Source organism: Pseudorasbora parva, chromosome 19, assembly GCF_024679245.1.
Source record: "Pseudorasbora parva isolate DD20220531a chromosome 19, ASM2467924v1, whole genome shotgun sequence".
Classification (NCBI taxonomy): domain Eukaryota; kingdom Metazoa; phylum Chordata; class Actinopteri; order Cypriniformes; family Gobionidae; genus Pseudorasbora; species Pseudorasbora parva.
Genome location: NC_090190.1, coordinates 28,853,724 through 28,908,111, shown reverse-complemented (window position 1 = coordinate 28,908,111; position 54,388 = coordinate 28,853,724). Strand labels below are relative to the sequence as shown.

Here is a 54,388-nt window from a genome sequence, read left to right as displayed (position 1 = left end):
TGAGGGATGTTAAAGGCTGAAAATGTGCAAGAAGTATTTTTTTTACAAACATTTGTCGATTTTCAGGATGACAAGATTACGTAGGCTAAATCTAAAATCTCAGATGAAAGATAGTATACAGGAAGATCAGAAGATGGATTTAAAAAGATCCTTTGGAGCTGATCGAGGTCTTTAATTATAATTTAATAGCTAATTATTGTTGTCACTGCCTGCTACTGTCGATGTTATCCTCTTATTGCTAAATTCGCATAGGCCCATATATATATATATATATATATATAATATATATATATATATATATATATATATATATATATATATATATATATATATATATATATATATATATATATATATATATAATCCCTTTATGGAGGGATAAATGACACGAAATGCTCCATAATCTGCATTGCGAATCTTTCACCACCTTAACAATATAGAGTGGTAGACCTATAGCACACCTAAGTAGGCTAACCTAATTATTATTCAGTGCATTTAGAAAACTATTCCGATAGTGTGCACTGCAGTTCCTTGTTTAAAACAGTAGAGGGCGGAGAAGGAAAACTAATTGACTTTAGTTGATTTAGCCAAGTCCTACCTTCATTTTTTCACCCGAAAATATTTTTCGTTGTTAATATCTCTTCGACCAAACACGCCACTTTGATATGGTTTAAAGTATTTTCAACGTGACAAACGGCTCTACCCATATCTTTTTATTTTTTGTAATGCAAAAAAACGTCAACTTTTTGCTGGGTGTTTGCATTGTAGTAGGCAACGTCTGTTGGTGTCGTGCCCTTAAGTGTGGTAATGAATCACCACTCGTTTTCCCCTCGTGTCTGTGGTTCGTTGACAGTTAATTCATGATTGACAGTTAACTCATGACGGAACCGTTGAAAGTATGTGAAGAGTGCACCGGTTTAGTAGGTCAAACAGAAGAGGGAGTAGTAGCAGTATGTTTTGACAGATCAACGCAAAACACTGTTTTTTCATTCTTCATAGAAGAGTATATATTACATAATTTATATATTATATTATTTGAATCAATGATGGATAAAGCTGCCCTATTGAATGTATTTTATTTTTTTATAAAAAATAATTTTGTTCAAGAGCGGAAGAGCTAAAGGAAGCGACGTCAGCATGCTTGCTTGTGATTGGCTCTTTAAATGAACGACAACAGAAATGGCCCAATCAGAGCTTGTTGCGAAGGTAATTCCGTCGCATGTGAGTGGGATTTTATGAATTATGCAAATTTGAGCAGTTGTTCCCCTCCTCGGGTGAGAGGCTCGATTCAGGATAGCCAGGGAGTTTGTTCTTTTAATAATATAAAAAAGTTTCATCTGTTTTCGTTCGCTATAGAATATATAAGATGAGAGTGGCTCGCTGTGTGTTCCGATATTAGAAGAAGGCACCGCATCTCCGCATTATGATGTTATAGGCCAGGAAATTATGAAAAGCCGGTAGTGTGTAAGTGCAGCGAACAGTTTCGCCGGTCGGGGCTGCTCTTTGTCTGACACAGAGAGTAGTCAACGCGTGCTCTTTTGTTTGGGATTTTGTCTTTGTTTAACTGCAAACGGGCGGTTTTTGTTTTCGTCAGGCCTCCCGAGGTTGACATATTTTTTTTAAAACATGCATCATATGAAGAAATATTTCACAGAGGGACTCATTCAGTTTACGATTCTGCTTAGTTTGATAGGTGTTCGCGTGGATGTCGACACTTATTTTAGCGGATACTTCTCGCCGTTGATAGAGACGGACGGAGGGCCGAGCTCGGCTTTTATACAAACCCCGTTTCACCACTATCGGGACACCGCGGCGGGCCATCAAGTGCATCCAAAATGTCCCGAGTTGGACTATTTTTTCACCAGCCGCAGGCTGCTGAATGAAGTGCGTGCGCTCGGGTCCCCGGCCCGCTTCCCCACGCGTGTCAGCGCATGGCTGGTGCACCTTGTGCCTGATGATGGTTCTGATGTCATTGACCCACACGACCTGTCAGGGGACCCTGATAACGAGGACGTAAATACCGAAAATCACCGGGAAGAGGATGATCACAGGACTGCAGAGGGCTTGTCAGTAACATTATCTCAGGACTGCACTGTTTCAAGGCCTTGCTGTGCAGCTGGCGAACTTTCCAAAGAGGTAACAATGCAGTGCCCTATTGAACATTTTCCATACTTAACAGTTGCATTATGTTATTTTCTCCTCGTGGGGCACACAGTAGCCATATGTGGAATGCTTTAACTCTTTGTTTGTTATTTTTGCTGAGTTAGCCAGTTAGCTTCATGGCAAGTGGTGTTTTTGCACTCGTGAGCAACTAAAGGCGAAAGCGAAACAACAATGTCCCATATCCCATCTATAAGCAGTTTAATGTTCTACATTAAATAATGTTCTAACATAATTGTTAAGTATGTAGTCATATTAGATCGACCTCTTTAAGTACTTCTTAAGTACTGTTTATGTACTCCTCTTTAGGCTATGGTTTTTGTGTGTATTTATGTAATTTTGTTCTTTAGCAAATTTAAAGGTAGGGTTTTATAAACAATTTGTATTATACTGTTTGAAACTCTTCACATCCTGCTAACAATCAGTAATTGAACTGGTAAATATTAAAAAACATACACGTCTTCTTTGGAATTCTCAGGACCAAAAATGTTTGTCCAATCATTGCACTCGGTCCGAATACAATGATACGAAGTTTTACCTGCCTGCCAACATGCATTTCCATACCTTTGCGCAGACATCTCGTCATCAACGTCTGGATGTTCAGTTGAAGATGGTCACCAAGTGCTACAAACAAACAGCAGCCACCTTTTACAGTTCCTTCTTAAGGAAAACAACAAGCTTATGCTGCTCACGCCAAGTCGGTGACTATTTTGAGAGGAATCGTAAACGCCTCTGATTGCCCATTGTGCTCATGCGCTCATCAAATATGTCTGTGATTGGCTACAATGATCAGCACTGAAAAAAACCATCTTGTAAATGTACATCAATGACACTATTCACCAAGTGCTTTCGCAGATACACTCCTGCTTTCAAAACCCTTTCAAAATCTCACGTGTGTTGATCATTGTAGCCCATCACAGACATATCCGATAAGCGCGTAAACACAATGGCCAATCAGAGGTGTCTGCAACTCCGCTCAACACCTCAAAGCATCACGTTTTAAAATTTCACTACCAACTTAGTACTGAAATCGGTACTTTTGACAACACTAACCAGGCGCTGTTTACTTTCTCAGACTTGTCAACACTATCAACACCAAAATTAATCTGCAGCAGTCACGTAGTACAAGTATGGAAGCTTGTTTCCACATTGTTTCTGACTTTTTCCCCCTCAGAATTGCGTGATTTAACCTTGCAATTGCGAGTTAAGTCGTCACAGTTGTGTGTTATAAAGTTGTAAACTTTTTCTTTTTCCCCTCAGAATTGGACTTTGTAACTCACAAATTCAGGATGAAAAACGCGCAATTATCCTTGTTAGTCATGGCCGAAACAAGCTTTCATAATTAAGAGCTCTAAGTTGTTTACATTAATTTTTATTGTAATGTTATGTGCTTTGAGGCATGAGGTATTTCACAGCGTCTCTTGACGGTTTGCAGAGTCATGTGTTTTGAAGGAGGCGTAGCTTTGGAGAGCACTCTGAAGGGAGGGTGGGATCTGATGCTTTCAAAGCTAGCTTGCTATTGCTAGCCTCTCTGGAATTGTCTACCCTACCTTTTAATGCATGTTTTTGTAGTAAAAAGTAATAATTATTGTTATAATAAAAAATGAATAATTTAATTTTATACACCTGTTAGTTTAAATGTCAGTTACGATTAGAGATGCACCGATTGATCGGCCAGGGATCGGAATTGGCCGATTTTCTGCATGATCGGCCGATTAGTCGCACGTGTCGCCGATTTTGAGCCAATCCCTACATGATGCGCTCACAGCTGCATGCAAACATGTCCTTGGCATGGAAGTTTTTTACTGTGAGTGAAGAAGACACTAATTATGCAATTATGCCATTTGTGAAACTTGACAAACCTACAAACCTAATTAGACACCTAACTCCATCACCACCTGGAACATGCCCAGTTTGAGGAAGGTCAGTTAGTAAAGGTAAAACTGCTAAAGCTAGCCAGAGCTCAGAGCCAGCCACAGGTCAGCAGCCTGTCCTATCTTTCTTTTGTGTAAGCAGCGAAAAGACCAAAGCATTAATGCATTGAAGAAGAAAATTATGGAATTCATGGCGCTGGATGACCAGCCGAACGCATAAACCGTCACTTCTTAAGAATCAGCCGTTTCATTTGAGAAAATTATTATTATTATTAACACAGACACTCCAAGTTCTTCACGGCAACCCGTCAAAATAAAAGTTCGCGTCAAAAATTTAATTTTTTTTTTAAATTAACAGAATATATTAGGATAGATTGCCTTATGTCGCGACACGCTAGCCTACTACTAATAATAATTATGCCTAGATGGTTGATTATTTTTCTTTTTTTTATAAACAATGTTTACTTTTATACAGCATACAGCCTTTAAATGTTTATGTATTATTTACTTATAATGATTATCATCATAAATAATAAACGTAATACATTTTTTTAAAAATGGTTAAATAAAAAATATAATAAAAAAACATTTAGTACCAAAAAGGTTATATTGGTACCGACTACTGGAATTTTGGTACCATGACATCTCTAGCTGGCAACATTTATTACCCATTTACTGAACTATTATTTGGAAGAGTATTGTACACTTCAGTTTTGTTCGTTTATAGGATCTTTTGACTTTTGTAAGACAAGGAAAAAAGAGAAAAAAGGTCCATTTATAATGTTTTGTTTTATAAAGCATCTAATTTTCACTGATTATCCTGACACAGAACAAATATTTTTTGAGAGTTGTTTAAGTGAGAGAAGATCATATTGTAATGTTTACAAATTTATTTTATAATAAAAATAAAATTTTGCTTTGAAGAAAAAGTGGATTTTTGTTTGTATATGCTGTCAATTATAGTTCTTAGAAAGAAAATCGGTATCGGCAAAAATCGGTATCGGCCGATCTCACTAACAGAAAAATCGGAATCGGCCAAGAAAATTACAATCGGTGCATCTCTAATTACGATGGCAACTAGATGGTGTCTGCCAGGTGCGTCAGGCAAACTTTGAATTTAAGCCATAGGTTTTAACATCAACTCAAGTATGAAAAATTTATCAAAGTAAATGTAAATTTTTGAAATCACAATTTCTTTTTCTCCAGGAGACTTTACTGACGCAGGAGAGTGAGGAGGAGAATGTGAAAGATGAGAGAGGGCAGGAGGAAACCAGCCCTTCTTCGCTGAACCAGCTGACACAAAGCTCAGCCTTAGAGCAGGAGGTAAACAAATGCTAACTTTACTACCTGCCTAACAGGAATGGTGTGTCTGTCAGGTTATATGTAAAATTTAGAGGTACATTTTAACGTTTTTTTGTTTTTTGTGCAATCAAGTCATAGGTTTTAATATGGAGTTGGTCCACCTTTCTGGGAAGGCTTTCCATAAAATTAAGGAGTGTGTTTATGTTAATTTTTTGACCATTCTTCTAGAAGCACATTTTTGAGGTTAGGCACTGATGTTGGACAAGACGGCCTGGCTCACAAGTCTCTGCTCTAATTCATCCAAACGGTGTTCAGTCGGTTTAAGGTCAGGACTCTGGTGTGGAGGAACTTGACTGGCCTGAACAGGTGCACAGTCTTGTTAGAACAGGAAGGGGCCATCCCCGAACTGTTCTCACAAAGTTGGGAGCTGAAATTGTCCAAAATGTCTTGGTATGCTGAAGCATTAAGATTTCCTTTCACTGGAACTAAGGTGCCAAGCCCAACCCCTGAAAAACAACCACACACCATAATCCTCCCCTCCACCAAACTTTACACTTGGCACAATGCAGACTCGTCCATCGGATTTCCAGACAGAGAAGCATGATTGGTCACTCCAGAGAACACGTCTCCACTGCTCTAGACTCCAGTGGCGGCAGGCTTTACACCACTGCATCTGAAGCTTTGCATTGCACTAGGTGATGTGAGGATTGGATACAGCTGCTCTGCCATGGAAACCCATTCCATGAAGCTCTCTACGCACTGTTCTTGAGCTAATTTGTAGGTCACACAAAGTTTGCATGTCTGAAAGTTGGTGATTTCTGCGCACTGTGCACCTCGGCATGCGCTGAGTCCGCTCTTTGATTTTTACATGTCCTACCACTTTGTGGCTGATTTGCTGTCATTCCCAATTGCTTCCACTTTGTTATATTACTACTAACAGTTGACTGTGGAATAATTAATAGTGAGGAAATTTCATGACTGGACTAAGGCCTAATCCCATTTCTACCCCTTAGCACTTCCCTTGCGCATTCACGTCAAGGGGTAGGGGTGTCTCAATTCTCTTTGGTAGGGGTAAGGGAAGGGCCAGATAGCCCTTCAAACAGATTTTTCAGGACCACACTTTGAACAAAGGAGTATGAGGAATTATACTCCGACTACCATGCTGCTAGAATGCGTGTGGGGATGTTGCCACTCCGGACCGATCATTTAGAGGAGCACAATGCCGTTCTTTAATCTAAAAGCTTAACTCCAAGTCTTCCAGAGTCACGGTCAAAGCTGATTCGACAGACCGCCGTTCGCCAGTTTCTGTGTTTACTAGAAGCACACAAACGCAATTCGGCCGTTGTCATTATGGCCCCGGCCACCGACTCTATACACTGTGATTGGTCTGGCAAGAGTTAGGGGAATACAGCTCAGAAGGGTATTGAGAGTTGCTAGACGACACTCACGGGCAGATTAGATTTGCTGCCGCTAGGGTGCTTCTAGATTTCTAGGCTAGTTAAATGTTACACTAATAAAATAAATGGGGTATGATGACGTTTAATGGTACAGTTAGTGGTGTCCCATTTCTTAGGGGAATATTTTCACCCCTATGCCTTGCCACTCTGTTTCAAGGGGCAATGGGAAGGGGTATAAAATAGAATTAGGATTAGGACTTATTGCACTGGTGGCAACCTATACCACGCTTGAATTCACTGAGAGCGACCCATTTTTTCACAAATGTTTGTAGAAGCAGTCTGCATGCCCAGATGCTTGATTTTATACACCTGTGACCATGAAAGTGATTGGAACACCTGAATTCAATGATTTGGAGGAGTGTCCCAATACTTATGGCAATAGAGTGTATATCTCTTTAACAGTAATTTAATTCATATTTGAACAGCTCAATGATGAATGAGAGAAGTCACATTTGGTTATGTTAATTATGTTTCTGATCAAATCAACTCCATATTAACTGTTGTTTTTGTTCCTGCTTCTTTTTTTTACTTTTAGGATTTGCTGGGTAGTACCCTTCCCCCACCTCTTTCTGGCCTTGAGCTTCCTCCACAGTGGCAGGACTTCCTCACTGAATTTGACGTAAGTGTGGATGCTTTCTGCTCCATTCAAGTGGTTCATTATAACTATATCAACATCAGTTATGGTAGAATGATTACCACTTAAAATTAGGGCTGTCAATCGATTATTTTTTTTAAAATCTAATTACATATGTGATTGATTAATTAATCTAAATTAATCACATACATAATTTTTGCTGTGGAAGTATATTAAATATTTAAATTAAAATGAATCTATTAATTATTAGCATTAGTGGCATTAAAGTTCAAAAACTCTTTTATTATTTTCACTGTTCAAATATAACACTGTGAAGATGCTTTTAAAGGTGCCCTAGAATGATTTGAAACAATATGATAAATTGTTCTCTAATATCTAAATAGAGAGTATGTGGATTATTTAAGGTCCAAAATTGTCCAGATACAGTTTTACAGGTCCATTTACAACCCTAGAAATTGCCTCTAGGATGTAATGCTCTGTTTTTGCCTTATTTGGAAGGGTCATGAATATTAATGCAGAGTTCTGCTCTGATTGGCTGTTTCACTCCACTGCTGCTCAATGACAGCTAACACATCTATACCATCCGTCATGGCAATGATTTTACAATGATAGCTTCTCAACTTTGAATCACGAATTGGGTAGCGCGTAAATATGTTGTTTATACAGTAACGTTACAGTTTGACAGTAGAGTACTGATTTAAAAGTCGATTTATTTAGCCAAACAAAGTAATGTAGAAGCCACTCTAAATAGTCAGTGTCATGTTTACTACTCACCCGCTGCAAAATAATCATACTTCACTTCTCAAAAATTTATATTTATTTAACAAATTGACTAGAAGCCTTGTCAAATGACTATCGTTTCTTCTTAGATGGTGAAGGTGACGTTAGCTAACAAGGATCGAGTGAGTGATCTGTAAGCAACTAAACTGTAGTAGTAAACGTAGTTAGATTCTGAGTAATGTTTTAATGATGAAATATAGGGTAATTTAGATTTCAATCCGTCAAAAGGGATCGACATGCGTATCTACTGTTGTATTTCATGACAACACTGGCAGGAAATAATATTAACCTTTGTCATTTGACAAACTGTTATGTGTGCTACTTGGAGTTTCCAATTGTTATTTTACTAGCATCTTGCTTTAGATTTAAACAACACAAGGGATATTATCCTAATATTATCTTACTAAGAAACTTTCAATTTAATCCAAAATGGGTTCGACAGTCAGTACGTGGATAAAATCACTGCTTGCAGGAATACGGTTGAAATCGGCCCTTTCTTCAGTATCAGACGCTGAGCGAATCCTGCTATATTGCCCCAGGTTAGAAAAACTCTCCGTGGTGAAATGGGCCGAGCAAACGGACAACTTTGAATTAAATTGCTGTGATAGCCGATTGTAAATAAACATCAACCATGACTGTTGACATTGTTTATCTGTGGAAAGGCTATGAAAAGTCCTGCACAGCCTGGAACATGACATCTGTGATGATCTGCCGTTTTCGCTATCGTCGCGTGACGCTTGTTTACCTGCAGAACTCCCGATGATTCGGCTGCGCAGTTCCGCCTGAAAATGAACATGGGCTGACATGCAAATGTTGGGGGTGTACATATTAAGGATCTCAGCGATTGCGTCACAGTTGCCATTATGTTGAAAAGAGCCTTTTTTTCCTTGGTGTTTTTCACAAACAAGATTTACATATGAAGGAGGAGCCAATGATTTTTGACACTCACTGTATGGGATGTCCATGTACTGAGCTCTTGTTATTTAACTATGGCAAGGTTAATTCAATTTTTCATTCTAGGGCACCTTTAAACAATCTTCATTGTAAAAGTGCTATTTAAATAAAGTTGATTGATTGGTTGATATTGGCCATAACAATCAACATAACCTAGTATGCTGAGGAAATAAATTCAAAAGTACTTCAGAAAGATGTATGTACCTACAGTTGTATGTATGTCTTTATGTATTTAAAGTTTTTTTCACTGTACAGACAAGGAAACTGGTCTGCAGGACATTGCGATCCATTTAGCAAGGGAAATTGCTCAGTTGGTCACATAGAGATTTGCTAAGTTTGCGTTTCAGTAGGTGTGTTTACATGGAGCACTGTAATTTGTTTAAAAGTCCAATCCGAATGAAAACGCTTCATATAAACACGTTAATCAGAATAAAAATGCTCAAACCAAAATTGTAATTGGTTTGAGACGGGTGGGATGGGATAAACCTTTCTATTAACTGACCAAACGAAATATTCCACCATGTAAGCGACCTGATCCGGTAACTGTGTATAACCTTCTGTGACGTGATCATAGACGTGATATATGCATAGACAGCAATATATAAACTATATACGGCGTAATAGTAATATACTGTAACATCTAGTAATATACGACACTAACAAAGATGTTTTCAGAGAAACGTTTTATTTCGTAACAAGACATAATTTTGGCATAATGACACAGACATCTCATCTTGACAGCGTTTGTCCCAGGCAATTTTTACTTGCAGTGCGGATTGAAGATGACATTGACTGCTAGAGTTATCACGGGACGGGACGTTAGGTCGTACCTCCGGATTAAAGTTAACTCCTGGATGCTTTACATTTGGTACTTTTAACAACACTTCCATCAAGCTGATTATTATTTATTTATATATATATATATATATATATATATATATATATATATATATATAACGTTCTCATCTCCTTCCTTCATTTTACAGTTGAATGGTGGCGAGAACCGCTCTGGGTCAAAGTTCAATAACGAATGGTTTAATCTAATTTTCTTTTACGTGTTTTTTTTTTCTTTTCTCAGATGAATTAATCGAAATTAAAACGTTATTTTGATAGCCCTACTTAAAATAAGACTATTTGTATTTACTATTAAGTGTGTTAGTTACTGTAAGCTTGATTATTGAAAAATGTAATTATTTTCATTGGAAATCTCTTATGCTGCCACTACACTGAACACTAACAACTAACAATACTAAACCAAATAAGTGTCTTTTTTTTCTGAGTTCTTGTTCATTGTGCATATTTGTACCAAATAAGAATTTTGAAAATGTTTACATTGACACTATTTCTATTCCATCTACAGGATTTTGACTCTATGGTCCCCCAACGCATGTCAGATTTAGAAGCCGACCTTCCTAATCCCATCAGCTATGATGTAAGCCTTCAAGATGCCATGGTAACCAGGGGAGATTCAGCAAATTGCAGGCCAGCATCTTCCCGAGCACCCCTCTTCCGTCTGGAATCCACTAACTCTTCTAACTCAGACCCGCCTCAGAGCTCAGCAGGGGCAATCCCTTCATCGCTCTTCTCTTTGTCTGGGAACAGCTCTCGTAATGAAACATCTCCTTCACAGATGGGAGGCTTTTTAGATGAGGCTGTTTTTGAGCACATTAATATGTTAGATCTGGGTAATCTTGGTACGATCGACCCTCAGATGCTGGATGGTGTGCAAAGTGACATGGACACTCCATGGCCTGAGGATTCAGACTCTGGCTTGTCTTTGGAGAGCAGTTCCAGGAGCGCCGCATCTCCGTCTACTTCGTCTGATTCGTTTTGTGAGGATGAGGGTGGGGCTACAGGGTATAGCAGTGAAGTGGAGTCTTTTTCTTCAAAAGGCGGTGCTTGTGCAGCTGCTTACCGTGATTGGTCACCTGTGAACCTTCATGAAAACATCTGGCATGATCATACCTATTCATCCCCACAGGCTCAAAATTCCACATCATCTAGCTGGATCACAACAATCAAACAGGAAATGATGAGCGAAGATGAGTCTGAACCTGAAGAGATGAGTCGTGATGAACGTCGGGTGCAGGCGTTGGGTCTTCCATTTTCAGCCTTTCAGATTGTCAACATGCCTGTAGAAAACTTCCTGGAGCTTCTGGACAGGCAGAATCTGTCAGGAACAGAAGTCACGCTCTTGCGTGATGTGCGCAGAAGAGGTAAAAACAAGCTCGCCGCGCAGAATTGCCGCAAGAGGAAGTTGGATGCGATCATGGGCCTGCAGGGTGAGGTTGAGGGCCTTTCTGTGCAGCGGGATGCTCTCCTGCGCCAGAGAGCCCACACAGCCAAGGCACTTTCTGCTGCCGCAGAACATTTCGAGGCGCTCTCGAGAACGGTGTTGAGCCATATCCTGGATGAATATGGACATCCTATGAACCCTGAGCACTACACGCTGCACTGCAGTGCTAACGGACGGGTGATGGTTCAGCCTCGCACACAAACAACGTCAAGGACAATGTCTGGTAGTAAGACAGTGAAGAGAAAGAAGGTCAAGAAACCCTGAGAAACTTTTTTGAGAGTGTGTGTGTGTGTGTGCATGCGTGTTTGTGTTTACATACAAATATTTTTGTTTTCTGAAAGGTGAGTTTTTATCCTTGAGATAAGATGCTTTGGGGCATTTCTGGCTCTTCTTTGTTCCTAAAAGCCATTCATAACTAAAGTGGAGGGCAAAAATAATACTGTAATAATTACTACACTTACAGGATGGGAGTAGCCTTGTTTGCTTGCAGAAGAGAATGTACCGAAAACACTGGATGTTGTGTATAGAAAGAGTTTGTATAAAGAGTATTTCTAAAGAGCACATTTAAAAAAATAAAATAAAAAAAAGTCATGTTGCTTTTCTTTAACTGTTAATTTAAACGGCAAGTTACTAAGTAAAGAATGTTTGAAGATGGTCACTGGGGGACCATGTTAAAAATTTGCCTCGCTATTTCACTTTTGGGTGAAGGGATAGTTCTCTCATTGACATTGTGTCGGTCCAAATCTGTATGGCTTTTTTTTCTTCTGCAGAACACAAAAGAAAATATTTAGAAAAATGTTTGTATAATGAAAGTCAGTCCAATTTTATGTGTCATTGTCTTTCTACTTTTGTGTTCCACAGAAGAAAGAAAGGTATGCAGGTTTGGAATGACATGAGGGTGAGTTAAAATGTTTGGGTGAACTATCCCTTTTACACAAAGAACCCCACAGCAGTGACCCCAATTCAATATAAACTATTTGCTAACATTAGTAAAATACAACTTTCATCTAAAAAGACACCTGCAGTTACCTTCACACGTCGATTTATGTTTTCTCACCACTGAGTTAAATAAAACTATACACAATTAAAATGTTATTGTATATTCATGACAAACAAGATTACTCTGCTTAAATCATTCCTGTATATTACATTACAGAAAAATTACATTTGCATTTGACATTTATGCACTTGCCAAGAACAAGTATAATGTGTTCTGATAGCTTTTTATAAAAGGCTTTATATGGTTGGAATGCAGTTATGTTTTCAACTTGATCTCCCTTTTTATTTTCACATATTATACATATAGAAGTGGTCATCTTTGAAGTGAAGTCAAACTAAAAACAAATAAAGTTGAACTAATTAAAAGAAAACAACATTGGCAAGTTTTGGTCTACCTCATAGCACAGTTATAATTGGGGAAAGTCAATTACTACATCATCTTAATGACTAATTCATTAGTGAATTAGTTTAAAAAAATAAATAATACTGGGCCCAAGCAAATGATCCTCTTGTTCATTTCCTTTATTGGCAGGGTGGTTTGATTTGTGTTTGTTAGTGGAAGCAGTTTCTCTCTCTTTTTTCCTTCTTTTTTTCTTCATTTTTTTATTTAGTGTGTTTTTGAGCAATTATTTGTGTATGTATGTGTGTGTGTGTAAGAGGGGTTGGAATACCTTTAATTTTTACCAAGGATATTCAAAATCTGGCTTTTATATATTTTAAAGTGAATAAAGGAGGACAATGAAGTTACTGTTGAGTTTATTCTTTTTTGTTTGCATTTTTGCTTTATGGATTCTATATTAGAATATGTTTTATGTATATGTTATTAGAAAACATTCCATGCAATGCTGCATTTGACAAAGCAGCATCATGCTGAATTTCTGTTTTCTAAATTGTGGATTTTATCTACATCGACAAAAAATGAATCATTGTTATATAGTTCAACACAGTCTTGTTGTTTAAATCTTGTTTTCATGATTTACCGCGAATACCATGTTCGTGCAATGCCTTATATTGATCTAGCTTACTGCGGTGTGCAACAAGTGTCTCAGTAGCCGCCGAGTGAACGCACAGAGAAGCATTATAACATAGGCCTAACTTACACTCAAATAATGTATCGAATATGATAAAACCAGAAGCGGGGAAAATAAGTATTTGACACATCAGCATTTTTATCAGTAAGGGGATTTCTAAGTGGGCTATGGACACACAATTTTCACCAGATGTAGCCATCAAGCTAAATATTGAATTCATACAAAGAAATCAGAACATTTAAGTATACAAAAGTTGAGTCATAATAAATAAAGTGAAATTTACACTGGGACACGGGAACACTGGGAATAAGTATTAAGTGCTTATATTGGGACTATTTCAGACCAGTCTGGTAGGTACCGTTGCGGAGGAGAACAGTCCCTGCGTGACTCGCCAGAGAGAAGTAGCTCCGGCTGCAATGTTCTTCCTAGACAACTAGACAACTATGCATTATTATAGAATTTGGCATTACAAATCTTTGCATAGACACCACAGGTAAGCACCCAGATGAATTATTGAAGAATACAAAGTGCCTGGTGTCTTTCAATGTTACGAAATCTTAAATTGTGTTTTAATGTCGTTTCTTTCTGGTAATATTCGGTGGCGGTAGCGTATGTGACCTGCCACAAAAGCAAGAAGTCTTGGGGCGCTTATGTGGAGGCAAATGGTCTGATATTTATCATTTGCTTTTCCCAAAGGTACCTCATCTCGGAGGGAAAAAAGATGTTATATATGGACTTTTAATGAACAATAACAAAGATAACTTCCTGGTTAACAACATCCTTATGTGGGGGGGAATTTTATAAACACAAGGAGGCTTCTTGGTGAAACCAACGTTTTTTTGTTTTGTTTTTTTTTTGCATTTAATGGGTTTATTTCTTATACAAATGCCCTCAAAGTGATGAAAAATAAAAATGCAACCAATATATTTTTTTTCATTATAGAAGAATATGATTTACAAACAAAATAGTTTTTATTTATTTTTGACTAGAGGCCTATTGCACAAAACTAGGATAAGGGAAGCTGGGATATCTTGGTGATCATGTCATCTGTATGCAAAATTTAGTACACTGCTGCCGTGTAAGCATACTCTAAAGGCACACTCTAACCAGGAACAATAACGATAATGAAAGAACTGTTTATTAGCGGATAAATTTAGCCAGGATCACCAAGATATCCCGGCCTAATCCCTAGTTTTGTGCAATAGGCCCCAGGCCTACTATTATTATTATGATTTTTTTCCTGTTGTATTTTGTATTTCTTTTAAGCACCTGTTGTAATGTAAAGGTGTACTGATATTGCCATGTTATTTGTACACGACTAATTGTTTAATAAAAAAAGATTTTATATGGAACAATAAGTGTGACTGAAGACTCCTCCTGTACTCACTAAACCCATGTTACTTTCAGAATAAAGCTCTTCTGCAAAAAGAAGAAAGAGACAAAAAAAAGTATTGGGGCTTACGGTCTCGGTCTAGTCATCAAACTCAAATGCAACTGTTTGAGTGTTAAAAATTACGAGTTCCAAAAAGTTTAAGTTCCTAAAGCGGGAGAATAGCTAAATAAACGAATAATGTCTCTCATCGTGGCATGCTTCCGCTAAATCCGTCCAAAGTTTTCACGGGGTGCGTCTAAATCAGCTCCCTAGTTCAGTAGCCAGGGCACTGATCAGGAAGTCAGCCCATTGACTTGTGTCCTGATCAGTGCCCTGACTACTGAACTAGGGAACTGATTGAGACGCACCCAAGGTTTCCCTACAGATCAGGAAACGCGCAACAAGTGGATTGACAGTAGGCTACTCGGTGTGATAAACTCACCGTCACTTTCATATTGATAATGATATCGAGCAAAAGGAACCCACAAGGACTTAGGTTGCTGAGGAAAAGACTACCACCTTGTTCTTGTCATGTGGAATGCACAGTCTGTTTCATCCCAAATAAATTCTGAGGTATGTTAAAGAAGAGATGGTTCCGCTTTAGGAGATGCAGAAGTTAAAATGTAGTTGGTGTAATTATCTGGAAAAGTCTCATTAAAAGGCTGAAATTCTTGGCAAAAGAGGTTTGTTCGTGAAATATGCTGTGTAAAAATTTGCAACGACATCATTAAACCAAATTTATTTGTATCTAATCCCTTAGGCTAGGCCTACGTGTGTTACAATTTTGCAGATTCAAGATTACATCAGGAGTGCATTATACAGTTTAGATTCAAACGGTTAGCACTGATAGGAATATATCATTCAGTTATGAAAAAGTTATTTAATTATTGCAGTAGGCCTAAGTCTTAAATCACAACTAATCTGTGTGCAGTTGTTCTGGAAATAAAACAGTGCACAGGCTAGCCTAATTTTAATGTTCGGAGGACCTTAAAGCTAATATTAAATTATATAATGTACTGAATTATACATTTTGAATGACCTGCAGCTGAAAATATTTTTTTGAAATCACGGTGGCCCCGCCCTGTGAAAAACACAGGAAAAACCTCATTGGGCACACGTGACTTCTCATAGGCGTGGCTTTACGTCCTCGCGTAAGATTCGGGCTGGCCTTCGTCGAGCCTCAGTCGATTTCTCTTTCATTGATTTATAGTGTACCAAGAGAGTAAAAGTTTTTAAAGTTTGTGCCTCGTTAAAGTGCGATACGTTTTCGCTGCAGTTATTTTGGCCTGGGAGCTTGAAGATTTGTGAATCACTCTTCAATCTTTTTCCATTGTGAGGGTGAGTTTTCGCGCGCATGCAGGGTGAGATCAGCGTCCATTGTAGTTTGCTGTTAGAACTGCAGCCTCTTTGTTGCAATACATATTTTCCTAAATCTTTTGTATACTGTTTTAAATATTTCGCTTTGGAATGTATGTAAGATGCAAACTTGCATTAAGTTGTATAACGCATATTTTGTAACAGTGCTGCGCGCCCGCGCGCATGTGTATTTTCCAACTAGCAATTAAGCTAACTCTGGCTATCTAAAATAAGCGCGTTTTAGCGAATGCTAAGCAAACAGCGATTTTTGTGAAACAATCAAACGTCATTTCGGGCAGCATGATTATTTATATATAATATTTATCTCAAAAAATATGTATCAAAAAATTGTTTAAACTGCGTTCGGGCCTCTGGCCTGTTCATGCATGCGTAGTTAACGTTAGCTCGTTAACATGCTAGCACACATAAAAGGCACCACATAACTAATTCTTTGTGACATTTATCATAAAGGATTCTGTGGATTATTAATACCCCAGCGCATTTATGAACGGACTTAAACTCATTTTCAGTAAATGTGCAAAAAAAGTTATTTTAGCACTATTGTGCAAGTCATAAATGTGGCACTTTTTTTAAAGGAACATGTCTTTAACATTTAATTTTAAATTACTTTAAAGCGCACATCAGGTCCCTGATTCATCATATCAGTCTTTTTGGACGTTTCAGATCGACATGGGTAAGAAGCAGGGAAACAAATCAAAGAAAGAAGTTCAAGAGGTGGAGGAGTTTGTGGTGGAGAAGGTGATGGACCAGCGGGTGGTCAATGGAAAAGTTGAGTTTTTCCTCAAGTGGAAAGGCTTCACAGAGTGAGTACTTTTTTGACATTTTTCTTTTAAAGTTTCTTTGATTTCTTGCATGTATAATGTAAGAGAGAAACGATTGTTTTAGGTTTTTAAATGCATTTTGCCGTACACACAGGGAAGTTTTAAAAACAATTGTACATTTAGTAGTACGATAGCTTGTTGATGGGGCAATACCTTTAAAAAAACATTTGTACCTTGTTGTTTTTTTACTCCTAAAGGTGTATTTTTGTACCTTGAAGTACAAATCCATACCTTAAGGTACTATGCACCTTTTTGGGTACCCCTAAAGGTAGAATTGACACCTTTTTTTTCTTTGTATGTGATGAGAGTAACACTATGCTGTTTTTTTTTTTCTTCAGTGCTGACAATACTTGGGAACCTGAAGAGAATTTAGACTGTCCTGAACTGATCTCTGCATTCCTGGAGTCTCAGAAAGGAGTCGTGGAGAAACCAGAGGCTGTAAAAAGAAAATCATCTACTGATGAACCAGAATCAGAGGAGAGCAAGGCAAAGAGAAAGAAGGAAATGGTAAGATTTTGTTGGTTATCAATTTATTACATTTGTCACTTGAAGCATTTTAAAGGCTCTTATCTAGCTGCTGTGATGGATTTTAACATGGCTTCTTATTGCTAAAACCGTGTTGCTGCAGTCTGACAAGCCAAGAGGGTTTGCAAGAAACCTCGAGCCAGAGAGGATCATTGGGGCGACTGACAGCAGTGGGGAGCTCATGTTCCTCATGAAGTGGTAAGAAACCCATGTGGTTTTCTGAATTCACTGGAAATTAGAACATAACCTTAAATAAATTGGTCATTTCCTCACCTTTGTCTTGCTCCAAACCTGTATTTTTTTCAGTTGAACATAATCTATTTTGAAGAATGTTTCAGCTGTTTTTGTCCCAATAAAGAGTTCAATATACACTGAAACTATATTGGATCTCTCCCTTTTTTTTCTCTTTTCAAAAACATCTTTGTGTTCCACAGAATTAAGTCATACAGGTTTGGAACAACAAGGAAATTTCAGTGTTTTCACTTTTGGGTGAACTATCATATTAAGATACTTATAAAGACCTGTAGGGGGCAGCATGGCCACATGCAAAGCCTTTCTAAAGCACTATTTGGATAATTGTTTCTCATGTGGCTGTCCATAAAAAATACATTTGCATGCCACCTTAGTGATAAAACTCATGCATTTGGATGGCAATTTATTCACACGGTTGAGGTGTGAGTTTTATGAAACGAAACTGGGAATGTGCAGCTCGTGGTCAGTCGAATGATTGTCTCCTGGTAATGTTGGCTTGGAGTAATATTCATATTTAATATGAAATTTAATTTAAATCTCCTGTTTAAAAGTTAGGAAGATAGGATGTAATTTTAAAAGTTTGGAAATTAGTTAATACGGTCTCTAATTTACATGAGGTAAACCTATAACGTTACGGACATAATAAAAGGGTAGAGAAAAGGATATAAACAGGGCACTTTGAAATTCAGAGATGCGGATTCGGGCGGCAATTAGAGTCCCACACGTCCACGGTGTTTGTCTAAAAACAGTAGATAATTCAGCCGGGGATTTTTATGCAGGTGGTGGGAGAAAACACTGACGTTCTGACAGCAATGAAATCAGACTAGCCCCTGTAAATCATGAAACTACCTGACCTCCAAGCGAAAACAGTTAATGTCAGAGTTTAGCCTTAGCCCTAATCAAGCACACCTGAACATGCTAATCAATGTCTTCAGGATCATTAGAAAATGTTTGATCAGGGTTGGAGCTAAACTCTGCGGCACATTGGCCCTCCAGGGCAAGATTTGAGGAACCCTGGAATAGAGCTTTAGTTGAGATATAATCGCTTGTTCAACATCATCTATTCTAATTGTCATCTCAGCTCTAACCAGATGTGTTTTGTTTACAGGAAGGACTCTGATGAGGCAGACCTGGTGCCTGCACGAGAGGCCAACACTCGTTGCCCGCAGATAGTCATTGCCTTTTATGAGGAAAGACTAACTTGGCATTCCTGTCCTGAGGATGAGCAGCAGTAGCACCCCAAATCTCATTGAAGCATACTTTAGTGTCTTCCACCTGTACAGTATTAGCAGAAGTGTTGATAGCCTGACGGTGGAGGAATTTTTAAATGTATTGAGATTTGGCTGGAAGCTATGTGCATGACTGTAGTGAACCAATGAAAGTATGTGCAAATGAGATGAGTGTTTTTAAAAGTTACTATATAGGATGCTTTAACTGTTTCTTTGAACTAGGTGTCACAGCAGTGCTGTTAATCATAAATGCATTGGCTTGATTTTCCTCCACTCATCTCGTCACTCGGAGAGATCTCTATTCATGTTCAGTTTCTTTTGGTTGGCAATGTTGTCATTGTAGTATTTTTTTTTTTATTATTGTTTTCATGAATATTGGAAGTGTCTGTTTATGTAAATGTTTGTGTAAATATTTCTTCTTTTTTAGTTCAATAAAGGTTTATATGCCTGCTTTTAATCTGCTTGCATGGGTCTTGACTATCCAAAGGAGATGTTTTGTCAGATATTTATGGCTATGGAGCCTTTACTATCTGGCTCAAAACATGGTTATAAGTGCTTCTCTTTTTTTTTTTTTTTTTTTTTTTTTAAGACATGTTGGCATGCAATGTGCTTATTTGTGGTTTGCTTTAGTGGTGCAAAACAGCTCACATGTCAGAACTGAATGGCATGACTTGTTTTTGTATTTGACAGACTTTGGACCTGCTATTCCCCAGTTGATCCCATTTTTTTCCCTAGACATGATATCTAAATTATGTAATTAATAACCCCTTTGGAATTATTTTTATGGAAAAGTCTGGAATTGTTTTATGGTTGGTCATAATTGTGACCGGTGGGATGTGTATACTGAATTAACATTTCTGTAGTCATCAAACTTTTTCACAGCCTAACTCACACATTTCAAACAATACTGGTATTTCTATAGTTCGTTGCAAGTATATGTGTAAATACCCTGTATTATCCCAGCGGTCACTATTGTTGCCGTCCAAATGTTTTCTCTTTCCATGACCATATTCAATAAAACTTAATTGTGAATTCATATAGGCTATTAATACTAGATACCTTAGAGATAATGTGTACTAAAATGTTTTATTTTAACGCTTTTTCGTGGTTGCAATAGCTTCGGAAAAACTAAAGACTGAACAGAGAGAAGTAGATCCGGCTACAATGTTCTTACGCAAATCGCATGCAGCTTTCTTTAACCGTTCGCTAGAGCGGTAAAAAGGACAGTGTAGACCTACCCTAAATGAAGATCCTTACCAATTGGTAATACAATGAGGAATAGTGTTTTTTCCATTCTTATTTCACAGTGCATTTGCTTCCACTCTGGGTAGTCTCTCTTCTGTATTGGATTTTTTTTTTTTTTTTTTTTTTTTTTTTTTTTCATAGCTTTATAAATAAGGAGTCTTTTGCAGAAATTTGAGTTTGTACCAGTGTAGCTCATTTCAATAGTCTTCAACAGAATTGTGGGTTGCCTTTTTAAAGCAACGTCTCATTGCCTTTACTGTTTATGTAAGCTAATTTGTGCTCTGTTCAAAGTACAGCATGCTTTTCATCCAGTCATTTGAAAATTTAGGAAGTAGATAAAAAAAATTGCCCACATTTTGTAATCAGAGCGACAAATGACTCATAAATGTTTAATTGCACAATTTAGTTGAGTCATAAATTTTCCAGAGACAGAATCATTAATTTTCTCCCCGTTTTGTCTTTGGGAGGTTTCTTTCCTAAAACTTTTGTCAATCACACAACTCAGAAATTGCTTTCCCTGACATTAGTTGAAATCTGTCAGATACTTATTCTGCATATCTAAAATACACAGAGATAGCATGGAGAAAGCAATTTGACCAATAATGTCATTACAGTACCTGACCTCATTGCTTTCTCACCTTCAGGGTCAGTGTTCATGTTCTGTACACTTTATCATAACTGGGATGCAGATGGTGCCTCCTTGTTGAAAAGAAAAAAACAAAAATACAATAATCTCCTTTTTCTTATACAGGTTTACATCAGAGCAATTTGCCTAAACATGTTATATCTGGGTTGTGAATGTTATTAAATTGAGAAAAAGTATGCACCATGTCTTGAAACAAACAAGAAAAGGAAAAAAGCTGCCCGATGTCTGTAACCTCACTGCCTACGAAGGATTATGACCACAGAAGAGACATTTATTACCATTTGCTTAGCTGGTTGTGGGTCTCATGACCAAGATTAGCAGTATAGAGATGGACTTTGAGTTCTGAAGCATTTTCCTCTTAAGAACCTGTTTTCGTAAAGTCATCCTGAAATAAGCAGGTCAGATGACAAACTGAAAACACCTTTTACAGTTATAATAAAAAAGAAATAACTGCATTGGCTCTTGGCTCATGTATGTTTGTAATGCTACTTAAAAAAATAAGCCCTATATAACATTTTGACAGACAGTGCTGAGTGCTCATATGCTCTATATTCAATAAGGGTACAATCCAATATCTGTACTTCCTTATTGACACAAGTACTTAACTTTATTGATTTCTGAATTAGGAAATAATTTTGGATGTTGTGGTATAGAGGTGATGTCTCGACTGCATTATGTCACTGGGTTTGGTATTGATAGATAAAAGTCCAGCTTCCCAACCGTACTTTTGAGTAAATTATCAATACAAAACAATATATTTTTTTCTATTTTGGAGATCCAGTCAGTCAACAATCGAAAGAGGCCAGTTGTTCAAAAAGTTTAATCTGGATCATAATTATCAGGATTTGGAAATCCTAGGTTTTGCTATCCTGGATCAGGTAATCTATCTTACTTTTGTCCTGGTTTTTTAAAGTAAAATTGGATTGGATCATGCTAATCCAGATACACACTTTTTTTAGACGACTAAATCTGGATTGCTAATGCGCTACAAAGCTACTTAAGGGACACAGTGATTGAAAACATATGATATGGGAGAAATACTTAAATTCTTTTGTGTTCTTTCAGAAAAGTTTCACGTAGCATTACCCGAGAAATTGCGCTTGCGCACAAACAAAAACGTTGTAAAAAATGTAATTTACAAACAGTGATTTAAAAAAAAACACTTTAAATATAATATTTTTGTTTGATATTTACAGCTGTTTGGGGATTATTTTGTGAAAGGCTATTTGCAAATAGCATATTTTCTTAGCGATAAATGCTATTTACTATGTGAAATAGCACAGTGTTTACCAACCCTGTTCCTGCGGAGGCACACCAACACTACACATTTTGAACTCTTTCTAATCAAACAAACCTGATTCAACTCATCAGCTCTTTAGTAGAGACTCCAAGACCTCATGGTCATGGTCAAGAAATATATGGGTCAAATAATGAAGACATGGGAAAAGGGAGAAATGTGAGTTTGGTAAAAGGTGGATTCGAACCCGGGTTGATAGCGTCAAAACCTAGATTCCTGAGTCTTACACTACCACTGAAGATGTTGAAATGTGTCTTTTTTAATCTTATTTGGGCCAAACAGGCATTGTTAAGCAGAGCTATAGTGCACTTTATTTGCACTTGCACTTGTTTTGTTTTTGTTGTTTTTTACTGTAAAGGCTAAACAAATGTCTTAGCATGTCATTTATTATTTTATTTTAACAGTTCAACTATAATCAAGAGCATGTGCTTCTGTGTGTTGTATTCATGATATAATGTTGTATGTTTGGACCAGTTTCAAAGTTGTATTACTTTTTTGTCCCTGAAATACCTGCGATATAATCCAGTATAATCTTTTTATTTATTTATTCAAAGGTCCCAATCAATCTTACAAAAAAAGTATTGAACATAATGATTTTATCCAGATCAAAACGTAGACTAGATTTTACGATATAATCTGATTTCAAAATCCTTTTCCCCCCTTTTGAACAACTGATTTTCAAGATTTGATCCAATCCTATAGCCAACATATGATCAGATTACTTAAATAATAACTGAAATTAACAATGACTTTTTAGGTTAAATATTACACTGGGAAAACAGATTATTGGGGGGGGGGGGGGGGGTCAAAAGCAGCACTCACACACTGACACATTTTAACTCACACACTCCGCCCAATGGGACTGACCACGTATCCCTTCCTCTAACAGTATATAAATCAGAAAACAGTTATGTAAACTGGGCCTGCTGAGTGAATGTGTCCGATGTGCTGAAAATGTATTTTTCCATTTAAAAGTGGATTTCCCAGACAGGGTAAGACAAATACTGCAAAAGTAAAGAACTGAGCAAGATCAAAAAAACTTTTTTATGTTTATTTAGATATTCTTTAAGTATACATAATTATTAATGAAAGTTGAATGGAATTTTAAATTTAAAAAATAAATAAATACATATATATTTTAGAATTTTTTTTTTTTTTTGCATATAGCTTAAGAAGCTGAATGCGATAGACATGTCAGCAAGTGAAGTAGAGAATTCTGGAGAGCAGCAGAGCAGTCAGCTCTTACCAGAGGAGAGGAATATAAGCAGCCAACCACTGAAAAGCAGTCATGCACATCAACACATGGAGGATCAAGACAAGAACCAAGACAAAGAAAGGTAAAAATATGTTAAATATGTGTAGCCTATATGAACTAAATGAACTATGCTAAATCTGATAAACTATAAATATCTTAAATAAACAGGACCTCAGACTTTCAATCTGTTAAATCCCTGATACTGCCCACTGCATCTGCAAATGTGCTATTGTTTATAGATTATATATTTATGATAAATTATCCATTCTATCTATTATCTATTCTATCTAAAATCTACAATGTGCAGATTGCAGGATCCTAGATTTTAATAATACAATAAACAACTTTAAAAGGATTTGTCTTTGATGTGTTTGGAGCATATCTTGACTGACAGTCAGTAAAATATAAAGGTGCAAGATTATGCAGGGTTTTATAAACTAATAAAATAACCTTAAAATCAATTCTTTGATGAACTAGTAACCAAAGGAATTCCATTGGTGTAATATGCTTTCTCCTTTTTAATTTCATTAGTAGGCCTACTCTGGCTGCTGCATTTTATATAAATTGTAGCCTAGCTATATAACCCTTAATGCAAGCCAGTAGCATTACAATAATTAAGGAGGAAACATAAATGCATGAATTAATTTCTTAGCATCATTTAAAGATTTTTTTCTTCTTCACGTAATTAATATGAGAATTAAAAGGGTCTCAGGTCACAGTCCAAAATGACACCCAAGTTCTTTATTTAATTTTTTTAGGTTGTAAACAGTTTCTCTGCACTCAACTGAAATGCATAATTGTATATCATCAGCATAAAAATGGTAGCCTGACGTGGTCATACTCAATTCTAGTCAGAATATGAACTGTCCGACACTAAAAATGTTGTGGGTGGGGCTAAGTTCGGCTGGCATCCAGGCTATAAAAATGGTAATTCATGTCATATTTCTGGATTATGTCGCCCAAAAAGAGCACGTATAATGAAAGTAAAAGTGGCACAATAATTGATCCTTGCACCATATAATATATCATGTCTTTGATGATCACCTATATCCTTCCTGTAATATGCAATGTTTGTGTACATAATACCTAAACCATATAAAAATATTTTTTTAATTATTTTTTTATATTTTATTTTTTGTTGACACTAAATATAAATGATTTTTATTTTTCTTTGGAGAATGGTTTTGTAAAATAGTGAATATTCTGATTTTCTGACTCTTTCATGGATCACCACCAGCCACAGACCACATCTTGTGGTGACTGTCATGTGACCTGCCTTCTGAAATTCTGGGGGGAAAATTTTGATTTTCAAAATGAAACTGAAACGATAAAAAGAGACTTGTATATATCTATTATGCTTGGCATGATTGACTTTGCATGTGAACTAAGTGATAACTGTGGTGGGTTGTGGCTTCATACTGTCAGGTCCCATTTACTTTGTGGGTCATTACATCCTTCCTTAAGGGTCTCTTTTCAAAACGATATTCACAAACATCAGGTCAGTCTGAACTGATCAGGGACCTGGGAAAAAAATAATATGGCCATTTGTGTCTAATGAGAACTCTTGGCAAGAACATCACAATGATTTTCCCCACATCTATACTAACTGATGAAGTAAAAAGTATAAAGTAGGAGGCCTTTTGTTAATAAACTCATATGTTAAAATCAACATAGTATTCCAGTAGGTTCTGGAAGTATTAAGAAGGGAGCATATTATTGTGAATGTTCAGCATGATTATGTTTTATTTAAAAAAGCAAGAAAACCCTGTTTTTCTAGATATGGATTAAAAAAATGATAACCTGGTTCTTTACTATAGTTTTCCAGATTACTACCCCCCTTGTTATTGAGCAATTGGCAGTCATTGTAAAACATTATTTTAAAAAACATTGTATTTATAAAGAGGTTCTCTAAATATCAGTATTTATACCAATTATACCAAGCCCAATGGTTTTGGTATAAGCCACTGATACTGGGTTGTAACTAACCTTAGTTATTCTGAACAATTTATTCAGAAAAATGTCCCAAATTATTAGCAACTCTCATATGATGTAATATTTGTGTTTGTTTTTTTAAATTAATTATTACTTATTACTTATTATTATAATACCCCACTTTATTATGTGTAATAATAACGTTGAATCACCTGCTGATATTATATATAAACAACAAACGTAAGCAGAGAATAAGATTTGAGACCCGCGCATGCGCACATCAAAGCCTGAAAGTCCGAGAAAAAAACTTTATTTCCCCCCACGCGAGCTTGTTGCCACTTTTTGATCACATCAGTCTCAAGAGCAGTAGCACCTGGAGAGTGGCGGAAGAGTTACAAACACGAAGGCGTAAAACAGGACAGAAAGGTGAGAATAACGAAATAATGTAAGCTATCTCCGTTTGATAAACATATGCTTTACCATAATGAATGTTTACGAAACATCAAAGTAGAGAAACGGCAGACAACGTTTGTGTTGGTTGATACAAAGTAGGCTACAGCTGCTGTTCAAGAGTTTCAGTGAAACATTAGCCTTTCAGCGAGATTTTCTAACAGAACTTTAATTTGGTTCTTTTTCACTCTGTAGTTGTTAATTTTCTGTGGCTACAATTTTAAATTTTCTTTTCCATACAATGTCATGTTGCTATGGTTTCAACTTATAAAAATGTGCATCATATGATTAATATTTAATCACAAACAATAAGAAAGATTAGAATATATTGCCATTTGTTTTAAGTGATCACTGTGTGCGTGCGTGCGTGTGTGTGTCATATATAAATAATATGTAAACGTGTGTGTATGTATAGCCTATGTGCGTTTGTATTATTTGCTGTCTGCTGGCCATTTAGTCTGGGATTCATAGTCAACCTAAGTAATTCAGTTATCATAGCGAATTAAAGTAGGAATAAAAATCACAGATGGCATATTTGGACAAATGCTGATGGAACTTACATTTTAGAATGCACAAAAAAGTGCTTTGCTTTATGGTTCACATTAGACATTTCTCTCTGTCCCGGCTTGAAATTACTAAACATGCACTTCAAAACAATGCCTGATTTCACAGAAAGAGTTGCAATTAATATCTAGGTTTACAGCACTGTAAAACGTATTAGTTGTTATTTTTTTAGACCATTTCATATTCAAAGTCTTTTTTTTCTACACTTAGTTCAAGAGAACCCAAACAACTCGAATAGCCTAACTAAATTGTTCCAAAGCTCAAAATCTCTTTCTTTGTTTCCCCAGTCAAATCTCTGAGATGGAAAATTCAAGCCTTGTAAAGAAGGTCAGTGTTTTGTTTTTCTTCATAGTTCATGTTCATCTACACAGTTTTACTTTGTATGACTCTGCAATCCTTATCAAGCTGTTTTTAAATGAAACCACAACTCTCTTAAACAGTCATTTGAAATTAGTCAAAATGAATATATTGCAAACTTATATTAAAATACAAATTAAGTCTACTACAAAAAAAAAAATGTTGCTAAAATTAAAGGGACAGTTCACCCCAAAATATATATTGTTTTGCCATCATTTAGTCACACTCAAGTTGTTCTAAGCCTGTATGAATTTAACGTTTCTGGGGCCTATTGCACACAACTAGGATAAGGGATTAAAACGGGATATCTTTGGGATCATGGCTGAATTTATCCGCTAATATACAGTTATCTTTCATTATTGTTATCGTTCTTGGTGTGAGTGTGCCTTCAGGATACGTTTACACGACAGCTAAATTTGTACTAAATTTTGCATACAAATGACAAGATCATCAAGATAGCCTGGCTTAATCCCTTATCCTAGCTTTGTGCTATAGGCCCCAGCTGAACACAAAGGAAGATATTTGGAAGAATGTTTGTAACCAAGCAGATCTCATCAACCATCAAGTACCATGGTGGAAAAAAATTACTATGGTAGTCAATGGCTGCCGAGATCTTGGTTACAAACGTTCTCCCAGATGTATTCCTTTGTGTTCAGCAGAAGAAATTCATACAGGTTTGGAACAACTTGAGAGTTAGTAAATGATGAGAGAATTTACATTTTTGGGTGAACTTTTAGATCATTGTTCACTTGATCATTTAAAAGAGAAAGAAAAGGAAAGCCTCTTTGGTGGAAACAAGTTTTTAATTACGCTTTGTAACTGAACTGCAATTGCAGCATGTCTGGAATTGGAAACTGGCAGCACATAATTCCCCTAGCAGTGTTTAATTTGTTTATCAAATGTATTTTCACAACCATGCAATACTATACAGGCTTGCTTGCATCAAAATGATTTATAATTGGGGATATGTTTATTCACAAATAATTACAGTTTTTTTTTATTTTTAATAAATTAATGTCCCTAAGTTGCAATGCGGGTTATGTGCAACAAACATCCATATACTACCATAGTTTTGTTTGTTTTATTAAATATAGAGCTGTTTTACTCAAGATGCCTAAACAATCACATATGGACATTGAAACATTCAGATATTAAAATGCCAACAATAAAAATGACTAGGTTAGCTGATTACATTAAAAGTCAATTGATATCACCATCAGTCAAACTGATGTTAACACTTTCTCTGACAAGCAGTTATGATGAGACCTGTTTTCCTGTTTGTTCATGTGACTTTTTTAGTAAGTTCCTGTAAAAAAAAAGCTTAATGTCTGAGGGTATTTTTGGGAAGTGTTCTGTTTGACCGCAAGTGGATTTGTTGGCTGTGATACAATAAAGTGTGTTAATTTGAGAAATTCCAATTGAACATTACAAACAAGTGCCAAATACCCTCCAAAATTCCAGTAGTGTGAAAGGTGGCTGAAAGGGCAGAGTCAACATTTGTCTTGTATAGGGGTAAACCTGTAACTCATAATGGGAAAAAGTACAAGCACACTTTCTGCTGAGTCACTTCCTTGTTTAATATGAAACACTTCAGTGATCATAAACATTTAACACTGACTGTTTCTCTTGTTGCAGGAGTTTATAAGTGTATGGGTACGAGATCCTCAGATACACAAGGAGGATTTCTGGCATGCGTACGTCAGCTATGAGATCTGTCTTCATGTGAGTGCAGTACCCATGTTTACTTTGCATTGTTGGTACTGGGGAATGTTGTTGATCAGATTAAATATATATATATATATATATATATATATATATATATATATATATATATATATATACACACACATATATATACATTTTCTTATTTTTCTATTGCCACATTAACCAATGAGAACATTAGTTTCAATATAGTTTTGTATTTATTTTTTTTAGACCAATAGTATGTGTTTCCGGAAGAAGACCTCTTGTGTGAGGAGGAGGTATAGTGAGTTTGTTTGGCTGCGGCAGAAACTACAGAACAACGCTTTGCTCATGTAAGTATATTTGAGGATACAACATATTCATGGCAATAGAGTATTAAATATATATATTTTTTTTTTTAAAGAAAAAAAAAAGGAATGCAGAAAAAAACTTCTGGGTAGTCATTTGGCCATTATTAAGGATCTTATAAGCCTTCTTTACACCAGGTATTAAGAAGCATTTTGGTCGATCGGATCACAAGTGGACAATGCTAAATAAAGGTGTAAATAGAGTCTAAAGCCGAAAGTATATTTAGTTTTTTTTCACGAACGTATGTGCACAGTCAAACGCACAGCCTTGCAAAGTGTACTTCATTTGACTTGTACACATACACAGGCATTTGACGCATGCTTACAACCCATGTAAATACTGCAACAACCAAAAAAATGCGGGTACAAAGTACAAAAATTCGGCAGTGCACGTTCAGATCCGACTGCTGATCAAATGGATCTCTCAAACTTTTCAAATAGGTGCTCTCTTTATAAATAAACCACAGATTTTAGCTTAAACAACTACATTCTCACCTGAAAAACTCTTAAATACATTTGGTGACATATTAACAACAGTAGTGCTTTTACACAAAATGACATGGGTTCTCTTATCTGCTATTGGCGCTTGCTGGTTGGTACGAGATGCATTCTGGGATGTCTCAAGTCCGCACAAGTCACCTCTCAATGCGTCCTAGAAAGGGTTGGATCAAGAACACATCCAGGAATCTGAACTATACTTGGCTAGATGTGAACTTTGAATTGGAACAGTACTTCGGTAGCGACTGATGATGTTTCACAAGTCTACATAAACACAAGTACAGACAACAATGCATATTGAGAAACGGCCCTAATCTCCACCTACTGACCTAATGCGTAAACATTATGGAAATCCCACTAGCCAGACAGGATTTAAACTATATTGGCTGAAGACCCAAGTGTGGTTTGAGGACAACATTCCAAGCACAATATTCTCTTGCCATTCCTGATTTCTAACATGCACACTTACGGCGTTTGACGTTGAGCTGAAACAAAAGCTGCTGCGGCCTGTTTTTCTGTACTCTCGGGTCACGTTCAAATGTAAATAGAGCGAGCTTATTTTGTCCATTACCTCGAAATATCTGAAAAAGCCCATAGATTTACCCTCCCATAAAAGTCAGGGCAGAAGTGGTTGAAATTGGGTGAAAAAGACATTTTATCTTACTAAGAGCTCCTAAATGGCAGTAAAAGTTATTGGTTAAAAAGTTTCCTCTTAACCTATTTACAAAGCTGCTTAGACCAACTTTTACTAAGGAATAGAGAAGTTTTAGGATAAGAGTAAAGGTGGGGTTGACTATGGATGAAGCTTGTCATCAAGCTTACTAACTATACACCGATCAGGCATAGCATTATGACCTGCCAAAACAGCCCTGACCCGTTGAGGCGTGCACTCCACTAGACCCCTAAAGTGCTGTGGTATATGGCACCAAGATGTTCGCAGCAGATCCTTAATTTCTGTAAGTTGCGAGGTTCGGCCTCCATGGATCGAACTTGTTTGTTCAGCACATCCCACAGATGTTTCCTGATTGAGATCTGAGGAATTTGGAGGCCTCAAACCATTCCTGAAACATTTTTGCTTTGTGGCAGGGTGCATTTCCATGAAAGGGTGTACATAGTCCGCGACAATGCTTAGGTAGTTAAATGAACATCCACATGGATGGCAGGACCCAAGGTTTCCCAGCAGAACATTGCCCAAAGCATCACACTGCTTCTGCTGGCTTGCCTTTTTGACACAATAAGGCACTCTGGTGCCATGTGTTCCCTATGTAAGGGACGTACACGCACCTGGCTGTCCACGTGATGTAAACGAAAACGTAATTCATCTGACCAGGCCCCCTTCTTCCATTGCTCCATAGTTCAGCTCTGCAGCTCACATTTCACTGTTGTCACTTCAGGCATTGGAAAGGGGTCAGCATGGGCACCCTGACTGGTCTGTGGCTATGTAGCCCCATATGCAACAAACTGCTATGCACTGTGTATTCTGAAACCTTTCTATCAGAACCAGCATTAACTTGAACATTTTGAGCTGCAGTAGCTCAGCTGTTTGATCGGACCACACTGATCAGCCTTTGCTCCCCACGTGCATCAAGAAGCCTTGGTCGCCTATGACCCCGTTTCTTTCTTGGACCATTTAAAGATTATTGATACTGACAACTGCAGACCAGGAACACCCCACAAGAGCTGAAGGTTTAGAGATGCTCTGACCTAGTCGTATGGCCATCCCAATTTGACCCTTGTCAACTCTCTCAAATCTTGTGCTTGCCCATTTTACCTGCTTCTAACACGTCGACTTTGACGAAAAATTGTTCACTTGCTGCCTATGATTATCTCTTCATCACGGCACCTGTTAGTAGGTGAGATGAGTTATTCACTTCACCATTCATAATGTTATGTCTGATTGGTGTACACACTGATTGGCTGATGGGAGGGTTCTCTGTCAGTGATTTAGTCATGGAAATATTGTGGAATTGAGGTATCATGTTGCTGTATTCAAATAAAGGTTTTAAAATAAGAATGTTGCCATAATTAAATTAAGATTTTGAAATAATGTTGTCATATTTAAACCTTTATTCGAATAAGTAGTGACAGTGATGTCATTAAGTAAACAAGTATATGTTTAGCTAATTGTCAGCCTTGTACATGTTTGTGTATCGAGCAATCTTCAAGTAAAATCTCCCCTATTAGCCAATCACTGTGGTCATAGTTAGCAAGCCTGTTGACATCATCTATAGCAACGAGGTCAACCCTGCCCTTACTCTTAAGCTGACGATACACAGGGCAACTTTTTGAGCAATGTTGCTGAGCAATGTTGCTGAAAGATGTTGCTTGGGCGCTTTCCCATTGAAAATGGGCAACAAATTTTTCTCTGGATATCCAAATAGAAATTTGTTGCCCATTCCCAATGGGTAAAAGCCCACAGCAACATCTTTCAGCAACATTGCTCAAAAAGTTGCCCTGTGTATCGTCAGCTTTAGCTTTCGTCTTCTCTCTATTCCTAAGTAAAAGTTGGTCTCAGCAGCTTTGTGAATAGATTCTAAGAGATAACTTGTAAATAAGAACTTTTACTGCCATTTAGGAGAACTCTTAGTGGTAAGATAATAATATGTTTTGTGAATACAGCCCCTGATCATTTGTGAACTTGTGAAACAAGTACCACAGGTAATTGAACGTTATTTGCTTTAATTATTTATTAATAAAATATTTTGGCCATTTTTGCTTTTTTTCCTATGATAGGACGGTAAGTAGACAGGAAGCAAAGTTGGAGAGAGAAAGGGGAGAAAGTTCCACAACGCCAATAATGCAACATTATTTTCAACTTGACTGCAATATTTTATTTCCCTATCATTCAATGCATATTGCCTATACCTATATTAACCTTTATGCCATTGCAGATTAAAATTTATAAATCATTATATTTATTTCATTTATGAAGAAAAGGCTCCGCACCTATTGCCAAATGGTGTACCGTTTGCTAAGGCAAATTGCTGGCAACAGCCGTTAGGATTGTTTGTGATTTGGTCTTAATGACTTGAGTCCTCTTGACTACTCCTACTATTTCATGGATTTAGGAGCTAATGCTTTGTGAAATATTCCTAGAACAAAAATGTAGGACTCCTGAAATTAGGACTGAGATGTGCATTATTTTTAAGAGTTTCTCTTAAATCTGCAAGTTTAGAGCTAATTTTAGTTTTAAGATGTTTTGTGAATACAGCCCCTGGTGTAATTGGGGTAATTTTCCTTTGTCTAGGCCGCTACTTGTGATACGACCGACCAAAAACACTTCTTAATGCCAGGCAGCAGGCGTAAACGGGGCCATAAAAACTGCATGTATAAATTTGATTAAGGATATGAGCCTAATCCCTCACTTTATTGTCAATATGTCTTGTTTCTTTAGAGAGTTACCTAAACTCCCTCCCTGGAATCCTTTCTTCAATCTCAATAATGACATTCAGATCATTCAACGGATGCAGGGGCTGCAACAGTTTCTTGAGGCGTGAGTTTCTTCTGTCACTTCTTGACACGTCTCCTTTTTTTTGGTCATCATTTATGATTAACTTAATATAAAAATATTTCTATACATTGAGTAATGAATACATTTCTTTTGTAAATAAGACATGAAGGAAATGCAGTATTTTGCCATCTAGTGGCTGCTTTGAAGAGACCCATTCCCTGTAAACATTTAGATAGTGGATATAAAAGATCTTTATTATATATAAGAATTTTCCCTCCTCAAACATAATGTATATATTTCTCAAATATTTAATAATATAAAACAATATACAAATCGTTATATTGTATAGCAGTATTGTTTTATTGGGAACCTTTTTATTCTTTTCTCTTTTTAAAATGTATTCTTTGTCAAAATTTACAGCTTTTCTTTAAATGTCCTCATCACCAATTTCTAAAACTCATTGTACTCCATGTAGTTTTATTGAATTGTTTGTGTTTATAGAGTTCTACAGGCACCATTACTGCTGTCAGACAGTCGACTGCACCTGTTCTTACAGTCACAACTGAGCATTGCAAAAATGGACGCTTGTGCACAGGGACTGACGCATTACACCGTTGCACAGGCCATACAGCGATGTATCGGCGATGCGCGTTTCCCAGTGGAGGAACAGCATCAAGAAGACAATAAAATGTGCTGCGACTCAGACTGTGAAAGGTGCGTGCCTATGTCTCACAAATATCATAAACATTCTTTAAAAATGTTTTATAACTATGCCAGAATTTTACAACCATAGATGTTAAGAAAGAGACATTTTGCCATTAATAAATAAAAGAAGGCATTTAAATATGTATATTGATTCAAATAATGCATGCATTACATTTAATGCATGTATACAGAAATTGTGGTGCACAACATGAATAATCCTGTCTGATTATTTTTTTTTAATGGTAATTTATTACTTTTTTGCAGTACAACATCCTCTGGGTTAAACTCGTCCTCTGAAGCAGAACTCTTTAGCAGCTTGTCTTCATCTCCTAGCAACCCCCAGCATGTGCAGCCTTGATGTGAACTCAGTTATATGAACTCAAGAGATATGTATGTGCATATACGCGTGCACACATACATATACTCTGTCAAAGAAGGCCCCAGTTGCTGCTTATAGCCTCCAGAGTTATATTTGGATGGATGAGTGAAAAAAGTCTTGATTTAATGTTTTATTAGATGTTGTATTTGTGTCCATGTTGTTGTTGTTTTTTTAATCTATATATATTTTCTTTATTTAAATTCTTTAAATCATCCTCCTTAAGTAAAGTGCTGACATGAGAAAAAAACAACAACAATTGGAGTAAAAAGACTAGAGTCCATTGCATGCGTTTAATGTGTGCCTTAAAAAACTTTTTAAATCGCTTTAGCATTTCCTTTACAGATATACTTTTGTTTAACAGATTTTAAAATATCAGAAAGTTGCATAATATCATTTATAACCAAAATGTTTCTTAAAAAATCTTATTATATTAACATGGCTGAAAATGTGTGAGGGAAAAGTGTTTTAGGTACATTTTATGGTGATTTAGTGTATATTTAGCATTAAACAAATACATGTTTTTTTTATATCTCTAGTTGTGAATGGAATTTGTTGATGAAATGTGGAAATGTTGCCATTATCTAAATAAAAACATAAATGATAAAATAACTATTTAAAAGGTAAGTTTTCAGAAAAAGACTAGTTTCTGCCTGTCGTTCACAACATATGAGCATTAAGTTATATTAAATGCATTTAGTTTGTAAAATTTTAGGATTTGATCATTTTTGGGATAAAGGGCATCATCAGTATATGAGCAGAATAAAAAATTGCGTCAGTCATTGGTGTATGAGAGCTGCATGCAACTGAGTTTTCTCTAACATGGACTGCTTGTTTGAAAGATAAAGGGTAGATGTTGCACTTAACCTGGCCACATGCTAAATGGTTGTCTTTCTCTCGCTCTCGCTCTCTCTCCACGCACAACACAGCACTTTTCCAGTATCTAATCGTTGTTTAAGAGAGAGATTAAATTCTCTATAAATGAGGAATGACGTTTTTGACAGAAATGTTTTGTAGAAACCGGTGGTCTGATTGGGGTTCTGTTCGATCTGCGTAGGTGTAGATTCATCAGCATCTAACAGCAGCCGATAAACACTTTCAGTATTGTCATCCAGGTCACCAGGATCACAAAACCCCACCAATCTCTGTCACTGCCAATGAACGTCACTGTGGTGCCAAAACTAGACTAAAACCCATTATGTTATTATATACAGTATTTATTAGGCCTATATTACATTACACATTATACCAATATTATTAATGCAAAAATATAAGAAATACTATAAAAAAATAGTCATGTGAGAAACTGTTTTTTGAATTATATAATTTAAAGTATCAGCACATAAAAAAAAATCTAATCTGGTCTTAACATGAGGTACAACCTTAAATGTACAACAACACAAAACATATTACGCCATGTCATTATTTAACAAAAATAAAGCAGAAATTTAAAAACCATGTGTGACAAACTACACCCCATGATTTAATTGCTTATAAGTAACCATTTTCTCTATGACTATTTTGTAAGTCTCTCACATCCGTGTTTTGCCCACTCTTCTTTACAATGTTGCTTAAAGGGTTAGTTCACCCCAAAATTAAATTTATGTCATTAATGACTCACCCTAATGTCATTCCACACCTGTAAGACCTCCGTTCATCTTCGGAACACAGTTTAGGATATTTTATATTTAGTCCGAGAGCGTACGGAATACTATACTGTCCATGTCTAGAAAAGTAATAAAAATATCATCAAAGTAGTCCATATGTGACATCATTTGGTTGATTAGAATCTCTTGAAGCATTGAAAATGCATTTTGGTCCAAAAATCACAAAAACTACGACTTTATTCAGCATTGTCTTCTCTTCCCTGTTTGTTTTCAATCCTCAACTAAAGATTTAAATGGTTGTGAATCAGTGTATTGATCAAGCGGCAACCTCCCATGGCAACCTCCCTCGATCTCTCTTGAAGCCAATACGGAAGTAATCTAAACTGCAATTCCTCAACTGGCCACTAGGGACAGGCTCCAGAAGGGAGCAGAATCTTATTGAGCCCCATGTTAAAATTCACAACTTTACAGCTGAAAAAAATGTTTACAGCCTGGTACAAATTGTGTTTTTGGCCTATACGGCTAATTTTGACCTTCATGACAACTATGAGGGGGGTGAATTTTTTTCTAACTAATTCATTTACGTTATATAAAGCCTTAAAGTTCTGCATAATTAAGGGCGTGCTTACAGGTGGATAGCCATTTATCCGATGTCTTTAGTCACTTAAGCTCCACCCACATCCTGCCTTTTTGCACATTTTCAGTTATTATCCGGCGATGACTCGCTCACAAGATGGCAACGCCCAGCTCGACCCTACTTTAAGCTTCAGAACGGCTTATCAGAATCCTATGGGTGACGTCACGGATACTACATCCATATTTTTTTACAGTCTATGGTATTGATTCATGATTCGGATCGCCAATGTCACGTGATTTCAGCAGTTTGACACGCGATCCGAATCATGAATCGATAACGCTGATTCATAACCAATTGAATCTTTATTTGAGGATTGAAAACAAACAAGGAAGAGAAGACAATGTTGAATAAAGTTTTTATTTTTGGACCAAAATGTATTTTTGATGCTTCAAGAGATTCTAATTAACCAACTGATGTCACATACAGACTACTTTGATGTTTTATTCCCTTTCTGGACATGGACAGTATAGTGTGCATACAATTCCATACGCTTACTAAATATAAAATATCTTAAACTGTGTTCCGAAGATGAACAGAGGTCTTACGGGTGTGGAACGACATTAGGGTGAGTCATTAATGACATCAATTTCATTTTTGGGTGAACTAACCCTTTAATTTCTTTGAAATTTGTGGACATTTGACTCTTAATACTTTAGTATGCAGAGGAGTTCATGACCAAAACAAAAAAACATCACCCCTTCACCACCGTGCTTGACAGCTGGTATGAGTTTTGTTTTTTGCTGATATGCTGTTTGCTGTTCTCCAAACGTGGCGCTGCGCATTATGGCCAAACATCTCCACTTTGGTCATAAAGACACACGAGCATCTCTCTCATCCCCCTGTCCATGACCAATGATGACAGGACTGTGTATAATGTATCCAAAAAGCCAAAAAAGTCCTTAAGGGGTTGGTAGGGGGGCAAAACTGGTTACATACTAGCATTAGGAAATAAAACAAAGAGCCACCTCTACCTTCAAGTCATGGGTCACTAATCAGAAGCACTTAGGCTGAGCAGGGGTTGCTGTGGTGATAGTGGGGTTGGGTGAGGGAAGAGACGGTCATTTATCACCGGCTGTTTCATAGTGAGGCTGAGCGGAAAAGACAGCGCAGACTCTGCAGACAAACGACCAACAATAAAGAGAATTAATCAGCACTGATTACCTGACTCCCCACAGCCGATAATGGAGGCTTAGAGAAACAAAGAGAGAGGGAGAGTGAGAAGGGGAAATATGGCCGAAAGGATAGACGGAGCCAGATCTGAGGAGAAGCAATGAATTAGGAGTATCTGATCACTCTGAATGGACTTGCTCTTTCAACTAGACATGTCACTTTTTGTTTCATTTTTCTAATATTCTATAAAATAAACCACTTATACGAGTGCCGTGTCCCAGAGGCCAGTAGCAGAGTCCACTGAGCGGCTGTCATTGCCCTGAGGTCCGTCAATACAGTGATCAGAACTCAGCACAGGCTGATGGATTAAACAACTGAACGAATCGGATTCTTCTTGCTGTGCAACGCCAGCTAATCGTTCCTCACACACAGCAATAAAATGCACCTCCAGTGCGGTCACACGCTCATATTCGCTATTCAGCCCACCAATCACTGCCACGTCTGGTTTTGATATCTGAGATGACAAGGAATTGGCCATTTTTACTGGCTGTCTGGTAAGCTAACCATCAAGTAAAACCGAGACTGTGATAAATCAGCCACATCTGCCCTTTTATACCCAATATCAGAAACTACATGAGGCCTATATTGGCCAAATAAAACATTCATTTTATGAGCATGCCGTTTGTTGCAAATGTGAAGACTTTAATCTGTGTATGTCTGGTGGGGTTTTGAGATACATTTATTTAGGGGTTCTATGAGCTGTGTTTATATAATGATCTGTGTTTCATATTCTAAGGTTACATCAAAACATGCCCCATTGCGACTGTTACCTGTCATTTTAACCATTTGCTTTGAAATAGCATGGCGGTCACTCTATTGGCAAGGGTATTATCACAAATCTCCCATAAAGACTTCCCTGGTGCTCAGTGGTTGAACTGCCATAACCGGTCTAAATGAACACTCCTTAATGGACCCTGATGGGTGAACCTAATCCAAACCCAGTTGCCACTGATCAACTGGGGAGAAGGAACAGATGGATTACTTTGTGTGTGTGCATGTGTGTTATATTGTGCAGTAATTGCTATGTTTCTCTGGTTTATTGGCTCTTAACCTTGGGTTGACAGCTGTGCAGGTGGGGGTTCTGTTGCTATGACAACTGCTCTGAGTTCAGGAGTGTGCTGGCATGTAGGATATACCCAACTGCAGCTTGGGCAAAATCACCCATAAAATAAAAATGAGTGAGGAATTATGTACTTTACTTTTTTAAGGTTTTAATTATATATTTAAGAGCTGGTTTAAAGGGGTGGATGTCTATACAAGTGTTTCCCAACCTTTTTGTCTGATGTATAGGCACGGCTTCACCAACATCAAACTTAAAATTGTTTAATTTTTAAGTGATATGTTGGATATCTATAATTTAACATTAGTAATTTAGCATCATTTGATTTGATTTAGTTGTTTAAAAGTTGAAATCAATGTTGTATGAGGTTGCAAGGTTACTTATTTCTTTAAAGATGTGAATTTAATACGCATTATATAATATTTAAAAATTTCCAAAAATGTTGAAATTGTTTATTTAAAGTTTATTTGGTTAATCAACATTCTTAATATAATTACTGGAATATCAGATATTCACAGAGGTGCAAAGACAAATCAGACGCATTGCTACAACCAAGGTTACTGTGAGGTAGCCTGACAAGCCAGACCCATAGACATCATATAGATAGACGCCCTATCGAGCGCTACTGCCTATTGGCACGGTCGAGCCGTGGAGCCGCCATCTTGAACCGGTCGCCAGCTCCACTCAGTGTAACTTGTTTGCCAGGCGCAGTGAGCTGTCAGCGCATTTAATTAATCACATCTCACTGAATACCTAACCGATTTTAACGCGGGTTTTTTTGCTGCAAAGGTCATTAATGTAGCTATGATACAGGACACGTGGTTCAGCGTATTTTAATATTCTTAAGCCATATTCGGATGGTAATTGTTTCACGTGGGGTCGTAAGGTATTTTTCGGATGCATTTTAAAGATCTAAAGCCTACACTTTTATTACTAAAATGCTGGAAAGTATTTACAAGAATAATCTTTCATCACCACTTAAAAGAGAAAGAGAAAAAAAACACTTAAACATTTGAAATGAGCCGTTATTTCCGCTCATTTTTAAAATTACTTTTTTTTTAAACAAGACATTTAAATAAAATAATGTCTTATTGTTAAATATGATTTTTTAAATTCTTTTTATTCCAAGCATATGACATTTTTACAGCAAATCATTTGAATTACCACGTGACCAGTGTTTCCCAGGTGCGGAGGATCACTCGCTCCTCCACCGGGAATATATCGCCATCCGAATAGACTAGTTTTATCACTGAGGTGGCATGCAAATGTATTTTACAGACGTCCACATGAGAAACAATTAACATTACCATCCGAATAGGGCTATAGTGGGCTTAACAGTTACATAATATTCTGATATAAGATATAAAGTGTCCAGACGTCCAAAATCAAAATATGTGATATAGGATATACGGGGATTTATAAAACCACACAATATATCTATATGATAAAGAAGCAGAAACAGAGAGTTGAAGTAAAATAAGATATTTTAATAAGTTGAAACAATTTATAATGATTTGACACACACACACACACACACACACACGCACACACAAAATATATATAATATTCTGATAAAGTTCCGGCATCAGCCTTTGTGATTGGGATTGTTCTGTTCGCCTTCATCTGCAACACAACGACAGCTATTATGCCCGGTCAGCAATGCATGTATTAACTTCAGATTGGATTGTGTTGGTACTAATAGGCACATAATGTTACCAAACACTAAAAGTAAGTTTCGTGCTTCTAACAAGTGCTTTCTAACATCTTTTTGATCTGAATAGTAACTTAAGTTATGTGGAAAACACTTGAGTTGAGGGAGATACATAGCTTAGCTAACATTAGCTAGCTACGATTTCAGTACAGTACTATCAAAGATCCTTGCTCCTTCTCAATTATCTGGATTTAAGGACAAAATACAACCAATAGTACGATGGCAAAGTTAAATCTTACTTGTGAAAAGTAATCCCGCGAGCCCTACTTAAGATGGTTCGCCGATTAGAACAGGAAAATGCTGCACGGTGCGCATCTTAACTGCTGCTATGCAACGAAACTAGGAGTACGACCGGTTCAAAATGGCCGCCGCAAATCTCGGCGCCCAGCAGCCAATAGGGCGTCTACCTATATGATGTCTATGGCCAGACCCACATCAAGATGTTTGGTCTGGAAACTCACCATTGAGAGCTCAATCCGAGGGGCGGGATAAACGGTTGTCTTTCAAACTCCCTCTGCACGCGATAGGATAGCGCTACACCAACCAGAGCAACGAAGGTGAAGCAGAGCTAGTTGACAGATTAAACGGTCGGCAAAACTCAGAACACATCTTCCCTTCTTAAGAATGACTTCAGTGCCAGTCTTTGTTCTTTTCTCAGAGAAAAGCTTAACTCCAAATCTTCCAGAGTCGCGGTCAAAGCCGATTCGAAAGACTGCAGTTCGCCAGTTTCTGTATTGTAGCACGCAAGCGCAGGTCGGTCAATCTCAGCGGTCATTATGTGAAGCCCTGCCCACCGACTCCATACACGATGTGATTGGCCCGACCACAGTTTGGCTTTTACAGCTCAAGGTGGAGATCCGCTTGTCCGTGCAACACTTCTGTCGCCGCGCTCCACTTTATTTCTTATGGATGACGTCAAGCAACTTCCTGGAAGGCAGTGCTGCATTTGAACCGATTTGAACGCACAAATGAGGGGAATCGTCACAACATCACGCTCAGTCGTGTCGCAAAAGTGGATCTCCACGGTCAGAAGTGTGTTGCGCATTCGTGGCAGATTAGATTTGCTGCCGCTAGGGTGCTTCTAGATTTCTAGGCTAACTGTTATGTGAGGCACCTGTTAACCGTCACGAGGACGCACTGAAGCTCTCTTTACTTAAATTAGCTAAAAATTACTATCAGATAAGTAATTACCTTGACAAACTATACATCATTAAAAAGATCTAAGACTAAAGTTTAATTTTTTTTACCTCTGTTTTATTCTCAAAGTCTTATAGTGACCGTAATGTGTTAATATGTGCCAAGAGTTATGAATATGATCATGGGCGTCGCTACCTTTTGATTGTAATATGCGCGTCATTTGCTCCCATTCATAAAAAACTCCTCTGTGGTCGTCATGAATACACTCGACAAAACAACTTCCCTCAGGGCTTCAAATGTGTGCAGATGTGGAGAAATATTGATAGATTCTCACATGTTTGAGTCAAATTTCTATACAGAAAAGTATTATTTATTAAATATTTATCCAAAATCCGCGGATGTATCAATATGAGCGCAGTATACTGTGATATGCTGTGTTTTCAATCATAGACCGTAAAATTACTGAAATGCTTATTTGGACGAAATGCATTCAATAGAGTCTCAGTGAGGGTAAAGTGAGAGGTTTGATTTAGAAATGAGGTTTGAATGGAACAGTTTGAATAGAGAATCGTTAGTAATTATAATGCAGACAAAAGAATAATAATTAGAGCCCTAACCAGTCCGCAGAAGTGTGAATGTGTGCCGGGGAGACAAACTGAATGGGGCAGTTTGCACCTAAATCACATGGAACGATCTTGTAAAACGTTTAATAAAATTCAGAGTTTTAGACTTATCATCTTCAGATCTGAAATATAACATGGTCAGACTTGTGGCTTTAGCTGAAGTGCATTTCTAGATTTCTCCAAGGCCCACTTCAATTTTATTTTCATAAAGATATTTCATACAAATAAATTTCTAATCACTTTACAAAACTTTGAAGCTTATTATAGCTTTTTTTGATTATAAAAAATATTATAATTTTGACTTTACAGTAAACTGCCAGGTGTCTGCTTTCAAATGAGACCATAATTATGCTTTTAGTGCAAAGGATTCACAAACGGTATTTGTTTTAGTCTGAGTATGCATTTCTTAGGATTTTTTCAAAATTTGGAATTCAGCTTAACAGGGGAATAATTGAACCAAAGCAGAAATGTGGAGCTTGCAATTTTAAAAAAGCAGTTACATTGTTTTCTGTGAAAATTGTGTATCATTTGAGTTGGGGATGTGTATAGTTAAGAAAAGTAGAAAATGAGGGACAAGCCATTTTACATTTCATTTAACACAAGTGCTGTCGATTGAGCTTAAAGCTGCTGTCTGTAACTTTTTTTGATTTTCAAAAATTATATAATGAGAATGTACAACATGAATCAATTTCCAAATTGTGTTTTTCTCTTACCCTGAATCTTTGGTACACACTATAATCCGTTTTTAAATTGAGACTATTTTAGACCGGTATGGTAGGAACCGCTGCGGAGGAGAACAGTCCCTGCGTGACTTGCCATAGATATAAACAGAGAAAATTAGCTCCGGCTGCAATGTTCTTCCGCAAGACGCATCTAGTTCTGTTTATTAACCGCTATAGAGTACAAAAAGTTTCGGACTGCAGCTGCACTTGTATTGAACCTGGGTGCTATAAGCCAGCATGCGTTGCAGCTGTGGTAAAATAAAACAAATTTTAACTGATGGAGTATATTTGTAATTTGTAGGTTTACGCTGATTTCATGTAGGTCTTCAAAATTAATATAACAAACATGTAGACTAGCAGTAAATTAAAGGGTTAGTTCACTCAAAAATGAAAATTATGTTACTTGCCATAATGTCGTTCGACACCCGTGAGAACTCTGTTCATCTTCGGAACACAAATGAAGATATTTTTGTGGAAATCCGATGGCTCAGACAGGCCTTCCTTGACACCAATGTCATTTCATTTCTCAAGACCCATAAAAGGCACTAAAGACGTCATTAATCAGTCCATCTCACAACTTATAGTGATGGGTCGATTTCAAAACAATGTTTTGAACCGTTATGAATCAGTGTATCGAGGTTTCGGATTGCCAATGTCACAGGATTTCAGCAGTTTGGTAGCCTGACAAGCCAGACCCACATCAAGATGTTTGGTCTAGAAACTCACCATTGATAGGGCTCAGTCCGAGGGGCAGGATAAACGGTGTTCTTTCAAACTCCCTCTGCACGGTGAGCACACAATAGGATAGTGCTACAACCAACCAGAGCAACGAAGGGGAAGCAGAGCTTGTTAAAAGATTAAACGTTTGCCATATCCGCCGTTCGCCAGTTTCTGTGTTTACTAGAAGCACACAAGCATAACTCGGCCGTCATTATGTTAACTCTATAGACCGACTCTATAGACAATGTGATTGGCCCGACCAGAGTTTGGCGTTTACCGCTCAGAAGTGTATTGAGAGCATAGACTGTAAAAAAAGATTGAGAGTTGCTAGACGACACTCATGGCAGATTAGATTTGCTGCCGCTTCATAAAATTATTCTTACGGGTGTCGAACGACATATGGGTAAGTAGCCTAATTATTGACACAATTTTCATTTTTGAGTGAACTAACCCTTTAATTTACTGCTAGCCTACATGTTTGTTATATTAATTTTGAAGACCTACATGAAATCAGTGTAAACCTATAAATTACAAATATACTCCATCAGTTATTTATTTAATTTTTTTAACACAGCTGCAACATATTCTGGCTAATAGCACCCAGGTTCAATAAAAGTTAAGTAATTTCATTTTTTAGGTAAACTAACCCTCTAAGTGTAATTTACATGTTTGTTAGTATGCTACTTCTAGTTAATCATTGTGTCATGCCATGGAAGATCTCTTTAGGTGCCTTTTATCACATCTTCAGGACAATGTTTTTGGTTTCCCCCTTGATGATGACACTGGTTTCATTTACTTTTCCTTGCATAAAAATACTGATGAGCATTAGCTTGAAGTGCAACTTCGACTCAGCGCTCATTAAAGAGGTTATAGATTCTATTACAGCTCCTCTTTGGCATGAGCAATCCCTCACACTGCACAACAGTACCCAATAAATACAAGTATATTTACAGCAGCTTTTATTGTGACAAACATTATTCTCATGGTTAGTTAATGATGTAACAAAGTGACTTGTAATGGCTGTTAGTCATGCACAAACATATTAATAAAAGTGCGCATGATGCAGCTGCAGGCTGCAGAATGTAATCGTATTTCCTATTTGATAATGAAAGAGGGATACAGGCAGAGGAAGAGCAAATGTGCATAACCGACTGAGTGACTAATGGCGGAGAGAGGCCGAGGGACGCAGAGAGAAAAGGCGAGGGAGACCATCTGTTCTGCTCTCTCCTTGTTTTACCCCCTCTGCTTTCTAATAACTAACCCTCGCTTCAGTTCAGATTCATGATGGGAGATAGACACACACATAAACATGCCGCAGAACAGCCAGTTCAATTAGAATACATTAAAGAGAATTCATGATTAACATCAAGCTAAATAGAATAAGTATGACAGCCTTGACAAGTTTAGGAAATGACGTTCATTTGAGGGCTGGGCCGCACAGATGGGTCCTGATGGCAGGCATCACTCAGAGATAGACTACCATCGAAGAGAAGAGAAGAGAAGAGAAGAGAAGAGAAGAGAAGAGAAGAGAAGAGAAGAGAAGAGAAGAGAAGAGAAGAGAAGAGAAGAGAAGAGAAGAGAAGAGAAGAGAAGAGAAAAATAAAAAAAAATAAAGGAACAGACGATCTCCTATTACTGAACAGACGAAATCGAGACTGCTTCGCAGAGACCTTATCCTATTAAATTCTCCAATTAGTGTGAAGACATAAATAACTGCTTCCAATTTCAGTGTGTCACTCAAGGGCAGGATCCAGCTCGAGGGAAACAAAACAATTTAAATTACGTTCCTCTCGCTTTGTGTCCGGCCTCTCTTTTAATGCCATAATTACGCTGCCATTCTTTCGCTCGTCCTCGCAACGATACATCACCTCCCGCGACCCCGGTGATAAACGTCCTTCTCAAGAGAAACGTGAGCTAAAAAACAGCCGCTGTCCACTTTCCCTTTTTTTTTTTTTTTTTTTTTTTTTTTGCAAGGGCTCTCTCTCTTTTTCACCCTGACAGTATTTCACCGCGAGCTGCTAAGCCCCCCACATCTATAATTCACGCGTCCCTCGACTGGGTTGCTGTCGGTAAAAATAGGAAATCCATCACGGAGACAAATGGTCGTTAAATGAAGCCCCGCGCAGCAGATAGGCAAAGCGGCAGATGAGGTTTAATTGTCTCTGCGTGCTCATATGAAATCAGTTCATGACCGTGGCGATATGACCGCGGGCCTTTAGGGGTTGTGGGGCATATTCTTTAGGGCTACATAGTGGCAGCGAATAATTAAAAGGCTTTTAATTTCGGCATATAAATGGCAGCAGGCTATGGTTACTATGAGGTCTTTTATGGGATATCGCCGACAAATTTGATACATAAAGATGTAGGCTAGTATTAAAAGGTTAAACTTTGTAAAAGTGGTTCTAGGTTAGATTCGCTTATAACCTGTTTATTTCTCAGTCTTTTCTGTGACGCACGAAGTTGAATGTCTTTAAAATGTGGCCATTATGGACCTGGTGTTTTACTTTTCCTTCAAGTGCAACGTTGCTACAGCGTTTTTTTTTCAGTGTTAAGCTCAAGGGGGTAATCTAATCTAGCGCTCGGAAAGCGTTCCACCCCTAGGTGCTGCCATTGCTAAGCCATCACCTGTTAGCATCCCATTGACTCCCATTCATTTTTGAGTCACTTCGACAGTGAATAACTTTACATCTGAGACGTTTAAAGACTCCATTTGTCCATTGTTTATTTCTAAAGAAACACGACAATTCATAAAAGGCTCTGTTACCTTGTATCTTACACTATCGCCCCGCAGAAGCTGTTTTTGTAAAAATAGGCTAACGATTGCGTCATAACCAACGCGACTCTGCCGCACAGTTGAGAAATTACCGTATAGACCTGAGGAGATGCTCGCAGGCAATCTTTTACTGTCTATGAGACAGTCGGGGGGACGTGGAGTCATAAAGTCTGATAAAGTCAAGGGGGAAGAATGGAGAAGCCCATAGTGAGCCAAAAGCAACGGGAGAAAATATTTAAACAACGTGATTCAGCTTTCACTTTCCACAACTACTAGAAGACTTACAACTGTCAGACAGGAGGCTCACATCACATCTACGTCCTCAAGCTCAGTCTGAGCCTGCGCAGTTCACTCAGCCATCAGGAAGTGAGTGCCCCTAGGTTGACTTCATTATTTCGCCTTTGACGTTAATGGGGTCGCTGTGTCCATTTCTTTTACTGTCTATGGTTAAGCTGCTGCTTTGAGTAGCCTACAACAAAGTGTTTACAGAACTTTTGTGGAAAATAAAAAGGTATGCCATGAAAATGTAGTCACATTAAAGCCACAATGTGTAATTTTTGGCCGCTAGAGGTCGCTTATTCAAAACAAAAGCGTAGCTTGAGCCTTCACTGAGGAACTTTCACTGAGCTTTTTTGTGCTGCAGACAGGAATTGCTGCTTCCACTTCTTTCGGTGTAAAGCAGTTTAACCGGTTTTAACAGATACATTTTTAGAGTGTGCTGAAAGTGGTAAATTTATCCAAACAGTTGATCACCTGTCTAATAGGGGTGAGCCGATGCTATCTCATGACCAATTCGCAAATATTTTACAAGGTGGCTATTCGTAGAGTGACCATATTTACAACCTCACTCGTACAAATTTGTACGTTTTGTCTAAACCCCAGTGACGGGTAGGTTTAGGGGCGGGGTTTGAGGTAGGTAATTCTTACGAATTCATACGAATTTGGCAACTCGTCAAATACATACAATTTAGCTAAAAACGTATGAATTTGTACAACCTCATTCATACAAATGCATACGTTTTTAGCTAAATCGTATGTATTTGACGAATTAGCCACGCCGTAAAATATGTACAAATTGCCGTGAGATCGGGTTGGGGTTACCCCACCTAACGTGGGGTTAGTTGTAACACACGTTTTAAAACTTTCTGCACATGCCAGCCTGATGAAACTTTACACCAAAATTTAAAAAAAAATCTTTGGCAAATATAATATTTTTCATTTAGGCCTGTTTAACATGATATCAAAAAGTTAATTTCCTACTTAAGTACTTTTTTCATCTCTGTTTTTTGTGTTTATTTAAAATCTGATGTTTTTGTAATCCTATATATTATTTAGCCATTTAGTTATTTAATGCTAATCTAACCAGCAGAAGACACAAGCCAGGATTTTGATCCCAGTTGGATATGCGGGCATGTTATAACTGCGTTATAAATGTTCCACTTGTGTTGTTCTACCCTATTATATTCTATACTTTATAAATTCTATTGAGAAACCATGAGAATAAGGTGAGTAAAGCCTGATAGGCGACGCATGGACATGGCCCGTGTCCTGGTTAAAATAGCTTATTTCTCTGGATTTAAACATTCTTGGAAACATTTGGGATGATGTAAATACACAAGTCAACAAAATATATAACATTGTTCTAGTGTTTTTTTGTTGTTGTTGATATTTTAATCCAAAAATCTTACATATTGTGCCTTTAAGTCTAAACCCCTGATGAAAAAATATGTAAAATATAAAGTATAAAGATGGTCAATGATAGTAACATCTAAATTAGGCCTACATTTTTTTTTATTTGTGTCAAAATTAATATGCTATGTAATATTCTAATATTAAAACAATGTAAAGGCATGGATTACTTCAATAGAAAGTAGTCTAATTTTCACCACAGCACACATGCAGTGCATATAGGAATCCCACCCAAGGAAATAAATTTAGACATGTAATTTCTCTAATCGTTGTACCAAAAATACATCCACTGAGACATAAATTACAAGTTTTAAAAATGTTTTAAATATATGATCAGAATATGATAGGCCTGAAAGATGACTAGCGATTAGCGTTATGTTAATTTGAAAGAGTTTAACAAGACAAATTGGACTTTCAGAGGCATGAAGAACATGAAATACGACCAGACCACTAGAGGGCACTGGTGGAGGAAGAGCGAGGGGAGGGGTCAATTTCCTCCAGGGTTATTTATCTATTTATTTTTTAAATTTATTTTATTGAAGAAATAATCATGTGCAAACAGCATGGCAATAACAGAACTTTTTTTTTTTGTATTACAAAATACAGATCAGCTTGAAAGTGCAGCAGAAGGAAGACCCAAAGGTAAGAGTCTCTGCATCTCATCACATATAAATACAAAGTGCCAGAAGGGATTTGTGCAGTGGGGTGGGAGTAGAACCATGCCATTTGCAGGGAGACTATACCTCAAGGAAATATAATTTTTGCAAAAATCTGTTTTTTACATAATAGCATAGCCGCAAATGTGAGCTATATGATAATATACATTCTATAAGATTTAGCCAAGGCTGAAAATTAAAGTGATGCTCCAACAATACAAGCATATATTCCAAACCAAACAGCTTTTGATTAGATGGGCTGTCGCATAAAGTTTGCAACCATTACCAGTCACAGCACAGGCATTATTTTGCACTAAAAGTGTATACAAATATATTGTTGTCATATTGGACAACTACGTTGCTTAATTAAGACAAGACAGAGCTTGTACGTATTTTCTGTCTGTACGTGTTTGTGTGTGTCTGTGAAGGCGAGTGCACATGAATGCATTATTCATGGGTCAGTTTAAATAGGAATTTTAGGCTGTACAGCAGCCTTTTAAATCTCCCATCAATCTGTCATCCTCTGATTCACGGCAACACTTCATCACCTACCTGAGAAGGGAAAAGAGAGGGAAGGAGAGAACAAAAGAAAGAGAGCGAGAGAGACAGAGAGAGATCGTTGTGTCTGTCAAGCTGACAGGCTGCAGTTGCTGTGGCAACTCCGTAACATCTTTCTCTGCCAGTCGGGAGGAAATGAGCTGCCATGTAGCCTGTCGACCATCTATCACTCTACACTTAAATGTGCACACACACAACACACACACACACACACGTTCATTCTCTCTCACATACAAATGCTACATCATGTTGCGGGCTATCAGTGTTTTTTTTCTTTTCAGCAATATTTTGCTCTTGCTTATTAAACCTTTTCAAACTGAAGTTTTCAGAGAGAAAAAGAGAGATAGAGGATGACTGAGATCTGGAGAGTGAAAGACAGAGGGGGGGAGCGGTAACAGAATGAACCTAACTAATAACTTGCTTCCCCCTGCTGTTGTCGAAATAATTACGATGTGCTCTTCTGTAGCTCATTATCATAATACATTTACAATGAGTATGCAATGTCATTCAGAGGTCAGCTTCTCTCAGACACAGCTTCTATGCAGGCATAAAACTGCCCTGTCAGCAGCTGGTAGACTCCCCCAATAGGTGGCAGAACTGTAATAGTGCAGCATTAACTTCTTCTGTGCTGACTGTGCGCTCTCTTTCAGGCACATAAAACACAGAGGAGAAAAAGAGATAGACAAGGTGAGAGTGAGAAAGCTGAGAGAGTGACAGCTAGAGGAGGAGCACATCAGGGAAAGAGTAAGTTAAAGTGAAAAGGAGATAAGACAAAAGAGAAAAAGGAAGGAAAAGTTCAGGACACAGGAATGAGCCCCCTGGCCTAAAAGGCTCCTGGAAGTCTGAAGCCCCTCATGCTACACGTAGAGCTGTCTGTCTTTTACACAAACAAGCTATTTAAAAAAAGAGCACATAGAAGCTTTTATATAAAGGTAAACTCTAAATAATTATATCAAAAAACATTCAAGTAAAACAACTAATGACGTTTGTGTGGTTTTTACATTGAAAAACATCATAACTAATAAGTAGGCTATTTTCTACACTGGTTTTGAGGCTCTCTCCAAAACGCTGGGTTTTGATGGGTGTGACGCACTGGAGACTTGGAAGTAAACGCCCACGGCTAGGATTGGATAAGATTTGCATATTTAATATGTGAACATGTCTTCCCCAGGTGAGCTGGGACTTAATTAAAAAGAAAGTTCAACCCCTCATTCCTAATATTAGGATCAGAAGGAAGCTTATGCAGCGACTGTTTTCTTCCACAACCAGGAATAGCGCAATATCTTAATCTTCCTCGGCATGAAATTGTTCTTGACCAGCTAGCACGAGCCCTCCATGAGTCGGTGGGCGAGGCTACTGAACTACACGTGCTCATTATTCTGTAGAGGCGGTATTTCGTCGCGCACTGACGTCAGTATAAAGCACAGGACGGTTTGCTGAGCCTGGTGTTTTTAGCTCTGAAACTTACAGGATATTCTTATATTACCATGACCTTTTATATATCAAAATCTCAAGGGAAAGTTGATTCCTCAGTTCATCACCCCTTTAAAAAAGTTATTTTGTGATTTGCTAAAGATTACATTTAAAGGGACAGTTCACACCCAAAATAAAAATGTTGTCATCAATTGTTGTTCCAAAAGTTGTTCCAAACCTGTCTGAATTTCTTTCTTCGGCTGAACATAAAAGAAGATATTTTTAAAAATGTCTGCATTGACTTCCATAGTATGGGGGTCAATATTTTAGAAGTCAATAATCCATATTTTGGAGCCTCCCTAGTCCTAGCAGACTCTCGTACATTTCATTTAAACAGGTCTGGCCTCTTGACAGCGTTAACTTCTTTGATGGTAAATGGACTGCATTTATATAGCGCTTTTATCCAAAGCGCTTTACATTTTTGCCTCACATTCACCCATTCATACACCGACGGCGATGTCAGCCATATAAGGCGCCATCCAGCTCGTCGGGAGCAGCTGGGGTTAGGTGTCTTGCTCATGGACACTTCGACACTTGGTCAGGTGGAACCGGGGATCGAACCACCAACCTTTCGGTTTGTAGACAACCTACATGAACCACTGAGCCACTGCCGCCCTTTGAAGGCGGGTACTCTGTTGAAGTTTAAAACTATTCCCAGAGCAACTCTGGATCTGCCATAACCAATCGCTAATATTTAGTTGTGACTTGTATGTCACCTCAAACTAGCACACAACATCAACGTCATTGTTCTCAGCCACGCCCTCTTTTCGCTGATTTGACCGGTTAAAATTTGGCCGGAGAAAACCAGTGAATAAACCGCAAACCCAGACAACGTACTGAAGGAAAATGAAAATTGAGTGGAAGTATGCAGGAGGGCAGAGCCAGGTTGGTCAGTTTACTGTTTGGTTACCCACATTCTTCAAAATATCCTCTTTTGTATTCAGCAGAAGAAAGAAATGCATCAAAGGTTTGGAACAACTTGAGGATGAGTAAATGAGCAGTGTTGGGGGTTACATTACAGTTTAATGTTAAAATATTACTGATTACTAATTGACATATACCGATTAAAAAAAAAGTTATACTGTCCAATAATCAATATGATGTCAATATATTATGCATCCCTAGCTATCCATATATAGTTAAATAATTTATAATTATATGTAATTTTGAATACTTTACTTTGTAATATTAGTACGCTATAATTAATAAAGATATTAAAGGGTTGGTTGATTATGATTTCACTTTTTAACATAAGATAGTGTGTAATGTTGCTGTTTGAGCATAAATACCATCAGTAAAAGTTATGGGAAAATAACCTTGCACATTACATGCAAGCTTTTTTTATTGCATGTGTGGATTACCTCACAAATTGTCAAAAACATGCTATTTATGTTTCATTGTATAAAAATGTTCAATTGCCCTAGATCAATCAATCAATCAATCAATCAATCAACCAATCAACCGACCAATCGACCGACCGACCAATCAACCAACCAATCAATCAATCAATCAATCAATCAACCGACCAATCGACCGACCGACCAATCAATCAATCAATCAATCAATCAATCAATCAATCAATCAATCAATCAATCAATCAATCAATCAATCAATCAATCAATCAATCAATCAATCAATCAATCAATCGACCAATCAATCAACCAATCAATCAAGCAACTAATCAATCAATCAATCAATCAATCAATCAACCAACCGATCAACTGACCAATCGACCAATCGTTCAATCAATCAATCAATCAATCAACGTTATGACAATCAAAGCTCAAAGCAAAGAAATATCATTTATTGGACTGAGGGTTCACGGGTTCTTCGCTGGTTTGTGACATCCCTATCCCTAATATTGACTTAAACCCTGCCCCCAGGAACACACAACAAAGGGGGTGAGGCCATGTTGAGAGATGTTGAGATGTAGTAGAGCACATTTAGGAGTCTGTTTAAGCTGTCGCATCCATCTTTTATTGCAATACATAGCATGTCATAAAAGCAAGATGACAACATAAGTTATAACTGTAATTAAAGGAAGTGAATGTAAGATTGTGGCCAAAACTGGTACTGCAGGTGTATCCCCTCTCCCCCTCCCCCGTGACTCAAGGTTGCCAGATCCAGCAGGAACGTTTGTAGCTGCAGCTGTGGTAACTAGAGCAGATCTGGCGACCCGGATGCCCAAACATTACTGACTTCGTGATTGGTAGATAGGTGGAGGGTGGAGCTGCAGACCAAAACACAACATGACAACATCAACATCAATTGAGGGCTGCAACAGCAACTTTTAAATCACAATATCCTGGCCGGACTACTGTTCTTAGTGATATAAGTATTTAAAATTAACATGATTTCTTAATGTCTAGTGACATATCGGGGCCATTTTATGATTAATTGAAATATATTTCTGAAATACAGTTCCTTTAAACTAAACTATACATGCTCTATCTTCATGCAGAATATATTGTCTGGCTCTGTAGGCATCTTACAACTGTTCCCACATTAGCGAGTTATAGATTATAATGACAGAATATGCTAATCAACGACTTGCAGATATTTAACTCCACATCAGCTACATAAACTCATCAACTAACCATTCAGAAATGAATTTGTTGCAATCTGCTGCATTCTACATGTTGTCACTTCTTCTTGAGTCTGTCTATCATTGTCTGACACTGGTTTGAACATAAAAAGCTGAACAGTTTTTGACCTTTTCAATATGTGTGTGTCTGCTGAGGTAATCGGAGGTGCTAACAGGAGCTCTTGAAACTTTGCCCTTTTCATGAAAGGTGGGAGGAGCAGCTCATTTGCATTTAAAGGGACACAAAAATTGGCCTTCATAGTGTGACAATAATGTTATAAAAATGGCCGGTGGGGTATTTTGAGCTAAAACTTCACATACACACTTTGGAGACATAAGAGACTTATTCTACATCTTGTAAAAAGGTGCATTATTATTGTTTATCATTATTATTGGCAAACAAAGATGTAAAGACTTAAAACTGCATGTTGTTACTAGTGTTATATATATATATAACACTAGTAACAACACTAGTAACACTAGTAACACCCCGGTAGGGTGCGCGCGTGACTAGAGCGAGAGAGGAAATGCACGCCCATAAACACTCGCTCAGATGCAGATCCGCTCGTCCGTGAACACTTATGACGTGCCGCGCTACCGCTCCACTTTATTCCTATGGGTGATATCAATGCTTCAGCACAGCATTTTCGGAAGGCAGCGCTGCATTTTAACCGATTTCAACGCAGAAATGACAGGAAGCTTCACAACATTGCGGATTTCCACGGTCAATACTGTCACAGGACTTTACCAAATCATACCAAAGAAGTGTGTTTTTGACGGAGTGGTCCCAGTGATAAAGGTTCGGTCCTGCTTTGGAAGCAGCCGTTGAGTAAAACTGCTTCAAATGTCTATGCTGTTGGCTATCGTCGCGTGAGTAAACATCAGTAAACGACATGATCGCGTGCTTCGTCATTCAAATGCGCTAAAGTTTAACATTACTCCATTACTACTTGTTCTATATAATGTTACACTAGTCTGACGTGCAAAACCGTTTTGCTTGCTACTGCTAAGGTTTAGTCGCATACAATAGTCCATAAACCGAATCATGTCCTCATAAACTGCGAGTAAAGACACACAAATGTTGACAGGCCACTAAATACAGTACATACCACAGAGACGGATGTCCTGCTGTTGCTGTTTCTCCTGTTCAATTTATTTCAGCCTGATTCTGGATCACGTATTAGCTGAATCCGATCGATAGCATACATGGGTCGATAGCATACTTGGGTTTCTCCACGCTTGAGGATGCTTTGGGTGTGCTCGTCATTCTTTAGCTCCACCCACACGATACGCCTCCAGGTGCTCGTTTTTTCCCGGTACAGCCTATATTTCTTTCATAAATATAATAAAACTAAAGACTTTTCGGATATATGAAGGATGCAATACTACTCTATAGGTACTCAAGATTGACATGAGA

At 37.6% G+C, this 54,388-nt stretch overlaps 3 protein-coding genes across 4 annotated transcripts; all 3 read left to right on the top strand.

The window, feature by feature from the left end:
* The first annotated feature begins 1,227 nt into the window (after nt 1–1,227).
* On the top strand, nt 1,228–13,164 carry nfe2l3 (nfe2 like bZIP transcription factor 3). Its single transcript, XM_067426752.1, has 4 exons — nt 1,228–2,136; nt 5,241–5,357; nt 7,329–7,412; nt 10,483–13,164. The coding sequence occupies exons 1-4, from the start codon at nt 1,627–1,629 to the stop codon at nt 11,680–11,682; spliced, it is 1,911 nt and encodes a 636-aa protein (XP_067282853.1). The 5' UTR covers nt 1,228–1,626; the 3' UTR covers nt 11,683–13,164.
* Nucleotides 13,165–15,248: 2,084 nt separating this feature from the next.
* Nucleotides 15,249–20,060, top strand: cbx3a (chromobox homolog 3a (HP1 gamma homolog, Drosophila)). 2 transcript variants are annotated; one of them, XM_067426753.1, is made up of 5 exons: nt 15,249–15,393; nt 16,861–17,000; nt 17,357–17,525; nt 17,647–17,741; nt 18,904–20,060. In XM_067426753.1, exons 1-5 carry the CDS (start codon nt 15,352–15,354, stop codon nt 19,028–19,030), a joined length of 573 nt encoding a protein of 190 aa, XP_067282854.1. In that variant the 5' UTR covers nt 15,249–15,351; the 3' UTR covers nt 19,031–20,060. The 2 variants fall into 2 exon arrangements, with proteins under 2 accessions (XP_067282854.1, XP_067282855.1); XM_067426754.1 differs by lacking the exon at nt 15,249–15,393 and adding an exon at nt 15,945–16,158.
* Nucleotides 20,061–25,695: 5,635 nt separating this feature from the next.
* On the top strand, nt 25,696–34,612 carry snx10a (sorting nexin 10a). Its single transcript, XM_067425803.1, has 7 exons — nt 25,696–25,825; nt 26,701–26,740; nt 28,406–28,492; nt 28,706–28,806; nt 32,714–32,812; nt 33,272–33,484; nt 33,740–34,612. The coding sequence occupies exons 2-7, from the start codon at nt 26,714–26,716 to the stop codon at nt 33,831–33,833; spliced, it is 621 nt and encodes a 206-aa protein (XP_067281904.1). The 5' UTR covers nt 25,696–25,825; nt 26,701–26,713; the 3' UTR covers nt 33,834–34,612.
* The last annotated feature ends 19,776 nt before the right edge of the window (nt 34,613–54,388 follow it).

Excerpts from the sequence above, each read along its gene's own strand:
- snx10a (XM_067425803.1), top strand. The coding sequence starts at position 26,714 with ATGGAAAATTCAAGCCTTGTAAAGAAG. Across the intron at positions 32,813-33,271 it reads CTGCAACAGTTTCTTGAGGC|AGTTCTACAGGCACCATTAC; the intron begins GTGAGTTTCTTC and ends TTGTGTTTATAG. Across the intron at positions 33,485-33,739 it reads TGCGACTCAGACTGTGAAAG|TACAACATCCTCTGGGTTAA; the intron begins GTGCGTGCCTAT and ends ACTTTTTTGCAG.
- cbx3a (XM_067426753.1), top strand. The coding sequence starts at position 15,352 with ATGTGGAATGCACAGTCTGTTTCATCCCAAATAAATTCTGAG. Across the intron at positions 17,001-17,356 it reads AAGTGGAAAGGCTTCACAGA|TGCTGACAATACTTGGGAAC; the intron begins GTGAGTACTTTT and ends TTTTTTCTTCAG. Across the intron at positions 17,526-17,646 it reads CAAAGAGAAAGAAGGAAATG|TCTGACAAGCCAAGAGGGTT; the intron begins GTAAGATTTTGT and ends GTGTTGCTGCAG.
- nfe2l3 (XM_067426752.1), top strand. The coding sequence starts at position 1,627 with ATGCATCATATGAAGAAATATTTCACAGAGGGACTCATTCAGTTTACG. Across the intron at positions 2,137-5,240 it reads CTGGCGAACTTTCCAAAGAG|GAGACTTTACTGACGCAGGA; the intron begins GTAACAATGCAG and ends CTTTTTCTCCAG. Across the intron at positions 5,358-7,328 it reads GCTCAGCCTTAGAGCAGGAG|GATTTGCTGGGTAGTACCCT; the intron begins GTAAACAAATGC and ends TTTTACTTTTAG.